Raw genomic sequence first — 56,255 nt, forward strand, 5'->3', positions numbered from 1 at the left:
CAGACCTGCATACAGGTTAGCAATGTTGAAAGAGTTCAGATGTATTATTTGCACAATGTTTGATTGTAAGGTACAAAGTAAAATATTCGCACACCTTGCAGACATGGGATGCTCCTTTTAGACTTATCCTAACCAAATGCAAGTGTGCAAATACCATGCATTATCTATCCATCTCTCTGCTTATTTATTGATTATGTGAAGCAATGTATTAAAGGTGCCTTTGATATGAACCATTGTTTTAGCACAGATTTTGATTGGGCTGATATTTGGAATAAGGATTTCTTCTCTTAGGTATAAAGTGTCCAGACCCTCCTTCGGTTGTAAATGGTGAAATCACAAACCCACCTCAGGAAACTGTCACGTTTGGCACATCCATTACCTACACATGTAGTAAAGGGGTTCTGGTGGGTAATAGTGAGCTTGTTTGCACCAAATATGGAAACTACAGTAGTGATCCTCCAACATGTAAAGGTATGTATTGCTTTGTTTGTTGATTATGTAACTGTGTGATTTGAGGGATGTGACATTCTAGAAGGGGTAGATTGATCTCTGCTGGACCACCGTCTGCCACCTGACACAAACGTAACACATCACTCCCCACTAAAATATCATGAACTGTTTAATAAAACAAACAAAAACAAACCCTCAGTTGAAACGATGATGCCACTGTACCTCTCGCAGATGTATTTGTAAGTTTTAACACACCAGCACACAATCCATCCCTGGTTTTGCAGAAATGTTTACAAACAAAAAATAATATTGTAATTAACCCTGCTGTCAGGCCAGCCAAACTAAACACAGCCACCTTTACCTCCAACCTAATACACTGTTCATAATCATGGGACTTTCTGATTTCAGTGTGACCGATAGTCTCCCATTCTGTTACTTACTGTGCTACAGCTATTTAATTGTAATCTGTTTGACCATTACTTGTTTATTGTTACAGATCACAAAGGCTGCCCTTCTGTTCAAGTGTTAAATGCTGTTAAGACAGCTGGATTTGGACCAGTTTATAAATATAAGGATTCCATTACCTTTGCTTGTAATCTTGGGTATATTCTTAAAGGCACTGCCACTGTTAACTGTGGAGTAAATGAAACTTGGGAACCTGAACTTCCGACTTGTTTAAAAGGTGAGCACCACACACACATTGAGATAAAACACTAACTTGAAATACAGTAAACATCATGCTGACCAGCAGACTTTCAAGAGAGCTCTTATTGTCTGCTTTTTCCTATTAAAGGTAATATAGGAATTAGGTATTTATTGATAACATCTATGTTACATTATTTAAGTCAGTGTTAGCCTTGTATAAACCTGAATTAAATCAGTGAGTACTGTACACGTGGTGCTTGCCATATAGTTTTAACAACACCTTCCTGTAGATCTGTAATGCTAGTTTTGACGTTGCTTAAAATGGGTGATTTTCCCTTTTTGATAAGTTTTAAATCTTTATTACAGGTAAGGTGATTATGATCTGAATGAGACTGCACCAAAGAGATGAGCTAAAGCCCAATCCTTGTTTCAAAGGCACAACATTCAACCCATAAGCAGTTCCACTGTTTGTTTTCAAACACGTGCTCATGTGAAGTGCTTGGGTCTTGGTTTGAGGGACACTGTTCAGAAGCACATTCAGTGCGACGTTCAGTATTTTAATGTATTCCATTTGAATGCTATTTAAACAGCAGTCCATCATCAATCGAATTGTTTTATTTCTTTTACTTTAGCTCCAACCACCACAACAACCAGGACCACCACAACCACAGAAGTGCCTCCAGAATCCTCTCCTGGTAATGTGTTTAATATTAACACCCCCTCGCTAAATCTGCTGTCATGCTTATCATCGCAGGCTGTACATTTACAAATAGGAATTGTGCATGCAGCCAGGGATAAATGGTAATGTATGTACAGTACTTGAGGGTGACCTGAAACCTCATGCAGGCTTGGGTGCAGGACTTTTGTGAGTTGTATTATTATTATTATTATTATTATTATTATTATTATTATTATTATTATTATTAGTTAGCCATTTAGCAGACGCTTTTATCCAAAGCGACTTACAGAGACTAGGGGGTAAACTATCCGCCATCAATAACTGTGGATGCCGAATCACTTGCCTCGGTTTAACATCTCATCCCAGGGACATTATTATTATTATTATTATTATTATTATTATTATTATTATTATTATTGATGATGATGTAAGGATTATTACCCACACTGCCAAACAGGTAACACAGCAGTAGCGATAGTATGGATGTCGTTCAGAAAACAAAAGCCAGGGCACTTTTTGAATGAAAAGAGAAATTTCAGATACATTATTTAACCCGTTGCAGCAACACATGGGGACGTAGTGCACTATTTTTCGAAACCCCGCTGCTTACTGTTTAACCTGACTAGTTAAATCTAGATGCTAAAAGCAATATTACAATCGTGTTTGTTCCACACATGCTGTTTTCTCTTCACACAGTTCACATAGTTAGCATTTGAACTCATGGTGTTCTGTTTTGTTTGTTTTTTTTCAGGAGGATGTGGTAAAACATGTGGTAAGTTGGGGTGTAGATGGGGGGGGGGCAAAAGTTAATCTGGTAAATCAAGTTCTCTGAATCTGGGAAACCACTGGACATGAGGAGACCAATTATAAAAATGACTTCAGAATACTGAATTGAAAAAAGTTAAAAAGGGTACCTTTTAATTTTAGTACAATTCTAAAGTAATACATTTATAATATAAATATAAAGCACAGTGTTGCTGTTCGTAAATTCAAATAACTCCTTGACAAAGTTCATGGGGCTAGGATAGGTGTCCCATCCTTCCTTCCTGGAGGTTTGAGCCCTGAAACCTCTCCGTGCCTCAGAACGTCCATGTCAGGACACGGGGCACCCCTGTGCTGAGTCGGTCCTTACTTTCATCTGACAGACATTGCTCCTGACAACTCAACTCCCCTCTTCTTCTGTTTATGCCTTTAACTGGATTGAAACTGGAAATTACTATCCTTTTAAGTTGTATTGAATGATTTCAAATGTGAAAGTGAACTTCACCCCCCAAGTATTCATCGAGGTGGTGTTAATTCACTAGCCTTTTGCTTTTAAAGACTCGGCCAGGCACAGAGCGATTGTATGTGTTTTGACTTTCATAGTCCTGTAGGATTGACTCAGTTCAGCACAGTGTGAAACCATGGATGAGCAACAAAACATTTGTTGTGGAAAAGTTTTGCCATAATTCATCTTTTATCATATTGAATTTAAGATTGTGAGCATTGTTCAATCCTGTCGCTGATTATTTTGTATGACTTGATAATCTTGTTTTTTGTTTTTGCTCTCTCGAAGGAATCATCCTTGGAGTACTTGTTCCTGTCATATTGGTGGTTGTTGCTCTTCTGGTCTATTGCCTGTGTTTCAGAAATACGAAAGGGTGAGATCAGACACTGTTTTATAATGTTGTCTGTAAACTTGCTTCTGCTGGCCTTTTGAGCTTGCATGCATAAGCCCTTGAACTCTCTTACTGTACTCTGCCTAGAAGACTTCTTTATTTTCCTTTTTTAGGCAAGACAAAATGAATGAATAGTTCAGCCTTGATTATTTCTAGTTTCTTTCCACTTTTTGGAGGCATAAGAGGAGACGTAGTTTTGTCTTGTCTATCAATTTCCTGTGTCCTTGCAGATTAAGGTAATTGGGCTTCTATGGCTTTCTCAAACAGTTTGGGGTTTGTTTTGATCATCTAACCAGCATCAGATACAAGCACTGCCATCATTTTAAAGTATATATTAATCCTGCTTTATTAACATAAAATATAACATTTCCACATCCTGAGTGTATTTTGCAGATTTACATGGGTGTTTATATCTGCAGCCGCAGAAATGGCCCCCAATGTGTTTTCTAGCCTTGGATAAGTTTCCTATCTTAGCTTGTACTTTTTTATGCCAGATGCCAAATTCCTTTATTTCCCCTGCCAGGCAGTTCTTATCAACATGCTGTCAGAGTAGCTTGGGGCCCGTCCAGTTCATTCATTTATTTTGAGAATCACGTTTTGATGGTAGAAGTTTGTAGAGAGGACCCTCTATGCCCTCTTGTCTTCTAACTTTGGGTGGACTGACATTTTTGATGCCGCAGAATGTAGGTTTCTCTGGCTGGCTGCACTAAACTACCTGATATAAAAGTCCAAATTTCCTTTCTTTTTTAAATATTTTGGGATTGCAGCACATATAAGAGTTCTCAAAGGAATTTGTCTAAAGTCGACATCCAGTGAGTGTCCTAGGGTGGCCTCTGGCATGGTAAGAGTTAAGCTGTGCTTTTCAGGCTCAAGAGTGCTATAGTTTTCTCATAAGACAACGGTTTATCCAATTGTAATGAAACTGACTAAGGACATTCATTTGCCCAAGTATCGGTCTGGTGTATGTCACAAATGTTTTTTTTTTTTTTTAATTTTTATATCTCTAAAGAACCACATGGATATGTAGGGTGTGTGGTGAGCTGTGGCTTCATTTTCTAACTGCTGTACACTGCAAACTTAATGCTTGCTTTTTTTTCAATGTCTAGCTAAATGTTAACTTGTTAAATCAACATTCAATGTATATATTGTTACTGTTTGGGTTAAAAGAAGTTTCTGGGTATACAGCATCTGAAAGCCAAGATAAATAATTGGTAATATATTTTGACCTACTTTTGAAATTAAACAAACAATATATAATGGAGAAAAAAGTTGTTATTATTATTATTATTATTATTATTATTATTATTATTATTATATCTGCTTAATGCAGCAACAGGTTTTACACAGATAAATCCATTGTAGGAATGCAGAGTATGGATGCAGATTAAAACACCAGGGAACATCTTTAATGTAAACCTAGCCACTACTGAAAGTCTTAAGGCTATAATTTTTTTAAATGGCTGTCCCAGAGTAATTCAAAGTATGTGTTTTGTATAATTGTTACATGCAGTTTTTCTTGTCAGCTATCTGGGAGGGAGGGGGTAGGGGGAGAAATCCATGGGCAGAGCAATATCTTTTGATTCTTTGAAATTTTGGAAATTTGGGGTCTGGCTTCTAGTGGCTTTAGAGGTTCCCAGTCAGTTGTTTTTTTTTTTTTTTGATCAATTTTCTTGGAATTCCCAGCCAGCCAGAACAAAGCAGTTCAGTTTTACACTGAAGGAGAAAACAAGACTTAAAAAAAGTAATTTTTTTTTTTTAAAAAAGTAGAATTTGGATATGCTCCTAGAGGACACTTGATTCAGTTCAGTGTTAAATAAAACTATGCTTTGTGAATGGTGTTTGGGAAAGGTGAAACTATAGCTCATAAACACAAATAGCTTGTTTCTATTCCGTCTCAAATCTGTGATAAACCTGCTCTTCCACCTCAATGCAGACGAGAAGGCTTTCGTCCAAACAGTACCGAAGTGCCCTCGTACAGCACAGCCTCTTACTGTTTTATGGGATTGGCAATCATTCTGACTTTTATGTTTGTGGACAGTTGAAAGGTCACATGGGGTCATTATTTGAATGGGATGAGAAAGGCAGTTCAATGCCTGAGATTCTCTAGATAAACTCAAAGCTAGGTAAAGCAGATTTTGAGAAAAGAGAACTCTGTATTGGAGCAATATAACCCAGAATCACTTGGATTACACATTCCAATTTAAAGCAATTAAAAACATTTGAAGCGTTTTTTTTTTTTTTTTTTGTTAAACATGATGTTTATCATCAGTGGCACTGGAACCATTTTTAAAGTGGGGGTGCTGAAAGCCATTGAACAAATCTGTAACCCCTGTATATGATGGAAGCCATGCAAAGCCAGGGGGTGCTGCTGAACCCCCAGCACCCCTAGTTCCAGCGCCCTTGTTTGTCATCGATCTTGTGACAGAAGAAACAGAGGTGTTGGTGTTTTTTTAATATATATTTATATTTCATCTTGTGCTTGTTAATCAATCATCTCTTGTTTTTTTTTTTATTCCTGGCTTGTGAATATTTATTTTCAACATCTAGCTCATACCATACTACAGAAATACATGAAGTTAGTTTGGCTGTTAAAGATGTCTGCGGAACACAGGAATGATTGAGATTGAGTTTAAAAAGGTATCTATTAATTATGTGTGTCCGTGTGCTTATTTTATTTATTTATTTTTTGCCTGAAGACTCTCTGTACTCTTTTTCCATGCTTTTTAAAACAATATGGTTTAGTTGGTGATATTTTTGTTTAGGTTAGTTGACTAATTCTGTATTTGCTGTGGAAACGTTCAAAGCAATGATAGTTGGTACACATGTATTTGAAGTAGCTGAAACACATAGTTCAAACGAACTACTGTCCCAGACGTGTCTAATTTGTAAATACAAGTCGGGGTTTCTTTCATTAACTGTTCTGCAGCAGGTAAGTCTAGTCATGGCTCTGTAGAGAAATCTGCTAAACTTACGATGAGGGTCCAATATTACAACCATGCAGGTAAATACATTTTAATGTATGCAGATTCAAAGGAGAGACAAATGAATGTTGCATCACTATAGGAGCCACACCCTACTGTGTTTATTTTAATTGCTCATGTACAGCAGTTCGTTTGTCTCGGGTTAAGAGTTGCTCCTAAATTAGTGAACTTCTCAGTTTTGCTGCAGAGTGTGTTTCATCTTGCCAACCACACACTCTTCTTCTTAAATGTCTTTTGGTCTTGTAAAATTAATACAATTTTATTTATACATGTACTGAATAACATAAAACAAAATAGAAATATTGAGGACCCCAACTGGAAATGTACCAAGTTACCAAGTCTAATTTCAGAGAAACTGAGCATGCAACATCCATTCAAGGTATATTTGAATTGCAGCTTGGGTACATTTTCCACTGGCGTATGTAACTGTATTGTACATTGAAAGTGTGTTAATGTCCGTTTGTGTTCGTTGTGTTTTGCAGGAAATCCTCTTCTCCTTCTCGCAGTGCTGCTGCTTATTAAATTAATGCTGTTCAGCTGAATAGGATTCTGTGGTGTGCATCAGTACAGACACTATGATGTGATTTTAATTTTATTTCACTGAAAAGTAAATTGTGTGCACAACTAACTTTCAGCAGCACAGTAAGTAGTGCTGTAGTAGTAAGTTTGAAATAAATAGTTTATTAGATCTTGCATGTGATACCATCTGAAGATGTTTGTTTATATATATATATATATATATATATATATATATATATATATATATATATATATATATATATATATATATATATATATATATATATATATATATATAATATATCAGACACCCATCAGGTAGTAATCCATCATTGCATCTAGTAACGTTTGCAAATTCCTCGTGTGAAGGAGTGTACAGGTCTCACAATATCCAGCACCATTCATAACCGTTGTATTTTAAACAAAAATTATATATATATATATATATATATATATATATATATATATATATATATATATATTATTGTGCTAACACGTTAAGAATTCTATAAAACATTACTTGAAAATTTTATGCAGACGTCGAATATATGTTTTTAAATTGTAACATATTATATATATATATATATATATATATATATATATATATATATATATATATATATATATATATATGTGTTGTATAAATTCTTGGAATTTTATAGGAACACTATTCTTGAAAGTTTAGTGAAGTATGTGAGAAGAGTTTTGTAAATTAAGTTGTATTCTTCTGTTGGCTCAATATCCCTATACATCACAACCCAACCTAATGCACTGTGCCGTAATTCATATCAAACAAACAGATCAAATGTACCTTATTCTGTTTGTGAATGGGGGGGGGGGGGAATAACCAGTGGCTAAGGGCATTGGAAATCTCCACTCGGGGTTCTTGCATATTCAGCCTTTCATCGAATCATCACTTTGCTTTTGTGGAATCTTTTTATTCTCTGTACTGCTTTAATAAAAATGAGTTTTTAAAAAAAATACAAATATTTCTGTGTTTGTTCTGTAGCGGCCGGTTTATTTTCTGTCACAGTGATTCTTTAAATGAGTACTAATGAGTCAGTATGTGACAGATGATACTTGAGTTTTTGTCCTGCTGGAATCTAAACATAGCCGCTCCACTTCCAGACACCTACATAGTACTGAGTGCAGAAGGATTTAGAAATGTTAAAGAAACTACATCGCATCTGAAGTATGTAGTACCTGCAAAAGAATAGGAAACAATCTGATGATAAGGAAAGTTGTTCAATTGACCAAAGTTTTAAAAGATGTAAATCATGACGTATAGAGCCATTTGTGAACCCTACCTGCCTGCCAACCCTCAGTCTGAAAGCAGGATGAATGGAGTACAGCTGGGTAGCAGGGAAAAACTGCACCTGTACTTTGTTGCAAATCCAACACATCAATGGGGTACACTAGTCCCCAAAATATCAGGTCCAGTAGCCCCTAGATTATCTTATACATTCATTTTTAATTACTGCAAGTCAATACAGTATAAGTTGTGATCAGACAGAATAAGGAGAATATTAAGTACACTGGTTGCACCAATGACACTATTGGTTGCTTACTGTACAGATGTATTTGCAGTGTAGAGAAGGACCATTCTAATGTTACCATCACGCCATAGTAAATCAATTAGATGGGCATTTGCACAAAGGGAAAATCTGGGGCGGATAAGGCGTTCTTTAAAAGTTGAAATAAAGACCTTTAGCTTGCTAATATATGAGGTGATCTAAGATCATGTAAAAAGTGTTTTAGAGACATTTTAAGTTTTGTGTACTACAGTACATTAGCATATCTGACTGTACCTGATGGAGGATTATGACAAGAATAAATCCTCCTGTATTTTAATTGGGTCTTGTCTTTATTCTCATCCGTATATACACACAGTATAGAACCTGTTTATTTTGTTTTGAGTTATGTTACTCGCTGTTCGAAAAGGTAATTCAATATTTATAGGTATTTAAATAGTTCACAGTTAGCATCACAATTGAGAAGCCACAGCACCCCTGGGCTAATTTGTTGCTAATTTAATTGTCCCGTAACTTTTGTTATAGCAACTACAGTCTGACCTGTTGTACTTGTAAACAATGCTTAGTTTGTGGTTATGTATACTGTTAACTGCTAGGCCTAGCAGTATTTTTGACATTTTATTAAATAATTTTATATTTGTGTTAAATATAACTCACTTGTGGTTTAACTCAATTACTTTTTAAATATGAAGTGTCTCCAGGTATGATGCGCCGGCAAAATGCACAGTATTCTAGTTTTCTCTGAGGTGGTCACGTGGGACGCGGACGTGGGTGGGTTAGGAAGGCCGACTGCGAGTGCGACGAGATGGTGAAGATCAATTATTGAAGGTGGATGTTAGTTTAAGTACTGATCACGACACGTGTTAGTTTGAAGAGAAGAGAAAGGTGTCCTCTTGGTAATGTGAAATCATTTGATGTTACTTTATCAACTTAGAGAAAATAGGTTTTTGATTGTTTTTTTTTTTTGATCCGGAAGGAAATGTCTTGCACTTACGAAAGATGGAGCATAGCGAAGTTCTTGCTGGTGAGGAGGAAGAAATTCAGGAAATGCCATGCCCAGTGCACGGGGATGTTGCAGGACCGACAGCAACAGATGAGAGAACTGAGAGCTTTGCTAATAAAATTAAGATGTCTTCTCGAAAGATGACCAAGATTTTGGTCACACCACTGCAGTGACTCACAGAATTCCGATGATGTTTGCAGAGCCCATTAAAGAGAAGCACAGAAGAGTCCCACCACAGGTTTTCCAAGAAGTTAAGCGGCATAATGCTCAGCTTTATGAGTTATTACCAACGATATGTCCCTGAGTTCGCCCACCTGGCTCGTCCGCTACACTGGCTGGTTGGGAAGTCGGGTAAGAACCAGGAAAGGATGCTAGCTGTACCATTCATCTGGGACAAAAGGTGACAAAGTGTCTTTGATCAATTGAAGGAGCGTTTGCTAGTGGTGCCAGTCCTTGCATATCCTGACTTTAGTGTCCCCTTTATAGTAACTGCTGATGGGAGTCTCTGTGGATTAGGAGCTGTACTCAGCCAAAAGCAGGGAGAGTTGGGCGGGTCATTGCTTACCCAAGCCGTGGCCTGAGGGGATCTGAGAAGAATGATGGGATCTACAGTGCATTCAAGTTGAAGTTGTTGGCTCTTAAGTGGGCCAATACAGAAAAATTCAAGGAATATCTTCTGTACTCCCATTTTACTGTGGTGATGGATCGCAATCACCTGAGATACCTGGAAAGTGCCAACTTGGGAGCCATAGAACAAAGGTGGGTTGCCCAACTTGCTGTTTAACTTCTAAGTGCACAAGCCAGGCCGACAGAATACAAATGTTGATGTCTTGTCCCGGCTGCCTTCAGAGGAAGAACCAGAATGTGAAGACAATGAAAAGGACTTTGTGATGATCACAGAGGAAGGAGTAAAAGCCTGCCTATGGTCTCAAACCAAGTCAGAAGGTGAGTGGCCAAGAGAACAACAACTAATATAAAATTGAATACGAGGAAGAGTAGCAGGATATTTGTTGAAGGAGATTAGGGGATTGCAACAAGAAGATGCAACTGTAGGACCAATCTTAGCAGCAGTCCAGAATGGGAGATTGAGATACATTAATTACAAAGGGGCTACAGTATATGAAGCTGGCAGCTTAGTGGGAAAAACTTCTACTGAAGAAGGGAGTGCTCTTCAGAGTTATATGTGATCCAAGAGATGGAGAAGAAGTGTGGCAACTGATAGTGCCAGGACTCTTGCATTCCCAAGTGTATGAAGCAAAGCACGATCATGGTGGTCACTTCGGGGAGAGAAGCAGGCTAGCAGCAGTGTGGTATGAGTACTACTGGCCTACCATGGCTAAAGACATCCAAACGTGGATGAAGCAATGTATGCGATGCTCGTTAGCAAAAGACGTTTTCCCAAGGACAAGAACTCCAATGACATGTACCAATGTAACCACACCATTGGAAGTGTTGGCAATGGACTACACACTATTAGAGAGGTAATCAGACAGATATGAGAATGTGTTAGTCTTGACTGATATGTTCACCAGGTTTACCGACCAAGAACCAGACAGCTAATACCACTACTAAAATGCTGATTAAACACTGTTTTGTGTACTACAGCTGCCCATCTAGGTTGCATTCAAACCAAGGAAGAAGCTTTAAGGCCAATGTAATTTTCGAGTTATGTACACTGTATGGGAGTGCCAAAAGCAGAACAACCCCTTATCATCCCCAGGGGAATGGTGACGGTGAGAGATTTAACCAGACGATGCATGACGTTGCGGACATTGCCACCAGAGAACAAGAAAGCTTGGAGAGAGCATCTCCCTGAGTTAGTGCTGATGTATAATGGTTGGGTACACTCTTCAGTGGGTTATATACCATTTTACTTGACGTTTGGGCGAGATCCGAGGTTGCCTCTTGATGTTCCTGTTGAGAAATGCTCAGAGAAAGATAATGTCGACAATCTGGATGACTAGGTTCACAGCTACCATGAGTGGTTGAAGGTAGCCAGTGACATTGCCCAGAAGACAGCTCAAGATGTAGCAATATCGCGCAAGATGACTTATGATTGGAAGTTGAGGGGTGTGCTCTTCAGACCTATTGACCATATGCTTTTGAGAAATCACAAGCACTGAGGTAGAAATAAAATACAGGATGAATGGAAAGCTGACCCGTACATAGTGGTGTCCCAGTCAAATCCTGATTTACCCATTTTCACTGTACACCTAGAGAAAGGGGGTCCCACTAAGGTAGTGCATAGAGAACTGCTTAAACACTGTACTTTTAGCTCGCCTAAAAGCAATACCAGTAATGCCTAGTGCTAAACTCTCAAACCAACAACATGTTTGTGTAGCTCTGTGTTTGTGTGTCGGTATGGGGATGGAAGTAAAAAAAAACATAATAATAATAATCTAAGCAGTTGTTGTCATATGGCAGGCACATTAAAAAATAAAAAAAACTTTAAACCTACACATTTGATTTTAGTGTTTAGTGGTTTTATTATTAATTATATAGTAGCCTACAATCAATTTTATAACAGCATTTAAACACAGATTTGTAATGGTTAAGTTTTATTTTTAAAGTATTAATCTTTAACCTGTTTTACCTTTTTTTGTTAAAAGAATCCTGTGATTGAAATACTTGTATATGCCTCTTTGCATATTTCATTTTGTATAGAATGTTTCCATATAGCACAAGGTGAGTCAGCTGCCCAGATGTGTTTGGGGAGCAGTGGGATGAGGTTATTAAACACATACCTTGGCAGTACATCATACTTTCATTAATACGCCTGTTTCATGATGATAAAATGTGTACCAGTCTAATCACTTTTGCAATAGTGGAAGACCATCCCTTTTTTATAAGAATGCTATTCCACTGTATCTAAACATTGTACCATGGCTACGGCATGTTGCAGTGAGAGCCTGGGAAAGTAATCAGTGGAGTCTCACAATCAGATTTTTTTTTTATTATTCACTGAAAAAATGGCTAATCTCAGTTATCCTGTCAGGCTAAATTTGATGTGTAGCTTGTCAAAATATACTGTAAGCAGCCTTATAACAAATCAATTGATATTACAAGACATTGCATGATGGGACAATTAAATGTCAACACCTAAGCCCTGACTCAATAAAGCTGTTGACTTTGGACCTGTTTACTGCAATGTAGCTAGTAACAACAAGAAGGATTGTTTAATGCATCATGCTGCTTTGAAATAGACAACACCATGGGTTTCTTATCAGTGTGTAATAAAGCTTGAGTCCTGCTAGCCTGATAGAGGCTGCCACGATGTACTGCAGTTAAGTTCCGTGTCTAACTTCAGGATGAATCATGCGTGGCTAGGTTCTGTAGCTTACCCTGGTCATGCACACAGTTTTCTGCCTGCAGCAGCAGGAGGTTATCATGTGATAGGAGAAGAATATCACTATCAAACCCCACTCTGCTTTTGAATGTTTTGGATCCCATTGCATTAAAAGGTTGTCTTGCTTTGTTTTTTTTGTTTGGTTATTTTGCACTATTGCGACATCTTTTAAACCGGGGGGGGGGGGGGGGGGGGGGACTGCACCTTTACATTTTCAGGGATCCATGCCAAGCAATGTATGCCAGGAGGGCGCTGCCCTGAAGTTTATGGTGACTTCGATCAAAACACACAATCTCTGTTTACCCTTCCTTGTTTTATTTGAAATTAATACCACATTCTGTATTTTGAAGTAGGGTCTAGCTATGGGTTCGTTGAAGAAACATCAAAGTTTCCAAAGTGGAATTTGGAGTACCTCCAAGGTCCCACGCTACGCCTGTAATACCACAAAGGCATACCAGCTGCATTATCTCTTGAGAAATTCACAAGCAACCCAACAGGTAATGTCACATGAATGTATGATAAAAAGTGGTGGTGTAATTTACTGGATGAGGAACCTACACTGATTAAAAGAAAAGAAAAAAAAGAAATGACGCAATTGCTGTTGTTTTTTTTGCCATGTCATTCCAGTCAAAAATACTTGGTTAGTATTCCAGGATAGAGTGGTACGGTGGCGTGGTTGTTAGGGGCTGCTGCCTCACAGCACCAGGGTCCTGGGTTTGATTCCAGCCTAGGGGTCTGTCTGTGTGGAGTTTGCATTTTCTCCCCATGTCAGCATAGGTTTTTCCAGGTACTCTGGTTTCCTCCCACAGTCCAAAGTCATGATGTTCAGATTGATTGGTCGTTCTAAATACCTCTGTCTGTGTGGTGCCCTGCAATGGACTGGCATAGCCCTGCCTTGTACTCTGTGTCTGCTGGGTTAGGCTCATCACAGTCCAGTAAAGAATTAAACTGTTAATGGATGTTTCAGTAAATACTGCTTTTGAAAACCTTCCTCAAGCAAGGGTTGTTGAGGCACACATGCTTCAGTGCGTGATGCTTACTGTTGTATGTACCATAAACACAGTTTAAGAGAGTTTTTTTTTTTTTTTTTTTTTTTTTTTTTTTTTTTAAACACCCCACTGTAGATTTAAAAACACAGGAGTAAACGACCGTACTGCACCCTTACTGAAACACTTCGTCTGTCTGTACGTCCTTATGTAACCTTGCCCCTTGCTGGAGTGGCTGCAAAAGTACCACGAAATGTTCCTGTCAGGACAAGTCAGCACCTCCGGTCACTTTTTTTAAAGTAACAAAAACGCCTATTCACTGCCAACAGGTTTAGCGTTTCGGTGCTGGGAGAGGATTGTTCATTGTTTTATTAACAATAATATGATAACACCGTGTAACAATTTTTTTTATTGTGTTATTATAGTGTTATTTCCTAATTGTAAATACAGTATAATCGTAAATCTCGAAAAACTACTCACTTCTAAATCTTTTGTAGTCATTTTTGTATTACTTTAGTATAAATACATGTTAATTTGGATTCATATGTTGTTTTTTTCTGATTTTATGTGAACGAAAAGACACACATTTGCCCGTTTTCGCATTGGAAATAGTGATATTTTTAAATATCACTGTCCTGGTCACAAAAGCAAAGTCTGTGGGGAATAATAGCCATTTTCTATACTTTTGAGGCATAAGCAATTAGGAAATAACACTTACTACCCAGGAACAAAAATTGTGTTACATAGTGTAACCAATCAGAGTGGTGTGTCCTGACAGGAACATTTATAAGGACAGCCCAATGGCTTGCTGTTGTGTGAGTGAACGGAGGCAATAAGGAAGGATAAGAAAACAGAGGACACCTGTAGTCTATTTTCCTACTGCTCTGAAGCTGAGTTTGTACTTTAGAAAGCGTTGTTTTAAGGGAGAAACCCGTTAAACAACAACGACACCAAAGAATTTCTATTCTTTGTAATAATCATTTAATTTCCAACACTAAGTACTCTGGTGATTTCTTTTTCCTCTCCCCTTTCATTTTGTATTGGGAGTTCACAGGTACGAAAAGAAGGGACTTAAAAGAAGGACAAAGGGCATTGTGTTTAATAAAGTCTGCATTTTCAAGGCAGAGCTACGACCACAACCAGGCGAATCATTAAACCAAGGAACACCAGTCGAGAACTTCGTGACGCAGTTTTCTTCTTGAATTTAAAAAATAATAATAACAATAAAAAAATGCCTGGACGCAATACAAATTCTGGCGACAACGTTTTTGTGATTTCACTATGTCTGGGGTTGGCCTGGTTCATTGTCAATGTGTCTGGTAAGTCATAATTGTATATTATCGACACAATATTGTAGCGGGGAAGGAGCCGACTCTAGTAGAGCGGCGTCGGGGCTATGCTTTAGTGCGAGTGGTCCAGGGTTCGCCTAAAAATGCGTTACAATAATACCATACTGCACAGCAGTGGACCAGTCACTTTAGGTAGCAAAATATAGTTCCTGAAAAACAATACCACATTATATGGACATCTTTCTGTCTAATAAAACTAAATACTAAATACCAGGCTGCAAACATACGGCAGAACAGCCGCTCTGTAAACCACAGTGAGGCAGGTGTCTCACTCTTATCACACCGTGCGCATCTACGAGTCGAAGCATTTCAGTGTTTGAATAATACCAGCAGCTATTGACAAAACAGCCCACTGGCATCATTATGGCTATGTTGGTATGTTTGTAAAAGGATCGGTACTGTTCTTTAGTCATTGATATGGGTGGATTCATCATTAATTCCTCGTGAACTAGAAATGTACCAAATACGAATCAAACAGCTGTTTTACAGAATACAAACCTTCGCTTTTTAATACACGAGCAGCATATTTGTAAACACCGTGTTGTAACACGCTGTGTCTATTAACAGCGACTAGGTTTTTTTTTTTTTTTTTTTTTTTTTTTTTGTAATTAATTTAAGGCAGATTGGTTTATTTTTTTCTTCAAAGGGTGCTGGAATAAAAACGTTCCTTGTTGAAACGGTATAGGTCTACATTGTTCTTAAAGACGGGGCAGATTACTGATATTTACAAATATGTAACATTGCGTTAAGATTGAGAGACCGCTAGAATGCCGTGTTTTGTTTCGATGTTCAGTTATATAAAACGTCTTTTTTAAACGTTGCATGGGTAACTGCAGTATACCCTTTTTTGAAGGCCCCATTTTTATAAATGGAAGCAGAATTTCATTTTATAAAACAATATGCAGCGGCCTCCAAGCACTGTACCACGATACAGTTTACTGTACACAGGACGGCTACCCCCATATGAACAATGGGTCAGTAAAATGACAAATTTAAGCTTTTTATCAGTTGTATGTGTGGTCTACCCATGTACAGTTCATATAATGATCACAGACGGTATGGAGGGTATGCAGCTATCATTGACAGGACTGTACGCTGCTGTCTGGCAGGAGGATCATTAATGCCATCTCTTCTGACTCTTGTGACTCTCTGACTTCTAAGTTCTTGATACGCACCAGATCTCCAGTTCTACCCCAATCCCAGGCTGTGCCACCCTATTCCACTGCTAGTGTGAGAATGTACAGCTTTCATTTTCATTGAACCGGGTTTGTGCATTGCTCTGCATTCAGGGGAAACCCTGTTATGATATTTGGCGCCATCTAATGGATTTCTACAGTTCTGTGGCTGCACAGTGGCAGTGTGTGTGCCAGTGAAATCTGTATCTGCAGGATATAGGCTAAAGGAGGTGCCTGTTCATTCTTCATACATGCGTTTATCATGCTTGTGTTTTTACACATACAGTACGTACCCTCAAGGTGAATGACACGGGAAGTGCAAGGCAGATAACAACTAAGATCCCTTGCATTGTTTATCACAGCAACTTCAAAGAAAAATAAAGACAAGTTGTAGTGGTGAAATTACTAAACTGGATTGCTTGCTCTTTTTAGGACAATGTGAGTACCCTCCAAGTTATCCCAATACCATACTGAAAGAAGAACATCAAACTCAAGGGCTAGCTGACTTTGTAGAGGGGTTTCAAGTCGCTTATACATGTCAGAGTGGGTATGTACCGAAAAGTGGATCTCCAAAAATCACTTGTACCAGTTCACAGTGGTCACCTCTGACCTTGGTGTGTGAACGTAAGTATGATTTTGGTATTTGTTTTAATGGTGTCTGTTATTGTATTGCTAGACTACTTCAGCACTAATTTGTAGGTTTGTGTTGGTGGGGATGGGCACATTTAAAAAAAAAAAAACAAACAAAAAAAAAAAAAAACAAAAACAAAACATTAAATTCTGTTTTAATTGCTACCTAAAAAGTAGCTATTAACTGACTAGCTGTTTGACCTTTTTATTCACCCACTAAAGGTTATTTTTACTAAGCGTGTGTGCTGTCTGCAAGAGGGGTTTGTTCTTTTAATGCTGTTTGTCTCATTGATATTTAATACAAGTGGACATTTTTTAAATAAAATAAATCAGGAATTTGGTTTAGTCTAAGTGTTTAAGTATGGAGATACAGTACTAAGGTGCAGGTGTTGCTAAATACTAATAAAAAAAATACACATTAAATTAAACTATTGTTTTTCAGAAGCTTTTAGATAATGTTATTGTTTTATCAGGGATGGAAACTTCCAATTGAAAGTGCACCGTCACGCTGTCGTGTAAAATACCCATTTCAGATTTTTATTGTATTCTTTCTTTCAGGCCGATCATGTGGAAGTCCAGGAGAGATACTTAATGGACACTTTAATACTGATGAGGGTGTTCTTTTTGGAGACAAGGCTTTGGCAGTTTGTGATGAAGGGTGAGTATATTGTGGTTGATGCTCAGGATTGTTAAGGTTGGGGTAGTATGTGCATATAATCCAGTAATGAGATGTATAATTACTGTAATAATATTACTGTTCGAGTCCTGGGGAAGCATGCCCCTGTCATCGGTGATATTGTGCAGATGTTCATATGCAAATTAAAGTTTTAAGATTTGCAATTTATCCAATTGTGATCCAATTTACAGTCCAATTTAAAAAAAAAAACAAAAAAAAAAAAAATTAAAAAAAAAAAAAAAAAAAACAAAAACAAAAACAAAGCATTATGAGTTTCTTCTTTGTTTAGATTCCAGTTGGCAGGCAGTGGTGTCAGATACTGTCGCGCTACTGGCTGGGACGGTGCCATTCCTATATGTGAAAGTAAGTAGGCTTGTGTGTGTTATTTTATTTTTTTATATACATAATGTTATCTATAGAATATCGTATACGATGCTGTACAGTGCAAGCTGATATGCGCTTTTTTAAAAGTTTTCTTTTTTTAATGTCAGGGTTTCTGTATTGAAATTAACGTTATGCTTTGTACATGAATATTAGGATATGAATAGTGTCCGTGCCATATACTGTAAATAAAGCTGTGCATAGATTTAGTCTGCAGTTTGAGTGAAATTATCTTTCCCAGACCTGCATACAGGTTAGCAATGTTGAAAGAGTTCAGATGTATTATTTGCACAATGTTTGATTGTAAGGTAGAAAGTAAAATATTCGCACACCTTGCAGACATGGGATGCTCCTTTTAGACTTATCCTAACCAAATGCAAGTGTGCAAATACCATGCATTATCTATCCATCTCTCTGCTTATTTATTGATTATGTGAAGCAATGTATTAAAGGTGCCTTTGATATGAACCATTGTTTTAGCACAGATTTTGATTGGGCTGATATTTGGAATAAGGATTTCTTCTCTTAGGTATAAAGTGTCCAGACCCTCCTTCGGTTGTAAATGGTGAAATCACAAACCCACCTCAGGAAACTGTCACGTTTGGCACATCCATTACCTACACATGTAGTAAAGGGGTTCTGGTGGGTAATAGTGAGCTTGTTTGCACCAAATATGGAAACTACAGTAGTGATCCTCCAACATGTAAAGGTATGTATTGCTTTGTTTGTTGATTATGTAACTGTGTGATTTGAGGGATGTGACATTCTAGAAGGGGTAGATTGATCTCTGCTGGACCACCGTCTGCCACCTGACACAAACGTAACACATCACTCCCCACTAAAATATCATGAACTGTTTAATAAAACAAACAAAAACAAACCCTCAGTTGAAACGATGATGCCACTGTACCTCTCGCAGATGTATTTGTAAGTTTTAACACACCAGCACACAATCCATCCCTGGTTTTGCAGAAATGTTTACAAATAAAAAATAATATTGTAATTAACCCTGCTGTCAGGCCGGCCAAACTGAACCCAGCCACCTTTACCTCCAACCTAATACACTGTTCATAATCATGGGACTTTCTGATTTCAGTGTGACCGATAGTCTCCCATTCTGTTACTTTATATTTTTTATATTAAGATCTATAATTTAATAGTAATTATATTTTTTATATTAAGATCTATATATTCGCATTCTTATAGTGTTCGCAAAAAAAAAAAATATATATATATATATATATATATATATATATATATATATATATATATATATATATATATATATATATATATATATATATATATACACACACACACACACACACACAGATAATGGGTTATTATTTAATTTCTTGAAAGTGTTGCTTTAATTTCAAACTGGTTCAGCTTTAAGTATTTAAATATTTTCTAGATCTGTGCTACAGCTATTTAATTGTAATCTGTTTGACCATTACTTGTTTATTGTTACAGATCACAAAGGCTGCCCTTCTGTTCAAGTGTTAAATGCTGTTAAGACAGCTGGATTTGGACCAGTTTATAAATATAAGGATTCCATTACCTTTGCTTGTAATCCTGGGTATATTCTTAAAGGCACTGCCACTGTTAACTGTGGAGTAAATGAAACTTGGGAACCTGAACTTCCGACTTGTTTAAAAGGTGAGCACCACACACACATTGAGATAAAACACTAACTTGAAATACAGTAAACATCATGCTGACCAGCAGACTTTCAAGAGAGCTCTTATTGTCTGCTTTTTCCTATTAAAGGTAATATAGGAATTAGGTATTTATTGATAACATCTATGTTACATTATTTAAGTCAGTGTTAGCCTTGTATAAACCTGAATTAAATCAGTGAGTACTGTACACGTGGTGCTTGCCATATAGTTTTAACAATACCTTCCTGTAATACTAGTTTTGACTTTACTAAAATGGGTATTTTCCCTTTTTGACGAGTTTTTAAATCTTTATTACAGGTAAGGTGATTATGATCTGAATGAGACTGCACCAAAGAGATGAGCTAAAGCCCAATCCTTGTTTCAAAGACACAACATTCAACCCATAAGCAGTTCCACTGTTTGTTTTCAAACACGTGCTCATGTGAAGTGCTTGGGTCTTGGTTTGAGGGACACTGGTCAGAAGCACATTCAGTGTGACGTTCAGTATATTAATGTATTGAACTCTCATTGAACGCTATTTAAACAGTCAAGCATCAACCTAATTTGTGTTATTTATTTTAGCTCCAACAACATCATCCACAACAACAACAACCACCACCACAAGCACACAAGTGCCTCCAGCGCCCTCTCCTGGTAATGTGTTTAACATTATTAACACCCATCGCTCGCTAAATCTGCTGATCCAGCTTTTCATTGCAGGCTGCACATTTACAGTACAAGTAGGAATTGTGCATGCAGCCATGGATAAACTATAGGGGGGGGACGGATGGGCGTGGCTTCGTCACGGTCCACCCTGCTGCTCCTGGCATCGTCGGAGGGCGTGGCTTATTCTTATCCCCTTAACAGGAGGGACCAGTGACCAAATAGTCCTTGATCACCTCTCTCCCAAACAAGCAGGCATGATCCCCACATTGCATTGCCATCCAGTAAAAGTATCCAGTACCCCCTGCCGCATTGTTTAAACTACTGTCCATATAATCAAGGCTCATGTTTCTGATATCTATTTTACTGCAGTTGTGTGCTACTAATTATTCTGTCAGATATGCTATTCCACTTATTATACCCTTAACTTTATTAATAATAATAATAATAATAATGTAAGGAAGAGCGGATTGCCAACAATCACTTGTACCATTTCCCAGTAGTCACTTTTGACCACGGTGTGTGAACAGAAGTGTGGTTTTGATATTTGTTTTTCTTGTATTGCTAGGCTACTTGTTCAGAAGCACATTCAGTGTGAGATTCAATATATGAATGTATTCCATCTGAATGCTATTTAAACAGTCAAGCATCAATCAAATTGTGTTTAATTCATTTTAGGTCTAACAACTAGAACCACCACAACCACAACTACAAAACTGCCGCCAGCACCCTCTCCTGGTAATGCGTTCTATTCCAATTTGACAAGGAATACATATACATGCAAATGAAACGCATAGACGATAATAGGTTTAATGGATTTCTTTAATATGCAGGAATTTCATTAACCCCTGGACTGACTACTGTAAAGACAACTGCTTCTGGTAAATATAAATACATGTAATCTGTGCTTGATAGTCGCTTGCTTGAATGCAGTGTGCATACCCAATTGTTCAGCGCCCCAACTTGTTATATTTGTTTAACATTTATTTTACTGAAGTTCCTATAAACCTCTTCAACATTAAATACCTATGAAATACTGCTCTCCTATGTCTTTTTAAGTACTGGTTCAATTCAAGAAATTGTACATTTTTTTTCAATGTCCTCAGTACTTCTTTATTCTTGTTTTGGGCCTTAGCATGCCTGCAAAGATAATGTAAAGGAGTTTCATTTGGGAACTCAGTAAAGTTTGTGTGCTTTAAAATAAATATAAAAAAATATATTGCTATTACAAAGATTGTATCATAATGATGCTTGCAAAATGTCTGTCTTCTGCAAAAATAACATGATCAAATTGTGTGTTGTAGACTATAAAAACCGACTGGAATGCATTGCCAGTTACCCAGCTAGTTCAATCTAGATGCTAAAAGCAGTTTCCTTTACAAATACTTTTACATCATGTTTGTCCCACACATGCTGTTATCACTTTTTTCTATCTGTACTCTTAATTATTTATTTTGTTTTTGTTTTTAAAGATGACAAGAATGGACCTCCAGGTAAATAAGTTTATGACATCAGAAAAAAAAAAGTCAAATCCTAATGCCGCCCCACCCTTTTTTAATTACCTTTTTTATTCTTTTTTTTTTTTTTCAGGAGGATGTGGTAAAACATGTGGTAAGTTGGGGTGTAGATGGGGGGGGGGCAAAAGTTAATCTGGTAAATCAAGTTCTCTGAATCTGTGGGAAACCACTGGACATGAGGAGACCAATTATAAAAATGACTTCAGAATACTGAATTGAAAAGTGAAAAAGGGTACCTTTTTATTTTAGTACAATTCTAAAGTGACACATTTTATAATATAAATATAAAGCACAGTGTTAGTTTGTAAATTCAAATAACTCCTTGACAAAGGTCAGTTACCTAAGATAGGTGTCCCATCTTTCTCTCCTGGAGGCTTGGAGCCCTGAAACTTCTCCTTGCCTCAGAACGTCCATGTCAGGACACGGGGCACCCCTGTGCCGAGTCGGTCCTTGCCCTCATCTGACAGACAATGCTCCTGACAACTGAACTCCCCTCTTGTTCTGTTTATGCCTTTAGCTGGTTTCAAACTGGAAATTGCTATCCTTTTAAGTTGTATTGAATGATTTCAAATGTAGGTTGAAAATGAACTTCAACCTACATTTGAAAACAAAAAGGAAGTCCATGGGCAGGGCAATGTCGTTTTGATTCTTTGGGATGGAAATTTTGGAAATTTGGGGTGTGGCTTCTAGTGACTTGAGGTTCCCAGTCAGTTTTATTTATTGATTTTCTTTCTTGGAATTCCCAGCCAGCCTGGACAAAGCAGTTCAGATTTACACTGAAGGAGAACACGAGAAAAAAGTAGAATTTGGATATGCACCTATTGCACTCAGCTTTGTGGGTGGTGTTTGGGAAAGATGAAACCAACTCATAAACACAAATCCCTCATTTCTATCTCTTCTCAAATCTGTGATAAACCCCTTCGTCCACTTTAATGCAGACAAGTTGGAGAGACCAAAAATACAAAATAAAAGGCTTTCGTCCAAACAGTACCAAGCCTCTTACTGTTTTATGGGATTGGCAATCATTCTGCGTTCTTCTGGTTTCTGTTGCTGTTTTTCTCTTAATCTGACTTTCCCTGCTTTGAGCTTGTCTGGAGAATCCTGAATGCTGGGACAGAGCCACCTCCCTCATCCTGTTCAAGTCCTGTGACCACACAGCATGTGAGCTCTGCCAGGCCACTACTGTCTCCCGGCCCCACTCGCTTGCATGTTTATGGACAGTTGAAAGGTCACATGGTCCCTTGTTATTGAATGGGATGAGGAAGGCTGTTGAGTGCCTGAGATTATCTAGATGAACTCAAAGCCAGGTAAAACAGATTTAGAGAAGAGACAACTCTGTATTGGAGGAACACAACCTAGAACCACTTGGATTACACATTCCAATTAAAGGGATTTAAAAATATATTTAAAGCTAATTATAGATTTAAAAAAAAAAACATCATTTTTATCATTGATCTTGTGACGGAAGAATCAGGTGTTTGTGTTCTTGTGAAATTGCAATAATATGTATTTATATTTTCAACATCTAGCTCATACCATACTACAGAATAGCATTAAATTAATTTGGCTATTAAAGATGACTCTGAGGAACACAAAAATGATTGAGATTGAGTTTAAAAAGGTATCTATTAATTATGTGTGTCCGTGTGCTTATTTTATTTATTTATTTTTTGCCTGAAGACTCTCTGTACTCTTTTTCCATGCTTTTTAAAACAATATGGTTTAGTTGGTGATATTTTTGTTTAGGTTAGTTGACTAATTCTGTATTTGCTGTGGAAACGTTCAAAGCAATGATAGTTGGTACACAAGTATTTGAAGTAGCTGAAACACATAGTTCAAACGAACTACTGTCCCAGACGTGTCTAATTTGTAAATACAAGTCGGGGTTTCTTTCATTAACTGTTCTGCAGCAGGTAAGTCTAGTCATGGCTCTGTAGAGAAATCTGCTAAACTTACGATGAGGGTCCAATATTACAACCATGCAGGTAAATACATTTTAATGTATGCAGATTCAAATTAGAGACAAATGAATGTTGCATCACTATAGGAGCCACACCCCACTGTGTTTATTTTAATTGCTCATGTACAGCAGTTCTTTTGTCGGGTTAAGATTTGCTCCTAAATTAGTGAACTTCTCAGTTTTGCTGCAGAGTGTGTTTCATCTTGCCAACCACACACACTTCTTGTTAAATCTTTTGGTCTTGTAAACTTAATACAATAGTATTTCTGCATGTACTGAGTAACACAAAACAAAAAATAGAATATACCAAGTCTAATTTCAATAAAACTGAGCATGCAACATCCATTCAAGGTTTATTTGAAATGGAACTTGGGTACATTTTCCACTAGAGTATGTAACTGTATTGTAGATTGAAAGTGTATTAATGTCTGTTTGTGTTCGTTGTGTTTTGCAGGAAATCCTCTTCTCCTCCTCTCAGTGCTGCTGTTTATTAAATTAATGCCATTCAGCTGAATAGGATTCTCTCCAGTGGTGTGCATCAAAACAGGCACTATGATTTTGTCAATTAAATTGTGTGCACCACTAACTACATACTGTATAAAGATTGTACAGCAGTAACAGATTTTGTAATCATGTGAACTGTAAAACAGCTTTGGATAAAAAAAAGGCTTAAATTATACGTATATAAATAAATGTATATTGTATAAATTATTGGATTTCTATAGGAACACCTATTCTTGCAAGAGTTTGTAAATTGAATTTGTATTCTTCTGTTAGCTCAATGTCCAATATGCATGTACATCACACTCCACCCTAATGCACTGTGCCGTAATTCATATCAAACAAACAGATCAAATGTGCCTTATTCTGTTTGTGAACAGGGGGGGCGGGGCTACAATCACTGGCTAAGGGCAAATCTCCACTCCGGGATCTTGCATATTTAGCCTTTCACTGAATCATCACTTTTGTGGAATCTTTTTTTTTTCTCTGTACTGCTTTAATAAAAATAGGTTTAAAAAAAAAAAAGGCTGTATTTGTTTAACCTGTACTGGCCAGTTTAGTTTCTGTCACAATGATTCTTTAAATGAGTACTAACGGATCAGTATGTGACAGATGATACTTGAGTTTTCATCCTCCTGAAATCTGCAGTGATGTTGTGTGCTGTGCTAGCAATGAAATATAAGAATTGTTGAATATCAACAATAGACTGGGGGGGAAAAAAACTAAACTAGCACACAATTTTTGGTTGCAGAGAGATGTATCTGTCTTTGTACGTAGATCAATATTCCCTCAGCCATTGTACACCCCCCCCAAAAAAAAAAAAATTAAGCGCATAAATTTTATAATCTTTATAAGTATAAGGCATAAAAAAAAACCCATTAGATAAGAAAATCACAACTAGCAAAAGATTATTCAGAGGGTGGACTCAAAGCCATTGACTGAATCCTTCATTGGGGACCTTAATCTACACTGCTTAAGGGTCTGTATATACAATAGTGATTCCATGTGGTTTCATATTCCAAATAATTTATTCAGAGAACTGGGTCGTTAAGAGTTAATGCTTAACAGAGACTGTGATGTTTCAAGACTTCTCATAAAATGATCAGAGTATACAAACACACACTGCTATATTGGAAATTGGTCTTTTCTCAGTTTCACACTTCACAACTCAAGGCTGTGGAATAATATAGACATCAAAATGAACAAGAAAACAGTGTTTAAAAATGAATGGTTTGCAAAAAAAAAAAAAAGATATTTGGCAGAGATCTATCTTATAATGATGCTCTACACAAATTCAACCTCTTAATTACTAACAATGTAATAAAAGGATTAAAGCCATGCCCAATGCTTTAATATTAGAGGAATCACTTCAGTATTATGAAGTTATTCCTCCTTACCCAACCTGATTGATTACTGGTTTACACTTTCTAAATATTAAATGTAATAACAAAAAGCTGCGTGATGCTCATTTTACGGTCATGTTTAATGATTTCAAATGAAACATTTAATGATAACAATATAATTAAAGAGAAAATGTAAACAACAGATAGACGAGTCCAAAATTACAAACTAGCCTGTCCTCAGACGAGGAGAATGGCCGCTAATGGGTTAATTATACACATCGGAGGCGTGCTCTTTAGGTAATGGCCTTGCTTGTTGACGCAGGTGGGCGGAAGGAAAAGGGAACTAGCGTTTACTGGACGAAAAGTAGCGGAGTATAAATATCTTCCTACGGAAGAAAAATGCCTGGACGTAATAATAATAATAATAATAATAATAATAATAATAATAATTCTGAGGATAACGTGTTTATGATTTCACTGTGTCTGGGGCTGGCCTTGTTTATGGCAGTGTGTGTGTCTGGTAAGTCCAATCATATATATATATATATATAGATATATATATATATATATATATATATATATATATATATATATATATATGGTACAAGACTGGTGCCAATCAAGGGCTTTTTAAAAAATGTCATTAATTTCTAATTTGTAGTTGTACAGTACAGGTTTAGGGTTATTTTTGTGGTGCTCGTTAAAAATGGTGTACCCTGTACTGGCCTTGCCCAGGCGTGCAGAAATGATCAAGTCGGAAAACAAGGGAACACCCTAATCAGTACCTACTGTAACTCTATTTAGAAATGCTTACTATTAGTAATAACACTGGCCAGTGAATCACTAGGTTTAACTGCTAGTTGGAAAAACAGCATGTTGGGTGGATTAAAATCGAATAGGTCGCTTAGTGAGTGAAAAGCATTAAAAAGAATACCAAATATAATGGCCAGATAGATAGGGGTGACATACCGTTATCTGGCAAGATAGGGCTAGAACGAACAGGTGAGTTAAACCAGCACCGATACAGGTAGCAGGTCTATTCTAGTCATACCTACGATTCAAGCCATTGATGTTATATTCGGATAATACACGTTTAATTTCTAAAGCAGCTATTAACAAAGCAGCCCACTGGTGGAGTATTGCTAATATTTGAATGCGTTTGTAAAAAAAAAGTAACGGTGGCCTGCACATTATCTGACATGGGTGGAGTCATCTTAGTGCCTTTGTGAAACTAGAAATATACGACATCTGTAATAAGAGTCTGAATATCTGTTTTACAGAATACCAGCCGTAGCTTTAATTATTAATTACGGCAAAATATTTGAGTTAAGCACACCGTGTTGCAAAATATGGGATATTGTGAGTGTTGTTAAGAGCGACAATGTTACTTTATTTACTTTCATTAGGGCAGAATTTTAAACGTATTTGTTTTGGCATGACTTCAAAACAAACAAACAAAAAAACATATCCATAGGGTGTGGCAAAGAGGCTTCGTTGTCGAAGTAATATTGGTCCATATTGTTCCTAAATAAAATAATGGTAATTATTGGTTTGTGAGCCCGGCTGTCCCACCCTATTTCACTGCTATTGAGAAAGTGCAATGAAAAGTGAAAGTTGTACAGTTTCAGTAGTCTGGATTTCTGCGTCCTGTTATCATATTTGGTGCCATCTAATGGATTTCTTCAGTTCTGTGGATGCACAGTGCCAGTGTGTGTGCCACTGAAATCTGAATCGAGAACCCCTTTCACCCTGGCACTCCGACCCGGGTTCTGTCTAACCGGGTCACAGTGCCGCATAGGGTGAAACCATGTACCCGGGATGACACACATTGACCCGGGTTGAGCGAGGAAAGTGCATGACAGCCGTTCGTAAGCCAACACAATAACAAACAACCACGCCTGCGTGAAGGTTTCACTTCTTCGTGGAACGTTTCTGTTTCTTGAGACACACCATGAGCCAGGCTGCAGCAGGGATGAAGAAACATTTGCTCTAATCAACATTTGGGCCGACGGTTTAATCCAGAGAAGCTTGGATGGAAGCGTCAGTAACAAGCTGCTTCCGGGGCATTGATACGTGCATTGTGTGCTTGCGTCTGTCACCCAGGTCAACCCTGCTTTGTCAAAAGCAGTGTGAAATTGGTAGCCAACCCGCATAACACCTGGTCCTGACCCAAAGAGGTTCTGACCTGGGTAGAGCATGCCAGTGTGAAATGGGGTTTAGGAGATCCAGGCTAAAGGAGGTGCCTGTCCATTCTTCATACATGCGTTTATCATGCTTGTGTTTTTACACATACAGTACGTACCCTCAAGGTGAATGACACCGGAAGTGCAAGGCAGATAACAACTAAGATCCCTTTACAGTACTAAGGTGCAGGTGTTGCTAAATACTAACAAAAATACACATTTTTATGAAATGTAGGGAACAATTAAACTATTGTTTTTCAGAAGCTTTTAGATAATGTTATTTTTTTTTATCAGGGATGGAAACTTCCAATTGAAAGTGCACCGTCACGCTGTCGTGTAAAATACCCATTTCAGATTTGTATTGTATTCTTTCTTTCAGGCCGATCATGTGGAAGTCCAGGAGAGATACTTAATGGACACTTTAATACTGATGAGGGTGTTCTTTTTGGAGACAAGGCTTATGCAGTTTGTGATGAAGGGTGAGTATATTGTGGTTGATGCTCAGGATTGTTAAGGTTGGGGTAGTATGTGCATATAATCCAGTAATGAGATGTATTATTACTGTAATAATATTTCTGTTCGAGTCCTGGGGAAGCATGCCATCAGTGATATAGTGCAGATGTTCATATGCAAATTAAAGTTTTAAGATTTGCAATTTATCCAATTGTGATCATAATTACAGTGGGCTGTATTTAGCTACATTTCTGAAAGCAACAATGGAAAGCTGGCAAAATTAATGAAAAAAAAAAAAAAAAAAAAAAAAAAAAAAAGCATTGTGAGTTTCTTCTTTGTTTAGATTCCAGTTGGCAGGCAGTGGTGTCAGATACTGTCGCGCTACTGGCTGGGACGGTGCCATTCCTATATGTGAAAGTAAGTAGGCTTGTGTGTTTTATTTTATATTTTATATACATAATGTTATCTATAGAATATCGTATACGATGCTGTACAGTGCCAGCTGATATGCGCTTTTTTAAAAGTTTTCTTTTTTTAATGTCAGGGTTTCTGTATTGAAATTAACGTTATGCTTTGTACATGAATATTAGGATATGAATAGTGTCCGTGCCATATACTGTAAATAAAGCTGTGCATAGATTTAGTCTGCAGTTTGAGTGAAATTATCTTTCCCAGACCTGCATACAGGTTAGCAATGTTGAAAGAGTTCAGATGTATTATTTGCACAATGTTTGATTGTAAGGTACAAAGTAAAATATTCGCACACCTTGCAGACATGGGATGCTCCTTTTAGACTTATCCTAACCAAATGCAAGTGTGCAAATACCATGCATTATCTATCCATCTCTCTGCTTATTTATTGATTATGTGAAGCAATGTATTAAAGGTGCCTTTGATATGAACCATTGTTTTAGCACAGATTTTGATTGGGCTGATATTTGGAATAAGGATTTCTTCTCTTAGGTATAAAGTGTCCAGACCCTCCTTCGGTTGTAAATGGTGAAATCACAAACCCACCTCAGGAAACTGTCACGTTTGGCACATCCATTACCTACACATGTAGTAAAGGGGTTCTGGTGGGTAATAGTGAGCTTGTTTGCACCAAATATGGAAACTACAGTAGTGATCCTCCAACATGTAAAGGTATGTATTGCTTTGTTTGTTGATTATGTAACTGTGTGATTTGAGGGATGTGACATTCTAGAAGGGGTAGATTGATCTCTGCTGGACCACCGTCTGCCACCTGACACAAACGTAACACATCACTCCCCATTAAAATATCATGAACTGTCTTATAAAAATTATAGAACAAACCAAGAAAACCTCAGTTTGAAACAGTGGTTTCACTGTACCTCTTGCAGACGTATTTGTAAGTTTGCTGAAATGTTTACAAATAAAATAATATTGTAATTGTTTTCACAATGCAGTGTTCACAAAGATGCATACATGCTTATGCAGATAATGGGTTATTATTCAATTTCTTCATTGAAAATGTTGCTTGATTTCAAACTGTAGCAGACTCAGCTTTTTAAATATTTTCTAGATCTGTGCTACAGCTATTTAATTGTAATCTGTTTGACCATTACTTGTTTATTGTTACAGATCACAAAGGCTGCCCTTCTGTTCAAGTGTTAAATGCTGTTAAGACAGCTGGATTTGGACCAGTTTATAAATATAAGGATTCCATTACCTTTGCTTGTAATCCTGGGTATATTCTCAATGGCACTGCCACGGTTATCTGTGGAATAAATTAAACTTGGGAACCTGAACTTCCGACCTGTGAAGCATGTAAGTACCATTCACGCTTTGAGATAAAACACTGACTTGAAATACAGTAAACATGCTGACCAGCAAACCTTCAAGAGAGCTCTTATTGTCTGTTGTAAACTATTAAAGGTAATATAGGAATTATGTATTTATTGATAACATCTATGTTACATTATTTGTTAAATCAGTATAAACCTGAATTAACTTGGTGTGTACTGTACACACAGTGCTTGTCATAGTTTTAAGAATGCCTTCCTGTAGATCTGTAATACTAGTCTTGACTCCTTTTTTGATGAGTTTTTAAAAAAAAATCTTCATTACAGGTAAGATAATTCTGATCTGAAAGACTTCACCAAAGAGATGAGCTAAAGCCCAATCCTTGTTTCACAGGCACAACATTTAACCCATAAGCTGTTCCACTGTTTGTTTTCAAACACGTGCTCATGTGAAGTGCTTGGGTCTTGGTTTGAGGGACACTGTTCAGAAGCACATTCAGTGTGACGTTCAATATACAATATTAATGTATTAAACTTGCGTTTGAATGCTATTTATACAGTCAGGCATCAACCTAATTGTTTTATTTATTTCAGCTCCAACCACACCCACACCAACAACAACCACCACAACCATAGAAGTGCCTCCAGCACCCTCTCCTGGTAATGTGTTTAACATTAGAAGCACATTCAGTGCGACGTTCAATATTTTAATGTATTCCATTTGAACACAGCAACACAGTAACACAGCAGTAGCGATAGTACGGATGTCGTTCAGAAAACAAAAGCCAGGGCACTTTTTGAATGAAAAGAGAAATTTCAGATACATTATTTAACCCGTTGCAGCAACACATAGGGACGTAGTGCACTATTTTTCGAAACCCCGCTGCTTACTGTTTAACCTGACTAGTTAAATCTAGATGCTAAAAGCAATATTACAATCGTGTTTGTTCCACGCGTGCTGTTATCTCTTCACACAGGTCACATAGTTAGCATTTGAACTCATGGTGTTCTGTTTTGTTTGTTTTTTTTCAGGAGGATGTGGTAAAACATGTGGTAAGTTGGGGTGTAGATGGGGGGGGGGCAAAAGTTAATCTGGTAAATCAAGTTCTCTGAATCTGGGAAACCACTGGACATGAGGAGACCAATTATAAAAATGACTTCGGAATACTGAATTGAAAAAAGTTAAAAAGGGTACCTTTTTATTTTAGTACAATTCTAAAGTAATACATTTATAATATAAATATAAAGCACAGTGTTGCTGTTCATAAATTCAAATAACTCCTTGACAAAGTTCATGGGGCTAGGGTAGGTGTCCCATCCTTCCCTCCTGGAGGTTTGAGCCCTGAAACCTCTCCGTGCCTCAGAACATCCTTGTCAGGACACGGGGCACCCCTTTTGTTGTGGAAAAGTTTTGCCATAATTCATCTTTTATCATATTGAATTTAAGATTGTGAGCATTGTTCAATCCTGTCACTGATTATTTTGTATGACTTGATAATCTTGTTTTTTGTTTTTGCTCTCTCGAAGGAATCATCCTTGGTGTACTTGTTCCTGTCATATTGGTGGTTGTTGCTCTTCTGGTCTATTGCCTGTGTTTCAGAAATACGAAAGGATGAGATCAGACACTGTTTTATAATGTTGTCTGTAAACTTGCTTCTGCTGGCCTTTTGAGCTTGCATGCATAAGCCCTTGAACTCTCTTACTGTACTCTGCCTAGAAGACTTCTTTATTTTCCTTTTTTAGGCAAGACAAAATGAATGAATAGTTCAGCCTTGATTATTTCTAGTTTCTTTCCACTTTTGGGAGGCATAAGAGGAGACATAGTTTTGTCTTGTCTATCAATTTCCTGTGTCCTTGCAGATTAATGTAATTGGGCTTCTATGGCTTTCTCAAACAGTTTGGGGTTTGTTTTGATCATCTAACCAGCATCAGATACAAGCACTGCCATCATTTTAAAGTATATATTAATCCTGCTTTATTAACATAAAATATAACATTTCCACATCCAGAGTGTATTTTACAGATTTATATGGGTGTTTATACCTGCAGCTTGTATTAATATTCGTATTAACCCTCTCAACACTGATGTAGTGGTCTTGGAGAGATTACTACACCCAGCATGGCATACCTGGGGTATCTTCTGTATCCACTTCATGCCACTGTATTGTTGAGGGGTTATTCTTCATAGTTACTTTAGTGTTGAGAATAACTTAGCTGGAGACTACTGGTCTGCTTTGTTTGTAATGTGCCCCACCCCCCCGAAACATTATCAATGTGTCTAGCAATGTAGACAAACAAGTGTCAGATTTATTTTGTAGAGGCAGATGGGTAAACCAACATAGGATTGTTGACCTAAAGTCATGTCTAGCTGCACATTAACTGTTTTTTGTATGTCATGTTATAGGATTAAGAGTCTGTTCGTTGGCGTGAAACATAGTGAACTGTATTAAGAATTGAATGAAGTAGATTTTGAGTTTCTTCAGTTGTAAGTTTTGTTTTGATTATTTTTGGAATTGGGTTTCCAGCATACCTTTGATGCATTATATTTTGTTTAATTGGATTTGAGGGTGTGTGGTCAGCTGTGGCATCATCTGCTATCTGCTGTACGCTGCAAATGAATGCCATGCTTTTTGCCAACGTCTAACTAAATGTTAACTTGTTAAATCAATATGCAATGTGTGTATTAAGTTTCCTGGTAAACAGCATCTGAATGCCAAGATGATTAATTCACAATATATTTGACCTACTTTACAAATAAAACTAGACAGTAGAAAAAACACACTTTAGTATTATTAAATGGTACCTGTGCAGATTAGATCCCAGGGCAGGTCTTTAATGTAAACCTAGCCACTACCCAAAGTGTTTCAATCTTGGAGCCAGATACAGTGTTTTTAAATGGCTGTCCCAAAATAATTAAAAGTACGTGTTTGTTTACCTGTCTTTGAGCTTGTCTGGAGAACCCTAAATGCTGGGATGGAGCCATCGCCCTCATTCTGTTTAAATCCTGTGACAGCAGCTCTGCCAGGGCCCCCTACTGTCTGTCCATAAACATGTAGGGGCAGTGGGGCTGGCAGAGTTGAAAGGTCATATTGTCAACGGTGTAGTTTTCTTTTAGGAAGAGGTATTCTCCTTCCAGATGCAAATAACCTTATTAATATTAAAATCCATGAGGTTATTTGAGTGTTTCTGTCTGAGTTCCAATTTGGCCTTGCATGACTACTGATATGATGCAGCTTTCTTCAGCTGGGTTTCCACTAAGTTTTTAGGGTGTGTTGAAGAACTGCAAGTCTGCCTCATTTGGCCACCAAACCTTTATTTATACAAAAGAAAGCACGGGAAACGAAATAAAATCCCTGACATTGCGTTACATAAATAATAAAAAAAATTAAAACCTGACTGCATATTTATTATACACATTTTTGTACAGAACCGTAGCATCAACAATTATCCTTGTGGTAGTCGACGAATGGAGTTAAAATACCAGCACTTTAGGTTAATGATATGAAAATGATCCAATCAAAATGTTTATTGCAGTCCATTGTAAAAATACTGCTAGTAAATCTACAATAGGCTACTGTTCTCGCCCACATTTCCTACTGCATAATATTCTTAATAGTAATAATAATAATACCTCTCGTGTGTAGAATGTGGTTTTATATTTTGTTGTTGTTATTGGGGATCCAGTATACCGGGTTGTTAGATTGTCTTGATACAAAAAAAAATGAATTTGGTTTAAGAGATATTACTTCAGCGCTAGGTGCTTGCTCAAGCCTGGTGCTGTCGGTAGCCCACAGCACAATACTGGAGACCATTGGCACCAATTCCCAGCTATGCTAATTTTAATACATTTTGGGGTACAAACAACGTGACTTATTTGTGCTAGGAGGTACCCATGATAGATGCTACGTAAAGTTACTGTACAATGAATTGCATCTTATTGAGAATTTGGAGTTTCTAAGCTGCATGGAAACCCAGCCATTCTCTCACTGAGTGGGATGAGGAAGGCTGTTCAGTGCCTGAGATTCTCCAGATAAACTCAAAGCCAGGTAAAGCAGATTTAGAGAAAAGAGACAACTCTGTATTGGAGCAACACAACCCAGAACCACTCGGATTACAAATTCCAGAGGTGTTGGTGTTTTTGTGAATTGGAATATGTATTTTATATTTCATCTTGTGCTTGGTGATCGTGGCTGTGGTGAGGGGAAAAGTGGAGGGGAAAAGCGATTGGGCATTCCAAATTGAGAGAAAATCGAGGGTAGAAATAATAATGGGACACGCTATAGGAAATATTTTGTAGCACTGCACTTCAGCAGCTGTGATTATTGCTACTGCTAGAACATGTGCATGCAGCAGATCCACGTCTGCACAGACATGATTAGCTTAGTAAGTTCAGTAGCTCCGCATTTAACTTTATATGGCAACATTCGTCAGTTGTAAAACCCTCCACCTGTTGTGAGCATAAAGACGATCAAGGAAAGTGAAATTGAACTGAAATCCTTTAATTATCGATTTATTGATCATTTTAAGCCTGTTAGTTTACAGGCAGGCAAACACAGGCTGTTAGCCACGGTACTTGCTATATGGTTGGCATGAACAGTCTGTGCAAGACAAAACAATGTGTTGAAACACCATTTAACCAGAACTGCTAACATGTCTGTTTCACAGCAGTGGTTAACCCAAAATTAAACTGTTACATTGGCACTTTCTCAGTATCAGGGCATATAACAGGTCTGTGTTAATATTTACATAAATAAGATTGTGCAAGTCAGAGATTGTTTGTAGTGCTGCGAACTGGAAAATTTAGATTTAAAAATAAAATATATAAATATATTTTTTAGATGTGTTTTAAATTTTTAGCATGCATGATAATTTGTAATCTTTAATCCACAGTAAGGGTTAGTGCTGTGAATTCTAGCAGGGTTCTGTTGAATTTCTGCATTTCCGTTCTGTAGGTAACAGGATGCAATGTTGCAGAATAATGTGCATGGAAGAAGCTTGACTGGCTCAGTTTGGTGGAACACTTCCAGCTGGGTTTGCTCTTCCATGTTTAAGGCTTTCACTCATAGCTTGTATTTAACAGAAATGTCTTTCAGTGTCCATGTTATGGGCCTGATTATTCAAACCTTTGTAATTTACATTAATAATAAGTCTCAGATTATTTGTTATGGGGGGAAAAAGAAAATACGTGAAATAGCGTAATTACACCAAAGTGCATCAGCAAAGTAAATCTGTGCTTCTGTAATTTGCTGTATGGGGTTAAATGTACTTTAAAATACACTTACAAAGTTTTAAAAATCAGGCCCAAAAGTTGCAGACGCAAAAAATTGGTGTTCCACTTGTTTTGCAAAAAGTTGTGGTAGCGAAATATGTGAATGTTTCAGTGACTCAATGTTTCTTACAGAATTTAACGTCCATAAAAAAAAAAATTAATAAAAAGTGGAGTCCAGAGCCACAGACACGAGTCACAGGTTTTTATATGGAAAGAAGTGAGGAGTTTATTTATGAACTTCATAGTTATATATTATTTATTCATTCTTGGCGTTTTATAGGACGATTACTGAAGTATGTGAGAAGAGTTTGTCAATTGAATTATATTCTTCTATTAGCTCAATATCCAATATCCCTGTACATCACAATCCAGCCTAATGCACTGTGTTGTAATTCATATCAAACAAACAGATCAAATGTGCCTTATTCTGTTTGTGAACGGGGGGGGGGGGGCTAAGGGCATTTTGAAATCTCCACTCGGAGATCTTGCATATTTAGCCTTTGACTGAATTGTCACTATTATTCTCTGTACTGCTTTTAATAAAAAAAAATATATATATCAGTTATTGAGTGATAGTGGGTAAGTATGTCATGTGATCCTTGAGTTTTCGTCCTGACCAATGACGGGTGGTATTGAAATCTACTGTGATGTTTGCTGTGTTTAGCAATGGAATTGAGCCCAACCCTAGCTTTAAGTGGTATGCTGGCACAGACAGTGGAAATTTTTTTAAAAAAAAAAGTCTTCCAGTTGCCAGAAAGTGCATAAAAACAATAAGGAGGGCGTTGGTAAACATAGCCGTGCCACTCCTATCTAGCACTCCGTGCAGAAGGATTTAGAAATCTTTAATAATGAATTTCTAAAAGGATATGATAGAAAGATGTTCCAGGTAAATGTGCTCACCTTTAGTTAGCTGTGATCAGGTTTTGCTGTTATGTTCTTAACAATGTGCTTTCTGAAATCCAACCTGCCATGAATCCTGTGACAACAAGCTGTATAGTGGGTAGCAGGGTTAATGAAAATGACCAGAAAAATGGAGGAAAGTCTCAGTGCTGTGGCAAGACTCCCATCCAGTGGATCTTTTGAGGCACTGCAGTGTGAAGATATCTTAAGAACATAAGAAAGTTTACAAACGAGGAGGCCACTCGGCCCATGTTGCTCGTTTGGTTGTTAGTAGCTTATTGATCCCAGAATCTCATCAAGCAGCTTCTTGAAGGATCTCAGGGTTTCAGCTTCAATAACATTACTGGGGAGTTGATTCCAGACCCTCTGTGTAAAAAATTTTTGCCTCCTATTTTCTATTCTGAATGCCCCTTTGTCTAATCTCCATTTGTGACCCCTGGTCCTTGTTTCTTTTTTCAGGTTGAAAAAGTCCCTTGGGTCGACATTGTCAATACCTTTTAGAATTTTGAATGTTTGAATTAGGTCGCCGCGTAGTCTTCTTTGTTCAAGACTGAATAGATTCAGTTCTTTTAGCCTGTCTTCATATGACATGCCTTTTAAACTGAATAATTCTGGTTACTCTTTGCACTCTTTCTACAGCAGCAATATCTTTTTTGTAGTGAGGTGACCAGAACTGAACACAATATTCAAGAAGAGGTCTTACTAATGCATTCTACAATTTTAACATTACTTCCCTTGATTTAAATTCAACACTTTTCACAATATATCCGAGCATCTTGTTGGCCTTTTTTTATAGTTTCCCCACATTGTCTAGGTGAAGACATTTCTGAGTCAACAAAAACTCCTAGGTCTTTTTCATAGATTCCTTCTTCAATTTCAGTATCTCCCATATATTTATAATGCACATTTTTATTTCCTGCGTGCAGTACCTTACACTTTTCCCTATTAAATGTAATTTGCCATGTGTCTGCCCAGTTCTGAATCTTGTCTAGATCATTTTGAATCACCTTTGCTGCTGTGTTTGCCACTCCTATTTTTGTGTCGTCTGCAAATTTAACAAGTTTGCTTACTATACCAGAATCTAAATCATTAATGTAGATTAGGAATAGCAGAGGACCTAATACTGATCCCTGTGGTACTCCACTGGTTACCTCACTCCATTCTGAGGTTTCTCCTCTGATCAGTATTGTTTTCTACATGTTAACCACGCCCTAATCCATGTACATGTATTTCCTTGAATCCCAGCTGTGTTCAGTTTGAGAATTAATCTTTCATACAGGACTTTGTGAAAAAATCTAAATAAACCATATCATATGCTTTGCAATTATCCATTATCAATGTTGTATCCTCCAAAAAATCAAGCAGGTTAGTTAGACACGATCTCCCTTTCCTAAAACCATGTTGACTGTCTCCCAGAATGCTGTTACCATATAGGTAATTTTCCATTTTGGGTATTATTATAGCAGTCATCAAAATTCCATTTCTACTTTAAATGGTGATTTTAGTTTTTTGTAATTCTAATGTATCAGTTGATCCTGCACTACCAAATATTTGCATGGTTATTCCCAGTTGTGGACTCTGAAACCAGCTGTTTGGTTTCCTGGGTTCTTTTTCATTTTTAATTCAGATTAAACTGCATTTCACTCACATCACTTTGAATCCTGTTCTGTGCTAGAGGTAGTGAGATGGACCTCCCCTGATACCCATAGGAAACTTAGTTGGTAAAACAGTGAATGGGAAATGAAACCATGTGCTTAACATAAATAATGTTAGTCAGGGTCCCCTGCTGTTCAGCAGTATTAGAAGCACACTTTTGGCCAGGATCAACGACGGTCCTCAAGTCATGTTACACCAGCATTATGAAACTTTTCAAGATGTTATACAAATGCATAAAAACGTTCCCCTGCGCAGATCATCCAAGGCAGGCTGTTTTAGCATGCCTATGAGACAGTGTAGGTCATGGCCAGAATTTGCTAAGGACTATTTATTGAATTTTGAGCAGTCTACATTTGTTTTTGTTTTTTATATTATTTTTATTGAGCTTTTGACATACTGTACAATATCAAAAACACCTAAAAAATAACACATGAATCAGCTCAGCAACAATGAACTATATGCAATGGATTTGTTTGCAGGTTGTTGTTTTTTTTGTTTGTTGCTGCTTTACCTCCTACATTGTAACCGATTTCAAATGGTGCTAGAAACTGATGATGACTCTGAACACCAAAAGAAATCGGTCAACCTTGGGAAGACGGCTCAGAGTAAAGTCCATGGATGCTGTGGGGTGGGAGAGAGCATGCACAACATGAACAACATCATTCTGTGCAGCATATATGGGGCTTCCAGTTATGTCTGCATTGCAAACTGTTTCTCAACCCAGAAAAGACTCAGGACTCTGCACTTACAAAGTTTTGAAACTGAAGCTTGGCAGCATAATAATTTTTATTAAATGGTATTTCTGTCTTCCTCCATAAACCTTTAACTACATGTATGGAGTCCCGCCCTCACAATCACACTACCTGAAAATTAATGTAACTTTGCCAGCTTTTTAAGATGTAAAAGTTCGCTACAGAAATATCATGAATAAAGCATAGCTAGGTAAGCAACATAAAGCCCAGAGAGATATGGCAAAGCATGACAAACTATGGTAAGTGCATAGTATAACCGTGCAAAAGGCATGGGAAAAGTTACTACAAAACTTACTACAAAACAACCTGGCTTTCCTGTATAAAGTGCAGGGCTTCTTGTGACAGCCCGCTCCCATGCATGAGTGTGCAGTACATCTTCGTTCATCTCTGCCCCTCTCTCGTCCGGCTGACTGATGTTGCAGTTCATCTCAGTCTCCAGCGCTCCTCTCTCCTCAGGCTGACTGATGTTTTTCTTGCTCCAAGAACACTGATTTCAAATGGTGCTAGATTAAAAACATGAAGAACTCTAAGCCACCACCTGAAACCAGCTTCCAGGAGAAGACCAGCAACCTTTTCCCTTTAGTTTGCAAACTTTCAGCGCACTAATCCTCTTATGACAATTGCATCCAAAGATATTGCTGCAGCCGTGGCACACAGGTCAATAGGGGGCTCTCCGTTTTCAATCCGCACCTGTAATTAAGCACCAAGAACAAGTACTGTTAACAGATTGCATTCTGGAACCTGCTCACACCGACTTCTTGGTAACTTGCCGTTCGGCTAAGTTTAATTAGGTAAATAGCATGTGCTGTGTATACACCAAGTATCAACCAGAAAGACATCAGCAGATCCTGTAGCCGCTGGAGCAAAAACAGGACAGAAAACTGCTGCACTAAACTAAATATCAATCGGTATGGCATAAGGAAGTTCTATTTCAGCCACAGGATTTGGTTTTAGGCCACAATGCAAGTCATTATTCCCATCCATGCTCTTCTTCGTGCACACAGCAGAAAACTAAATCTAAACCACTTCCATATGAAAATAAGCCCTGTCTGGAGTTCTCTGAAAGAATCATCACACTAGTGGTTTGGAGTGAAAGAGCCACACAGGCTTATTACTGGCACAGGTGTGGCTTTAAAGAACCTCTCCATCAGAGCAATGAACCCTGGCAATCTTGAGCACCAGTGCTTTGTCACACTATCACAATGGGTCACAGCACAGCACCGCTCTCTTGTTCAAATAGAAATCCGAAGATATCTCTATAGCAGATGTAGACTGGGCACGAACTAGCGACCCACACACCGCAAGCGAGTGTCTTAAACACAACGCCAAGAGAGCTGGGCACGTCTGCATTTGTGGTTTTGGAGTAACCTCATCTCATCTCACTGTCGGAGGACAGCATTTGTAACGACAGCGCATCACACAACACATCTCCCTCCTCTCTCCATTAAGCCCATTTTATTTGGTCCCTTCGGCAACGTTAAAGCCCAGGGAACACCAAGCAATTTTTCAAACGGTTTTCCAAGCAAAGTCCCTAAATTGAGATGGTTCAGACACTGCAGCTTGAACTATTCACAAGGGGAAAACTGCTTAAAAACCTGCAGCAAGCTGCTTCGTAAGGTTCCAGAAAAGCCAGAGCTCTTAATGGAGGGGTTCCATGGTGACCTCCCGACCTCTGAACAACATTATTCCTGGCCATGGCCCTAAGCAGCCCACCCTCACCATAACAAAACTGGGAACTCTTTCAGACTCCTGCTTTTGTAACTTGCCGTCACTATATAAATCAATCTTGGAGAAAGCAATCTTGATGCGCCAGTCAAGGGCGTAACTGCTAATCCAATTTGCAAAACACTGCTATTTTTAACCAATACAAAAAACATGTAATTTAGAGCACAGGCATAATTGCTAATATTTGCTGGAACTTCAACAGGGTGTGTGGCCGACCAATTTGACAGAGAACATAACATTCTGTGATGCTTAATGCTGTAATGTAAATAGAAATATGGAATTTCAGTAAGATTTATAGGGCAACTTTACAAGCTCCAAAAGCAGGGCTTGAGTTTCAAGATGGCAAACAAAGTGGCTGTACAGGTTTTCAGTGGGTACCCATTACTGATCTGCAAAAAAAATAAAACAAACAACATTATAGCTGAAAAACACTGCAGCGTTAATGACAAACATCTGGCTTGTGCCTTCATCAGTGTGGCGTGTAAGTTTCTTCACTTCTGAAGATGGATGGATGGGTTATGTGTTTCTGTCTGCTTCCCCTTCTTTACTACGGTTGTGTGTACTGTAACGAACCACAGAGAAGTACAGGAAAGCATAGGAAAATCTAGTATCAACCCTCAGCTCAATAATGTCAGCTCCAGTTCTCAAAGTTTTGAAAGTAAGCAGGTATAAACGACAGACGCCTGTGTGTTCAGCGAGCCAGGCCTGGGAAGCTCTGTGCATCTCTGGAACAGTTTCCAATCTCATTGTCTGGCATTCATAGGGAACTCCAATGCCCTTTTTCAGTGGCGCTGCCTGCAGTCGTTTCCACTACAATTATCAAAGGAATATTTGTATGCGTAATTGTTGATTAGAGTTACTGTTGTTTTGTGCTCACTTGTTCAGCTTCCTGAGAGATACAAAGACAACATGAAGGAGTGCTGGCAGGGAACACAATGTCAGAGAACAGGAACACAGCGCCATGGAACTCTCTTTTAAGCACATTAACAAGACTAATTCTGCTGTTTACACGATTCTTTATATGGTCAAACAAACAAACACATCATGCAGAAAAAAACTTTCCACATTCTATATATGTCTTCCCTGACGTATACAGCGATGATGCCCCTGCATGTTCGGAATTGTTGGGAATATGCTTAGCAAACTGACCCAAAAACTAGCAAATTCTATCTGTTATTTATGCAACTGCACAACCTATTTCTGTCCTTAGATTTACCTACATTTGTGACCATCTTGTTAAGAATCTTGTATAACATGTCCCGGAAGATCCCTTTTACTTGCACTTGCTGCCAACGTTCCAAATCCATTACAAAAATATACAGCATGGTTTTGAAACAGTACCTAGCACTGTGAAACACTGCGGTGGGCAAAGACAGTCGAAAGAGATCACCCCGTGGCATCATAAACAAAAATAATTAAACCGGAAAAGCACATTCCCTTCTCAATAGCTTCTAACCAAAGCCACCTACTGATACATACCTGTCTGTTTTGTTCTTTAAGCCCTAAAACAATCGCATGAGAAACACTAACCTGCAAGGGTTTTCCTTACTGTCCTGGAACTCTGGTTGTACAGCAGCACCGGGACTGTCCTTTGAGTTGTGTCAGAAATGGCGCAGCAAGAAAGCTGAGGTGTGTGACTGTGTGTGTGTGTAGGTAGTTGCTAACTCAACTTGCAGAAAGCTGGCACTGTGCTTCCTCCCTCCCTACCCACAATCCCATGCTCCCTTTACTTGGCAGGTAAACATACCCACCCCAACCCCCACCCATTCTTGTTTCGATCCCAACTGTCCTTCTGTTTCAGCACAACAACAACATGGTTTGTTATCTGGAAGATTACAGAAAAAAATGAATATAAAAGAAAAGAAAAACAGCTTTTGCTCCTGCCAAGGCAGACCACTGTGTTGTTGTTTTTTCATTTCCTGGGAGGGGAGTGAAGAAAGCTTTCTTCCTGAGATTCAACACTCGACTGATTCACTCAGACAGAAGAGAGTGAACCCGGTTAAGGGAAGGCTTGTTGTCGAACAAAAAAAACCTTTGCGTTTTGATTAATTAAATGTGATCTATGGATCAGTCTCTTCAATTCAAAACCCTCTGGCGTCCTATTTTAAAATTAAAATAAAACAACATTTCCAAACGCTTATCTTTCGTTCGGAAGTGTGAGGGTGGAGTCTTTTCAGACAATCACTTTCTCATATCACCACCCCTTGAATGTTTGCAGAGGCTTCTGTCAGTGATCTGTTTAACCTTTATCACAATCCACACCCAGCATCCTCAGTTCTTCGCCTCCAGACCTGAAATAATAAAAGCAGCAGAAAGTGCCTCTTTTCATCCATGCGATTTGGGCCTTTTATCTTGTGCACTAAAGCAGTTTTATTATTGCCTGCAGCAGAAAAACAACTGTATTACTGACCTGCCCAATACTTTATACATGAGTCATGCCAAACTCTGGAATACGCCGGAGGAGGGACAGCACAAGTCAGCCCTGTAAAATATCCTTAATGCTTGTGAAGGCTACTGGGAACAATAACATCAATACAGCATGACACTTGTATAGCGCCTTTCAAAATGTATATCTCCCCTATGGATGGCAGACAGACTGTCCCGTCTATAACTAACGTATTGCATGGACTGAATCAGGCTAAACCAAGGCATGGCGTATTCCTCTCAAAACATCTAAGTCTGAACAAAAATAATAATTACAAAAAACGGTTAGCCTCTCTGGAAATTGCTAAAAGCCTGGCACTAAAAAGAATGAAATAGACCTGCACGGATCAGACTACAAAAAGAGCTATTTTTAGAACTTGCCAAGTGATTTCTGAACACATTTACGCAATGAGTCTTTTCCAAAGTATAAATCTTCTCCTATTTCAAATCACTTCTGTTTTGCCCTGCTAAGTTTCGTTTAATTACAAAATCTAATCCCCCACCCTAATTAACAGTACCTACAAAGTTTATTCTAAAATGAAACACAGTTCTCTAACATTACAATACAAAGGAGTGTGGTGATGAAAAAAGCATGCAATATAAAACGTTGAAGCCTGTCTTCTGATTTATATTCTGATTCACTTCTCCAGGGTGCAGTGTGTTTCGACAGGGCCCTGCATATTTAATGTTTCCTCCCCATTCACGTAAACCTCCATTTATTCATTTGTTGAAACCTGCATGCTCAGCGTAGCCTTGTAATGCCGTTGCCATGGCAATACAGTGGTTGCTAACAATGATTAGGTGTTATTACATCAGGGCAAGAGGAAAAGCAATGGACCTGGCAGATGCGTCTTTAACTCCAGTCACCTCAGAACCACATAAAATCTATGCGTGGGTGTTATAACATGTGATCCCCACTAGAGGCCAGCACTGAGAAAGCCCTGATGTTGTAACCCTTTGCAATCAATTTATTCAGCGCTCCTCAGGGTCTGGTTCAATTTATTTTCACACACGCTGTTTAAAATATATCTTTTTCAGAGTAAAACAGGTTTAAAATGCAGTGCATGGCAAAAGGACATCAGTACTGTATCTGCAGCCAAGCCCCAGCCCTTGTTCGCTGTATTTTTCACATACCTCTTTATAATCGTGCATACTGATAAATCATCTCCTGAACACTCGTTTTAACACCAAACACCTTAATAATACGATCCAAGTCATTATTTTATTACTATAATAGCTCAAAAAGCTCTGAATGTCTGTGACATTCTTTGAGCGCTGGAATACGGCAGCAGCTATCTCATTTGTTTGTGTCCGTGTTATCTCTGTGCTGCATGGGGCTACTGTATTGCTCAGTTACGCCCTTTTTTTTTCGGCTTTATTCGGCTCCTATCGGTCTCACTCGGCCATTGAAAGGTTTTCTTTTTCCGGAGAGAAAACGACTAGAAACCTGTGCTTTACGTCTTTTTGATGATGTCGGAAAGGGAAAATTCTAATGTCGGACCTGGTCCAACAAAGACTGCAAAGGGTTAAAAATGCGTTTGTTTTTTTTTTTTCCCACATATCAGACTGGGGCATATCTACCTGATCTTGCATCACCAGGATGTCAGGGTTTTTATAATAACAAATGTCAATACTGTTCCTTACTGGGGTTTCCCTGCGGTCTCTGTTTCTTTGCTTTGACAGTGTTTGGAGGACGTTTTTAGATACGAGGTTCAGCTGCGATAGCCGGAACGGAACTTGACTTTGCTGAAGCTTCCCGGACGAGTGCTTGTTATTCCTGGAGTCTATTAGTGTGCTTCGGATTATGTACTATAAGCACCGTCAGTAGTGAACGGCTGACAATATTTTATCCCTGCCATACAGTTGATAAGCATGCAATGGAACGATCTCTCTAGCAGCATGCAGGCTGTCAGTGTGGGCGATGCAGGATGTCCATAAAAAACGCATGTTGGGGCTTTTGAGTTTTTAGGAAATTGGATCATTAAAACAGACGCACCAGGAAGGAGAGCCGCAATCCAGTGATTATTAGCGAAGCCAACAGGCAGCACAGAGCACAGCAGCAGATGTGTTCATCCGAGAGATGGGTGGAGTGTCGCACCATCTGATGCACTGCCAAAAAGGGAAAAACACTGGCTGACGAGAGACTGCAAACGCAGCGTAAGGATAATCCCAGAAATGCTGCAGACGCCAGGATACGCACCTCACAGGGGGAGCTGAAGAGCACTTTTTAATATCTCAGACAAAGCAAACCAGACTAGCTAATTGTACCTCTTAACTTTTTTTTACTAAAAATACAGAAAGCTGTCCTTGAAAAGCTTTACTGTGCGACTCATAGCTCACTTACAGTGCACAAGCTACAGTACGATAAGGACTTGAACCCATATTCACATTTGCATATTTCCCCTTCACATATTAAAAACAAAATAAACCCATAGGAAGAACCAAGCTTGATGTAAAGGTTAACAAACACTGTCAGTCACATACTACAACATTATTACTAGTATCATTATTATTATTATTTTTTTTGTTCATCTAGAATTGCAAATACTGTGATTTCTTCTCTATTTATTGACATGCAGGCATCAACCAATAGAACAAGAGCTTTATATATGACAACCTTCCCTGGGACCAATCACACAGCCACATCCACCTGCCTGCTTGTTTCTGGCCAATAAGACTGCAAAGCCTCCAGTCCCTGGTAACCTCCCAGTGCCAATGGGAGGTGAGCTCAGCCACTTAGCTGATGATGCAGCTCTAGGAAGTCTGTCACATGTGAGCTGGCAGTTTGCCAACATGGAGTCACCAACAGCAAGGTAAACAACAGTCCTGAGCCGGAGTCATGACATTTAGTCCCCTGTGCTAGAAGCCACTCTCCTTCTCCTCCCTTTCATCAGCAACAAGGGGTGCCTCTCCTGCGCCCCCCAGTCCGGGACAGCCTGTCTGTCTCCCCCTCACCACTCCAAACAGAAAAATAAAGATCACTGCGTCACGGCTTCTGTTTCCACTGACTACGCAGCAACAAATCTCTAAGCTCCAACTCACTTAACCCTCAATAGCAGCACCAGCATCAGTGGACTCCGAGCCGGCTGTGATCAGAGGATCATAAAATCATACTAGGGGACAGAAAGGGGTTCTCTTGATAACACAGATTGAAAGGGCATCTGCTCCCGGGGGCTCCGGCCGTCAGAGGCAGACCCCCAATCAAGCCGTCCCGTGCGTCTTGAAGGAGTTAAACCACTGAGGGGGAAAATAAGAACACAAGAAAACAAACCCCCCCCCACCGTTTCTTAAACGGAAAACTGCGATTATTACTTACCGATATAGCGCAGCGTTCCACCCACGGCAAAACGACATGCCGTCGGGACGAACCGGGACAGACGCAAGGACGGGGCAAAGCATTCGTCTCACCGTCTTTGAGGTGAGAAAACTGAAAAGCAATAACTACATTAATAACAACAGTAATAATAGTACTAATACTGGCAACGCTAAGAACAACGCCGGCACTCTGCGTAACCCAGTTTGTTGTCGACGAATCCTCTCCCGATGCGTAGCGCTTTGCAAAAAGAACCTTCTAGAACGAACGTTCTCACGCTAACTTTTTGCTTTCTTGCCCTCCTCCCCCCCATATCAGTCGAAGTATAAAATGTGACATCTACAGCATCCTCATCAGAACAAACCTACACCATTGTCCATGTGGCTACTACACATGCAGATAAATTAAAGTAAAAAACAAAACAATACCCAAATTGAGAAGAGGAAAAACAATCCCAACTCCGTCCGCTTTCACATCGAACGGTCGAGGACTCCCACCTTCCAGTATCTCAGCTTCTGTTTTGGTCTTCGACGTGAAAAAGTGACGTAGCAACTATTTCCAGATCTCTATTTACAAATCTCTCTCTACTTCTCTGCTTGCTGCTGCAGCAATGCTGTTCCTGCAGCCCCATCAACAGAGCCAGCTCTCTCTCTCTCTCTCTCTCTCTCTCTCTCTCTCACACAGAAGCATAGGCACACACACGCACACACTCTCACACGATCTCCTCTCTCTCACTGTGACGCAGCACTTAATTCTCCAGCCTGCTCCCTGTGTTGCATATAGAGAACTGCAGCTTCTCGAAAGAGTCAGACAAGCTCAACACAGGCAGACACACAGAGTGCTGCCAGAACCTTCCAGCCAGCCTCCCTCCCTCTCTCTGTCTCTCTCTCTCTGTTTCCCTTGTGCTTACTGAATTGACCGTGCTTTCGGAGTCACCTGACAACCTACTGCTTTTTAAAGACACACTGTCCCCTTCTGTGAAGTAAAGCCTTTGATACAGCTTGCTGTTTAACTGCCCTGTCACTTCTAGACACCCCTAGCTGATTGCCACACGGGTCTTCAGCAGCTCCTATGTGAACAGTCAAATTCCCTGGGAAAAAAAAAACAAAAAAACAAACTGTTTCTCCATCCACCTAGGGATATGTAGAAATAAGCTCTAAACAGCGTTTCTAAAAATCTCTTCCCTTTAATTATGGCTTACCCTCGATTCTACTTCATGCTTGGATTGGCCCCACCTAGTGACCAAAAGTTGTAAATACACTAATATTATCTGTTTCTCTCTAACATCAGTTGTTTTTTTTTGGGGAGTGGGGGTGGGGGTGGGGGGGTTCAACTTAGCACACAGTGCCTCCCGGTGGGCAACTGTTGAAAATACAGCATAGGTATTATAATCAATTTTGATAAAATCAACATGTGTAGATAAATAACCTGTTATTATTGAATTAACAAATTAATTAAATGTTATTAAAATGTTCAACACCAGTAGGGATACTGAAGTTTTAGTTTTTGGATTGGTTGTTGATGACAAGTGATAAAGATCCACTTATTTTGACCTCAACATGAAAACAGAGAGTAAAGAGACTTGTTTTCATTGCTCCAGGCCCTCGATATGTTCAGGTCAGAACACTGGAAAGTTCCCATTCCAATCTAGTATTTTCAGTGCTGTGTTTTTGGATTGTACGAGTAGCAAATTCCTTTCTACAAAGCGCACAAAACCTTTTGTAAAAAAAATCCCACTTCTGTTCTTTATTCTGCAAACGACAGGAAAGAAACTCTCCCTCCCTCAGCCAGAAATTCCAAAGAGCAGAACACTTGGAAGCCTTCCTGAAGCCAGGCACAAGCAAAAGCGACCTAAATACTGAAAAAAAAAAGCGAGGTAGGTTCACAGCACTTTCTTTCTACCTCTCTGACCTCAAGACCACGGCACTGCTGATATAAATAAAAACAAGAGTAGGCAGGCTTGGAAATGACTAATTACCACCGTCTGGGATTAACCAGCGAGTTATTGGGTACACTGCGTTTACTTGAAGAGCTACATCCATACACAAAGCCTACAGCCTGTGTGCCCTACGATTCCTGCTACTCACTCACATCTGAATACAAGCTTGTAAAATGCCATGTAAGGTTCCCTACTCACTACAGGTGGACAAAGCTGGCTCTTCCACTCCTGGTCTTTGTTCCAACCCTGTTTCAAACTGTTTAAGTGAACCAATTAAACCTCACCTGGTGTGGATGGAATGGCCCTCGGGGACTGTGATTGGACACCCCTGTATTAGACTGATCTGAACTGCCGTTTCTATTTGTTGTTTACATACGCATTTAAGAGCTACTGTGCTCAATGAAAACATTGTGTTTTAATGCTATGTTATTAATTGAACAGGTTTGCTTTAATATACAGTAGTAGCTCCAGAATTGTTGGAAGCGATTACTGTAAACTTTGGGGTTTCAGTGTTCCGGAAGAGTGCTGGGTTCTGCTGTACTGTTTTTTAAGATCTCAACACACTGACTATGGGATGTATATGAGGTAGCGGCTCCTGGGGTCCTTACAGAGGCTGCTGTTTTAAGATAACATTGGGGACAAGCTGCAACAGTCTGACGCACACTTGGCAGTTTTGGTTTGTTTTGCACGATGCGTGATTCTGTTTGTTTTTTATACATCTCCTCGCTGTGGCCTTGAAGCCAATGCTGAGAGAGGGGAGGGCCCCGTCACACACACACATGTGCGCGCACACACACTGCGCTGTAACTTGGTTTCCAAGCAACAACATTTTATTATCAAGGAGATCTACCCAAGATGATGCTCTCAAGTCTCCAGGTTCAGGGAAACTCTTTTGTGTAAGCGCTAAACACTTTGGGGGAGAAAAAGAACAACAAAGAAACACTGGATTAAACTGTGACTTTCAAACAATGAACAACAGATGGCTAATGCGATGGCACCCCACAAGAGACATCAGGAGGCATATTATAAAAAGAGCAGTTCATGAATGCATTGACTAAACCAGGGGTCCCAGGGTGCACTAGCAAATGCAGCTCAAGCCCTCTTTACTGGAGTTAAACAGACTCCAGCGCCAACACAGGGTCTTCCGCAAGTGGTGCTTTGGATCTGCCTGCAGAAGCACTCACAGGATCAGGTGTGCTGGAGGGGAGAGCCGTGCCACACACGCAGACAGACACTCTTAAGCCTCTTACAGACTCCACTTCCCGAAGTAATCAATGGGAGCGAACATTCGCTGAGATGAAAATAAATGTAAGTTTGTTTCACTCTGGCCAGAAATCACAGCAAGTTTTCAATGACTAGTTACATTTTTACTCCTCCCTTGATCATTGTGTAGTCTTTTTTTTTTTCAATAAGAAGTTTAATAGATTAAATTTGCTACTGATTATGGAGTAAAAAGGTGATACTAATCAGTCACGTTAGTAAGATATGAAGCTGCATATGGCATTGAAGGTAGGCAAGACTTTCTCTGCATGTAAACACCAGGCACATATAGTTTACTGTGACACTTTCAAGTTTGCATTGGCCTTACATTTTACAAGCCAACATGAATAAAATATACTCTCAGAAGAAACCATTTCTCAAATGTAATAATAATAATAATAACAACATGGTAGTTCTAGATGCGGGAGATCTAAATCAAGCACATTTAACGAGTTGCTCCGCTTCAATAACCGTTCTGGAAGCACAAGCATCTCTCTGGATAATAAGCTGCAACAGCTCCCTCACAGGCTGTTTGTCTGTCGTGGACAGTAGCTCAGAATGTATGCAAGGGGGCGTCTACAGAAACACTGCAATCAAGCAATGCAAAACCATGCAACCCAGATCTGAACGGCGCCTGCTTCAGCATTGCAGCTTGAATATAATGAACAAGGTCAATGAGCACAGCAGAGAGCGAGTCAGGGTCTGCCGTTATTCATCGTGAAACACAAAATGAATAAACTGCTCATGAAACTGCTGGCTTGCTGAATGAGTGTGCAGAAACCGCACCTGTCTGAGGTGGTAGTTAGCAACATGAAAACGGAGTCACAGCTTCTTAGAAGCAAGAAGAAGAATTTGGTTAAGGTATTTTATAATGCTCATAGCTTCTCATAAAACTACAGAATTGCAAGCATGGAACCAGCCCACTGTCAGACGGCCTGGCTGTTTAAAAGTGTGATGCCTGCTGTTTAAATTATGAGCTCATTATAAATGTATACAACTGTTCCTCTTATTTTCGTTTCCATTTTGTTTCCTGAGCTGATGTCATTTTAAATTTTATTTTTAAACTTGCCGAACATCTCTGTTTGGTTACACAGTGATGTAGTGATCTGCAGATTTCAATTCAGTACAACTGAGATCAAAGCTCTAGTTGTTATTATTATTATTATTATTATTATTATTATTATTATTATTATTATTATTGTCCTCAATCATGGGTCTTCTCAAATAAGACATCACAACAACATTACTATAGTGACATCTGCTGGGTGAAGCAGGTACTGCTTTTGCAGTTTAATCGGCATCAGCTTAATAATGAAGGCTTTCAGCAGACTGAAGACATCCTTCTTGGACCGACCCATTAGAAAAGTATACAGCTGAAACTGCTACTGGTGCAAACTCGTATTTGAAAGAGGGCAGTCACGGGGTGATGCGCTTTCACACATGACCCAGCTAAAGACAGAGGAGGTAGTTAAAGACAGAGGGGTAGTTAAAAGACAGAGGGGTATTTAAAAGAGGGAGGCGGGTTTGAAAGACAGGTGGGTATTTAAAACAGTGAGGGGTATTTAAAGGGGGGGGGGGGGGTTAAAAAACGGGTATTTAAAAGTCTAGGGCCCTTTTTGATTTCTTCTAGTAGCTGCTGTGTATTTTTCATAAAGGGCTAAAAATAAAAGTACGAAATCCATAACTGCAATTTAAATAAATACTCCTTGAGAGACATAATAACTATGTAATAATCTCACACTTAAAACAGTCCCTAAACAGAATTTACGAAGCTAATACAAATACGTAGGCGTATTTTTTTTGGCCAATGAATGCGCTGTTTTCATGGTAACCGATAGTAACCTCTCTAACTGCGTAGTATATATTTTTTTCTGCAATAACAGCATGTCGAGAGCGTGAACGCAGCGGGGACGCGCACTCTCCTGCACCGCCTGTGTTTACGCGTCTCAGCCAGCCCGCACTGTCACTGCTGGCCAATTCCCACTAATATTATTTCATCAACACTTCGGCCAGCTTCTAAACAGTACTTTCATTTTCTTTTGGTTTTTCTTCCTTTCTTTTTTTTTTTTTTTTTTTTAAATTTAAACACACACACACACGCAGGTAATAATTAAAACCGGGTAAACTGGCATGGACCAGATCTTTCTAGTTCAATCAAACCCGTATCCCGGATCCCCAAACAAACGCCGTTTTCCGAATCACACCTCGCCTGGAACTTTTATTAAAAAATGTTTAAAAAAAAAAAAAAAAAACATGCGTGCGAGTTGTACACCGAGTGTGTTTTAAAACATCTGTTAACATTTAATTTAATTCAACAAAATGATGTCTTATTTGAATCACGGTATTACATAACAAGAATGACGTACTCTACATAACATTAGCGTTGGGTAAAACAAAAACTCCCCAAAATACCCCAGTAACACGCTCACCCTGAACCCCAGCGAGGCTGTCGTGCGGTGCGGCGCCTTGCAGCTCCCTCTCCCAGCCGGACTGTCTCTTCTTCTCGCAGCTTCTCCCGAATTCCAGCACTTCTTTTTTTTTTTTTTTTTTTTTAATGAAGGATTCTTACCGAGTTTCCACACCGTAGCATTCTAACCCCGCCCCCAGCCGCAGCTCTCGGCATGCCGATTGGCCGGCAAGGTCGCTCGTTATTATTTTGACGTCATTATCACATGCGGTTGACGCGTGTTTACAAACATTGGGAAAAAAAAAAAAAAAAAAAAAAAATCACGTGTCGCTGGGAACGATTTTACCGTAAAGTACCTAATATTCATCCCGTCGTGCTGATTTGAAAACATCGGGATCCCCCGCCGGATCCCTCCCCCGAGAGCAGAACGAAATATCTTGAAAAAATAAGTGTGCTTGGTTAATAGACCTTAGTGACATACAATTCATGTATAATAAAGATTTGTGTTATTTTCAATAAATGATGACTAGAACAGGACCCGTAAATCTCAACACACATAACAGCCTTCCAGGCGTCATGTCACTGCGTTTGAAAACTATAAAAAAAAAAAAACGAGCAACGTGTCTATAAACTAAATGAGGCTAGATACACATGAACCATGTTTTGTTTTAAAAAAAAAAAATGAAATGTTTTTATATAAGATTTGAGCTGTTTCGTATCTCGACCAAAATCCAGTCAATTCTGCCCTATACAGGATATTTGAAAGATGGGACAGCTACATCTTTATTTACGTAAAATCGTCATGCGGTTTGCCTCCTTGCATATTTCATAACATGTTATACGCTTGCTATTGTATTTAACCTGATGTATTCTACGATTTGGCAAAGTATGCTATTTTCGACTTGGGCTGGAAACTGCCATACATTTAGTGCATGTTCATCTTCAGTCCGAACACTGCAGAACTGAACGAGTGTTTACGGAAATTGCCGACAGTGGCGATGCCGCAGGCTCTGCTCAGCACATCAGTTTAATAATAGATACAATTTAAAGCACGGGCGTCATTTACTGTGAATCACTGTGTTATTGCACTTGGTGTTCATAGTTCTTAAAGCTACAGTGTCACGCAGTCCTGTTTCCACCAAGACGATGGCTCTTCGGAGTTTGCTTTATAATGCATTCTTTCGTTTTACCAATGGGAAAACAAAAAAGATTAATATTGAATGAATACGGGAGTAAGCAAATCGAGGAAATAACATGTACACAATACAAAGGCTTGGCTTGGTTACTGCTCTTATAGACCGGCCGAAGCCTTTAAGTCACGATTGGGTGATGTAGTTTACTTAAAAAAAAACAAAAACAAAAAAAAAAAACTCCTGTGTTTTTTTGCTATCCAGGACTTCACATATGGTCCTGTATTCCACTACGCCAGAGGTGGCTCATTTTGTGAAGATTTGGTGGTGGTTTGTTACTTGCGCCCTGTAAGATTATCCCACACAGTGACAATTTAACTGTACAGTTTCTGCATATAATCAAACACATATCGTACGCATATAATCATACGCTCCTCATTGCAGTTCCTCCACAAACCTTTAATGATCCTATAATACTCAGCTCCCCTTGTTCCTTATTCCATATAACTAAGGGGGCTTCTCCTTAGCTCACCTGGGCTCCCTGTTTGGTCCTGTTTCTCACAGCTTTGAAACAGTGCTTATGTAAAGGTCTGTATGTCCTGATGGCTTCCAATCAGGAACACACATCTCAGAATAGCTAGCAATAGACCTGGTACTCTCCAGGCAGGTGTGTGTTATATAAAGTGCTGTTATTGCAGTGTGAGATTGAAGATTGTTTTTGTACATGGCGTGCGTGGGCAGCCAGTTCAAGGCCTCTGCTGGGGTGATCGCACTGCTTAGAATTCAAGAGCTTTAATCTCAGGTCTGCTTTAGAAAACAGTGCTTGCAGAAACACAGAGTAGCCAACAGCCATGATCTTATGATTACTGAGCCCATAGGAGGGACCTGGGGGCAAAGAATTGTAACATTTCTATAGAAAGTAAGTTAGATGACTTAGTCTTGAGTGTTTAAGTGTAAATGTACCTTAGTTTTTATTGTGCACACATCTAACAAATGCAACCAGCAACCGTATGAATACATCCCAGTACTCATTTGATGTATTTTCCTATTTCAAAAGCTTTTTGTATGAATTGATTTCTCTCTGCACCCACCCACGTCCACTGCACACATAGCGAGGGAGTGAAAACGCTCAGTCCAGTGCTGGGCTACATTCAAGCTCATTGTAACTGTCAATATAATCACTTATGCTTGTAATATAATAAAAAGAAGGGTGTTTGTCCCCCTCAGCCCAGCTATGACTTTACCTGTATTGGTCACATATTAAAATGATTACATTCACCCTTTATCTGGGGAAACTGCTAATTCACTCATTTATTGCAGCCTGGCTCTTGCAAATCATAGAAAAATCCTGTATCCTGTAATCATAGAGACTTGCTGAGTGGATTTCTAATGTTATTTATGTTCTAAGTATTGTTTTTTGAAACCGGTAAAAATAAAAGATCTTGCTTGCTAATAGCTTGTTAAATGCTAGCAGTGGTTTGTGAAAGTGGCCCCAGCCAGCTCTGCCTGTTATATGAGGCACCCACCGATGCTAAAAAATATTATGTACATCTCACACTTAATGCTTATTAAGGGTAACATAGATTTATCAGTCTTAAGAAAATTTCCATGCACATTAAAGCCTGAAGTTAGCAATTTTAATCAGCAGGGGGTGACAAAAGCACTGGATACACACTATCACAAGAGATCCTTGTAAAAGCACTGGATACACACATTCACAAGAGATCCTTGTAAAAGGTCCACTGCAGCTGCTGGGGTCTTTCAGTGGATCTCAATTACTGACCCCAATGAGATATTAAATTACGATCAAGCTTGATATTTTACTTAATTTTTAAAGATAAAAATACACTTTGCTCTGAACATATTTTAGACACTCTAGATACTACAAGTGAAGAATGTTAAGTGCTAATTTCACGCTTGATCAAAAAACCTTGATGATTCTTCACAGGACAAACTTTTAGTCCTGAGCTTTTAGATTTATTTTTCCTAATCCTTACAAGAAACATTTCTCTATTGATGAACATACCACCTTTCGCAATGTGCGTGTGTGTGTACGTGCGTGCGTGTGTGTGTGTACCTGTTCTACTGGCACACTTTGAGTGAGTTTACACCACAGGCTGCGCCCTGTAGATAGGGCAACACAAAGCACAGACATCAGTAAATACTATAAAGCGGTCAGCCATTGTTGTCCGCTTGTTTGCTAAACCCACAGCATCACTGGGCATGCTGGCACGGGAGGGCCTGATACTGAGTTTACCTGCTTACTGGTCCCAGTTTCCATAGAGCCGTAGAGGGAATCATGTTAATAAAAACTCTGCCAATTAATAATAATCATCTCTTTATTTTTATATAGCACCTTTCATAGCAGACAGCCATCACAATGCACTTTACAGAGGTAGGCTGTGAACTATATGCAGAATCACTTACAATAGGACATTGATTTAACATCTCATCCACAGGATGGAGCACATGGAGGTTAAGTGACTTGCTCAGGGTCACACAGAGAGTCAGTCAGTAGCAGAGGTGGGATTTGAACCAGTGACCTCCTGGTTACAAGCCCTGGACTTTAACCACTGGACCACACTGGACCACACTGCCTCTGATTAAGAAATCACGCCAATTGTCAAAAGGTCTTTTGACCTGGCCGAAGGTCTCATAATTTGGCCTTGAAAACAGCCTGCAAACTTTGTCTGGAGCGCATGCTATGGTGAACGTGGTCCTCGAATGTGAAATCAAACTTAATTTCCAAGTGACTGGACATTTGTTGCTGCAGTTTATTAAAGGTGGCTGGCTCTCCCATTCACTTGTATCGGGGGGAACGTCTTTTCTGGGGGACTGCTTACCTCAGGAGTCTGTTAATACATGTTTTACACGTATTACCTTTATTTTCTAATACTTACAGGGCGAGAAAAGGAAAAAAAATCTGTTTGGAGTGATAGTGATAAGATGATTATCAAAACAGACCCGGTGCTACATCACAAAAGTCAACTGTGGTGCGTAGGGTTAAGAACAAAATCTCTTTATTGGTTAAAAAAAAAAACCCATAAAGAGACAATGAGTTTTCAGCTCAGCATTGCCTTCATCAGGGTACGTCGTTACATGGAGTGCATGCTAGGTCATTGAAGGTCAGTCTAGCGTTACTACAGGAGTCTGTAATAAAGTCCTATTTGAACTTGACTTTAAAAGATGCATTCATGCCATTTCTTCTAGGGTGATTGGAAGGCGTGTCTTTTGGAAGTCATTGCTTTGCTATGGAAAGAGTCTTTGTTTTTGGTGGAAAGGGGTGTACAATGAAAAAAAAGATTTTTAATGGTGGGGATTCCTTGAAATGCTTATTATTTAAAGGATGGTTGGCAGCAGAATGCTTTGTTAAAACGTTGGCATTAATGCAAACACTGAACACCTGCTCATAGTTTACATCAATTG

The 56,255-nt window shown here is 38.8% G+C and overlaps 2 protein-coding genes and 1 long non-coding RNA gene across 5 annotated transcripts in view; all 3 read left to right on the top strand.

Annotated features, from left to right (window-relative positions):
- LOC121304765 (membrane cofactor protein-like) overlaps window positions 1-7,133 on the top strand; it is a 10,598-nt gene extending 3,465 nt beyond the window's left edge. Inside the window, exons 5-11 of one of the 2 annotated variants that reach the window (XM_041236150.1) lie at window positions 292-471; window positions 947-1,132; window positions 1,728-1,790; window positions 2,526-2,546; window positions 3,330-3,414; window positions 5,980-6,069; window positions 6,896-7,133. In XM_041236150.1, the coding sequence (XP_041092084.1) occupies window positions 292-471; window positions 947-1,132; window positions 1,728-1,790; window positions 2,526-2,546; window positions 3,330-3,414; window positions 5,980-6,049 (605 nt within the window). In that variant the 3' untranslated portion in view covers window positions 6,050-6,069; window positions 6,896-7,133. The remainder of the gene's footprint in view (window positions 1-291; window positions 472-946; window positions 1,133-1,727; window positions 1,791-2,525; window positions 2,547-3,329; window positions 3,415-5,979; window positions 6,070-6,895) is intronic. The other variant, XM_041236151.1, reaches the window with a different exon arrangement.
- Window positions 7,134-14,607: 7,474 nt separating this feature from the next.
- On the top strand, window positions 14,608-24,837 carry LOC121304764 (membrane cofactor protein-like). 2 transcript variants are annotated; one of them, XM_041236148.1, is made up of 12 exons: window positions 14,608-15,118; window positions 16,756-16,947; window positions 17,512-17,611; window positions 17,919-17,992; window positions 18,540-18,719; window positions 19,484-19,669; window positions 20,254-20,325; window positions 21,013-21,072; window positions 21,168-21,215; window positions 21,807-21,827; window positions 21,925-21,945; window positions 24,266-24,837. In XM_041236148.1, the coding sequence occupies exons 1-12, from the start codon at window positions 15,031-15,033 to the stop codon at window positions 24,322-24,324; spliced, it is 1,101 nt and encodes a 366-aa protein (XP_041092082.1). In that variant the 5' UTR covers window positions 14,608-15,030; the 3' UTR covers window positions 24,325-24,837. The 2 variants fall into 2 exon arrangements, with proteins under 2 accessions (XP_041092082.1, XP_041092083.1); XM_041236149.1 differs by lacking the exon at window positions 21,168-21,215.
- A 3,329-nt stretch (window positions 24,838-28,166) lies between these two features.
- On the top strand, window positions 28,167-31,596 carry LOC121304702. The gene is made up of 7 exons (XR_005947992.1): window positions 28,167-28,317; window positions 28,635-28,708; window positions 29,255-29,434; window positions 29,894-30,079; window positions 30,649-30,714; window positions 31,087-31,107; window positions 31,582-31,596. It is a non-coding gene; the product is annotated as an uncharacterized LOC121304702 (long non-coding RNA).
- The last annotated feature ends 24,659 nt before the right edge of the window (window positions 31,597-56,255 follow it).

The sequence above is a fragment of the Polyodon spathula genome, chromosome 39 (assembly GCF_017654505.1).
Source record: "Polyodon spathula isolate WHYD16114869_AA chromosome 39, ASM1765450v1, whole genome shotgun sequence".
Lineage (NCBI taxonomy): Eukaryota > Metazoa > Chordata > Actinopteri > Acipenseriformes > Polyodontidae > Polyodon > Polyodon spathula.

Bases quoted from the DNA above. Each gene is read 5' to 3' on its own strand.
- LOC121304764 (XM_041236148.1), top strand. From the start codon at position 15,031: ATGCCTGGACGCAATACAAATTCTGGCGACAACGTTTTTGTGATTTCA. The intron at 17,993-18,539 runs GTAAGTAGGCTT...TTCTTCTCTTAG, and splicing joins TGCCATTCCTATATGTGAAA to GTATAAAGTGTCCAGACCCT. The intron at 21,946-24,265 runs GTAAGTTGGGGT...TGTGTTTTGCAG, and splicing joins AGGATGTGGTAAAACATGTG to GAAATCCTCTTCTCCTCCTC.